Source organism: Phyllobates terribilis, unplaced genomic scaffold (genome assembly GCF_046119375.1).
Source record: "Phyllobates terribilis strain yellow unplaced genomic scaffold, ASM4611937v1 Scaffold_1036__1_contigs__length_458957, whole genome shotgun sequence".
NCBI classification, from domain to species: Eukaryota; Metazoa; Chordata; class Amphibia; order Anura; family Dendrobatidae; genus Phyllobates; species Phyllobates terribilis.
The window spans coordinates 227,536-299,624 of NW_027363796.1; positions in this window are offsets into that span (position 1 = coordinate 227,536).

The following is a 72,089-nucleotide window of genomic DNA, read 5'->3' on the forward strand; positions in this document are numbered from 1 at the left end:
AGGGAAGATTGGGAATGAATAGCGTATTGACTGTTAGAGATGTGATCTCTTCCATTAAAGGGGATGTCTAGTTGGAACAAGTTATCACTGATCTCTGGATAGGTGATGACCTGTCCCAGTGGGAGCACCCCTTTATTATGTGGTATATATGGAGGATGTGATATCATGCAGAGTTCTAGCAGTATTACACTTCGGTCCGTTCTGCGTGCATCTGGGCCATTCCCTATGGAGGAGCGGAGCTGGGGGGAAATATCAGGATCTCGTCGCTGGATCCATCCAGATGGGAGATGTAACGAGTGCGGCGCCCCCCACTGGTGTCTCAGCGTATCATGTGTTGGGGAATAATAACTTATTGTCTGGTAAATGTGCTGATTCCTGTCAGTTGTGGTCGCTGAGTGCGTGTGATGGGATGTGGCTCCGTCCGTTATATTATATCACGTCTTATACCTATAATCTCTCGCTGATCGCAGGTGTCTGTCTTCACACTCAGATGAGAAGGAACAAACTGACGATATAGGACTCTTTTTTTTTCCAAAATTCAAACCGAGCAATCCTATTGGCTGAGTATGAATGCAGTTACCATGGTGACAGAAGTAGCAGCAGATTTAAAGGGACAAAACACTAATATTGTACTAAAGTGTATTTTATTATATATTTCACATAACTGACTGGGTACACCTTGGTGCGGGTGGGATGGCTTTTTTTAAATCAAAAACCATGTTTACTAAGTACCCTATATTATATATATTCACTATTGCTTTTTACTTACTTATAGCAGGGTATATGCTCATATTGCTTCTATCCTAAGTTTATCTATTTTCTAATAGAGACATAACCAGTCCTCTTTAGAATTTTATAGTGACCCCATTGAGGTCATGGACTGATATTGGGGATTGCAGAGTTGGGGCAAGGTGACAGGTGACAGTAAGTGACATCAAATGAAGGCTATGGTGCATACACAGTAAATCAGTCGTGTTATTCCACAGAAATGCTGTTCTATAAAACACAAAATATCTTCATATGGTGAGGAGTTGTGTTGTGTTTTCATCATTTACATTCTAGCGTGGTGATCACATAAAATGTAAAATTCCTATTAAATAATTACTGAATGACAGTAGCCTGTATCCCTGGAGGACAAGTCATTTACCGCTTCACCAGGTTTGATGTTCTAATGCATTTAGATGTTTCAGTATTTGTATATATGTATATATATTTTTTTCCCCCCTTAAGGGTATTCAAGCGCAGACGGTGACCAATTTCTTCCTCGCCTTTGAAGCACAGCTTTCAATTATTCCTGTCGTAAACAAGGTAAAAAGCTTAGAGCCGAACACTATCAGACTCCTTCAGTCCCGCAGCAGGTAAATCTGTGAACATCGCCGGCACTCCTGCTGTTCCTAGTACCGATCCCTCTATGAGCGGCTGTGCAGTAATGAAGGCAGGATTCACCCCAAACTTGCTCGTCTTTTTTTTCGATTTCCAGTTCTGGTAATTAGTTATACACATGTATATATCCAGTGGTCAACTCAAAACCTGTGTATGGAAAATGAATTGTTTGCTGTATGCATCGCATTTGTAGGATGCACACTGTTCATTTCATTATGGAGCGGAGTAGGAGGAGACTTTCATTACTGTTCCCTTTACTTCCTCCCTGCTGATAGGAAATGCCATGCTGTTTGCTTGTGTCCTGTGATTACAGCAGCTTGCAACAGTTTTCAAGCGTGCACTTCCCGGCTCAGGCATCAAGCAGTAAATGATAAAATTAAAACGCTGCTATCCCTTTGTTAGTCTCTTTTTTATCTTCTTCCCCCTTCTACGAATGCTGTAGTCCGTTATTCTAGAACTGCTCTGAAAATGGTTCTCTCTGGAGTGTTGGGATTTGGGTTTAGGGTGGGTTAGGGAATTGAAGTTCAGATACTTTGTTCATGTTTTATACTATGGAATTACTATGTCATGTATGTTATTTGAAAGATGGAAAATTTGTATTTGGAGTTTTTCAATAAAAATGATTTGATTAAAAAAAATTATGAAATTAAAATTCCTCCTGTTCTTGAGAAAGAATAGGATTTTTACTAAGAGGTAAATTGCACGTTCCTTGTTTTACAGGCACTTTACATTTTTGCTAGTTTTGTGCGGTTACACAATCCCTTTTAAAGGCCAGTGCCAGTTGTACATCTCTCCCTAAACTCTTGTTCAGCACTATATTTTATGCCAGTTTTATTATATGGTTTCTAGATTTTGTCCAGCTTTGATAAATAATTAGTATTTATACTTTTGCTTTTAGATAGACTTGAAGAATGCAGATCCGGAGAGGGTGGAGAAACAAATTGAGAAGATGGTTGACATTCCCGCTAGTGACTGTATCCGGGTACAATGCGCTCCAGATCAAAATCATTCCTGTAGGCAAATTTAACTTCGCTGTCTGTACCTTGTCTTTTTTTTTTTTTCTACAAAATTTGGCTGGAAAAGGGGCAATGTAGCGAGGAATTTACATAAATTTTTGGTGTTAAAAAAACACGAAACTATTTTGTGACGCATCATTTTTGAGCAAAAATGTGCAGTTTCCTATTTTACAGCACTCTTGCAACTTTTAGAAATTGGGCTTGGAAAGCTACACAGGTCTAAGAACGACGGGTGACGTTAAAAGTGGATAAAGATACACGGTGGCTCAGTGGATAAAGATACACGGTGGCTCAGTGGTTAGCATTGGTGCTTTGCAGCACTGGGATCCTGGTTTCAAATCCCACCAAGGATAACATCTGCAAGAAGTTTGTATGTTCTCCCCGTGTTTGCGTCGGTTTCCTCCCACACTCCAAAGACATACTGATAGGGAATGTAGATTGTGAGCCCCAATGGGGACAGCAATGATAATGTCTGTAAAGCGCTGCGGAATAGGTTGATGCTATATAAGTGAGTAAAATGAATAAATAAAGATGGAAGTGCTGCATAAACATTTATCAAACATTGTGCAACTCTTTGATATATTTGGCACAAATAATGGTAACACAACCACAAGCAAAACTGACCTGAGGAAGTCCCTTTATGATACATTTTTCGGAAAGAATTTGAAAGATTTAAAGCGTTAGAAATGAACAAGATTATCCAATATCACAGAAAAAGGAAAAGTCTCCAGATGTCTTTATGCCGGATGCCGGTATGTGTCCATACCTAAAGAAGAGCTGTCAGAAGAATGGGTAAGGAATCCTTTAGTAAACATAAATATCCATAGGGGATTTGAGTGTTAAAAAAAAAAGATCATCTGAAAGATTTTGTGATCTGCGTTTACATGTGTAGCGTCGGCGTCCCTGCCTCCTGCTAGGCAGGGACGCTGTTCCCCTCACCTCTCCGCTCCGTGCCCGGCGTCTTCCTCCAGCTCTGCTTGCAGCGCGCGCTGCTTCCTGGCCACGGTGCTTAGGGCGCGCGCGGGCGCGCTCCCCCTCTCTTAAAAGGGCCGCGTGCGTCGTCCTAAGGAGTCCCCGGCCAATGGCCGGAGGACTTCACCATATATAAGGTACCTCCTCCAAAATGGAGGTGCCCGAGCAATGTTGTTGCAAAGCCTTCACTCTGCTTCAGCCCTCAGGTCCCGTTACCAGTTACCTGCCAGATTCCTGCTTGTTACCTGCCAGTCACCTGCCAGATTCCTGCTTGTTACCTGCCAGTCACCTGCCAGATTCCTGCTTGATACCTGCCTGATATCCGCTTACCTGCTTGCAAGACTGCGGTCCGACGGTCTGCCTTCCGACACCTGTCAGTCTGTCTATGGACCAGCCTGCCCGCTCACCTGGGAGCGCTCACCTGCTACCTGCCTGCTAGCCTACCTGGAGGCTCTGCCGTCACTTGCCGTGACCACCTGCCTGTCCAGAGATTCTTGCCCGCTCACTTGGGAGCGCTCACCTGCTACCTGCCTGCTAGCCTACCTGGAGGCTCTGCCGTCACTTGCCGTGACCACCTGCCAGTCCAGAGACTCTTGCCCGCTCAACTGGGAGCGTCCACCTGCTACCTGTCTGCTAGTCTAACTGGAGGCTCTGCCGTCACTTGCCGTGACCACCTGCCTGTCCAGAGACTCTTGTCCGCTCAACTGGGAGCGTCCACCTGCTACCTGTCTGCTAGTCTACCTGGAGGCTCTGCCGTCACTTGCCGTGACCACCTGCCCGTCCAGAGACTCTTGCCCGCTCACCTGGGAGCATCCAACTGCTACCTGTCTGCTAGTCTACCTGGAGGTTCTGCCGTCACTTGCCGTGACCACCTGCCTGTCCAGAGACTCTCGCCTGCTCACCTGTGAGCGCTCACCAGCCACCTGCCTGCTGTCCTTCTACCCAGAGACTGTCCCTGTCACTTGCCGTGACTACCTTCCCTTCTACCCAGAGACTGTCCCTGTCACTTGCCGTGACTACCTGCCCTTCTACCCAGAGACTGTCCCTGTCACTTGCCGTGACTACCTGCCCTTCTACCCAGAGACTGTCCCTGTCACTTGCTGTGACTACCTGCCCGTCTTCCCTGGGAGCCACCCGCTTCCTTACAAGGAATAGTAATAGTATAGTTGCTCAGAGGTTCCACCTCCCAGACCCGTTACAGTTTGCTCGGGCCATGGAACCCGGTGGCACCCAAGCTCCCTCGCTCTCGGACCTATGTCATGAACTTTCCCGTCAGAGGTCCCAACAGGAGTCCATCCTGAGTCACCTGCGTGGTGTTAACTCCCGCCTGGACACATTGACTACCTCTTCCGGAGCTGCCTCCACTCGCACACTTACTACCCCGGCACCGCCGCAGCCCATCAACACCATGGCATCTCTTCCCGGTCCCCGCCTCTCCGCCCCTCCTCGTTTTGGCGGAGATCCCAGCCAGGCACAGGGCTTCATTAACCAGTGCACTCTGCACTTCGAACTGTTGACACACCAGTTTTCCAGCGACCGAGCCAGAGTAGCCTTCATCATGTCCCATCTCACGGGAGAGGCACTGGCTTGGCTAAATCCTCTATGGGAGAGAGGAGACCCCCTGGTGTCCAACCTGCCAGCCTTTCTCACGGCCTTCCGGAAAGTCTTCGACGAACCAGGACGGAAGACCTCATCCGCATCATCTCTGCTACGCCTCCGTCAAGGAAATCTCTCCGTGGGCCAATACGCCATACGGTTCCGTACCCTTGCTTCGGAGCTGGCCTGGGATAACGACGCCCTGGTGTCTGTCTTTTGGGAGGGTCTGTCCGGCCGTATTAAAGATGAACTCGCCGGTCGGGACATTCCTACCACTCTCGACGACTTAATAACACTTGCCACCCGGATTGACATCCGGTTCCAGGAGCGCGCCAAAGAGGTCACCCGTGAGAGGAGGTTTCCACGTCTAGCCCCTACCTTCCAGAAACCTGTCACTTCTCCCGTTACTACCCAGGCGCACTCACCTGAGCCTATGCAGGTCGACCAGACCAAGATGGTCAAAACCCCTCAAGAGTTACGCCGAGCCGAGGGGAGCTGCTTCTACTGTGGCAGTAAGGAGCACCGGATCCGTTCCTGCCCGGAGAGGTCGGGAAACGCCTGTGTCTAGGATCGCTCAGAGAGGTCGTCCTAGACAAGAGTAAATCCTCTCCATCTCTGTTGCTGTCGGTCTCTATCATCTGCGGGGAGAACCGTTATTTTGAACTAGCCCAACTTGACTCTGGAGCTGCCGGAAATCTCATTTCTCAGTCTCTGGTAGAGAAATACCGCATTCCCACCAAACCTCTAGCTGTACCCTTATCTGTCGCTGCCGTGGATGGGGGCCTCTTACCACATCCCATCCAACTCATCACCGAATCCATAACCCTGCAGGTGGGAATGCTGCACTCTGAGAGCATCTTCTTTCATGTTCTGCCTGGACTCTCTCACGCCCTCTTATTAGGCCTATCTTGGCTTCAGAGACATGCACCCGTGCTTGATTGGCAGACCGGAGAAGTCCTTCGCTGGGGACAGGACTGCCATAAGACTTGCTTAGTTCCCGTCCATCCTGTCCGTCCTTCTCCTACTCCAGCCAATCTACCTGGTCTTCCGGCTCCTTATTGGTCGTATGCGGACGTCTTTAATAAAAAGGAGGCAGAGACATTACCCCCTCATAGACCATACGACTGCCCAATCGACCTGATGCCCGGCGCTACTCCTCCCCGTGGGCGCATTTACCCTTTGTCCGCTGCTGAGACCCGATCCATGTCAGAATATATTGAGGAGAATCTGGCCCGGGGATTCATCCGGAAATCTACTTCCCCGGCAGGAGCAGGCTTCTTCTTCATCAAAAAGGACGGCTCACTCCGTCCCTGTATAGACTATAGAGGCCTTAACCAGATCACGGTGAAGAATAAATACCCCCTTACGCTCATTCCGGAATTATTTGACCGTCTGAGGGGGGCTAGAATCTTCACCAAGCTGGACCTCCGTGGGGCGTATAACCTGGTCCGTATCCGTCAGGGGGATGAATGGAAGACGGCATTCAACACCCGGGACGGCCACTATGAATACCTGGTAATGCCCTTCGGTCTCTGTAACGCTCCCGCCGTCTTTCAAGAGTTGGTCAATGACATCTTCCGGGACCTTCTCTACTCCTGCGTAGTGGTGTACCTGGACGACATCTTGGTCTTCTCTCTGGATCTCCCCACACACCGGAGGGATGTTCGTCAGGTTCTGCTCAGGCTCAGGCAGAACCACCTCTACGCTAAATATGAGAAGTGCCTCTTTGAGCAGACCTCGCTTCCGTTTCTGGGCTACATAATCTCTCAGACCGGCCTACGAATGGATCCTGAGAAACTGTCTGCCATCCAGAAGTAGCCCCGACCAGAGGGGTTGAAAGCTATTCAGCGGTTCCTGGGTTTCGCCAACTACTACCGCCTCTTCATACCGCACTTCTCTTCCCGGACTGCCCCAATCTCTGCGCTCACCAGTAAGGGCACTAATTACAGAAAATGGCCGCCCGAAGCAGAGGAAGCCTTTCTTTCCTTAAAACAGGCTTTCTCTTCCGCCCCGGTGCTGCATCGTCCGGACGGCAACAAACAATTCTTCCTGGAAGTTGACGCCTCCTCCTCTGGAGCCGGAGCGGTACTTACCCAAAAGTCGCCTTCCGGAAGAATGGTAACTTGCGGCTTCTTCTCCAAACTCTTCTCCTCTTCTGAGCGCAATTATTCTATAGGAGATCGAGAGTTATTGGCCATTAAGCTGGCACTGGAGGAGTGGCGTTACCTGCTCGAGGGGGCTCTTCACCCGTTAATTATTTACACGGACCACAAGAACTTGGCTTACCTCCAGAGTGCCCAGAGACTTAACCCGCGCTAAGCCCGGTGGTCCTTGTTTTTTGCCCGCTTTGATTTCGTTCTTCATTTTCGCCCGGCAGACAAAAACATCAAAGCTGACGCCTTGTCCCGATCCTTCCTGGTGTCTGACCTAGAGGAGGAACCGAAGCACATCATTGATTCCGCCAGAGTAATGCAGGTGGCTCCCGTGAATCTAAATCGTCTCCGTCCCGGTAAGACGTTCGTAACAGTACCTGATCGGAAGAAGGTCCTACTCTGGGGTCACTCATCTAAGCTAGCTGGCCACGCCGGTCAGAAAAAGACCCTCCAGCTTATTACCCGGCATTACTGGTGGCCTACCCTGCACAAGGATGTAATAGACTTTGTTTCAGCCTGTGTGTCCTGCGCCCGCAACAAAGTTCCGAGACACCTGCCAGCCGGTCGCCTCCTTCCTCTTCCAGTACCTGCTGCCTGGTGGCAGCATATAGCTATGGCCTTTATAACGGATCTCCCTGTCTCTGCCGGTTGTACGGTCATTTGGGTGGTCGCTGACCGCTTTTCCAAGGTGGCGCACTTCATTCCCCTGCCGGGTCTCCCGTCTGCACCCGAACTGGCTAAAGACTTTATCCGCCACATCTTCCGTCTCCATGGCCTGCCCCTCCACATCGTGTCGGATCGTGGGGTTCAGTTCACCTCACGCTTCTGGAGAGCCACATGTAAGCTGCTTGACGTTACCCTGGACTTCTCCACTTACCACCCACAGTCCAATGGGCAAGTGGAGCGGATCAATCAGATCCTGACCAGTTACCTCCGGCACTTCGTTAATGCCCACCATTCGGACTGGGTGGATCTCCTACCATGGGCTGAATTCTCTTACAATAATCACGAGAGCGAATCTTCCTCCAAATCCCCGCTTTTTGTAGTCTTCGGTCAGCATCCTCGGATCCCATTTCCCGTCTCCACCTCGGTGGACAATCCGGCTGCGGAATCTCTCATTAGCAAATTCTCCTCCATTTGGGAGAGTACCCGATCCGCACTCCTTCAGTCGTCCGAGCGGATGAAAAAACACGCTGACAAAAAACGACTGGATCCTCCACAATTCCGTCCTGGAGATAAAGTCTGGCTCTCGTCCAAGTATGTCCGGCTCAAGATTCCCTCCTACAAGTTAGGGCCTCGGTTCATCGGCCCACTGGAAGTTATCAAACAAATCAATCCGGTGGCCTATAAATTGAAACTCCCGGCCAACTTACGGATCCCTAACTCCTTCCATGTATCTCTCCTCAAACCCGTGGTACTTAACTCTTTTTCCAAGTCTACAGGTACGCCCCCTGCTCCGGTTTCCGCTGAGAACGAGTTTGAGGTAGAGAACATTCTGGTCACCAAATGGGTAAGAGGAAAAACCTTTTTTCTGGTAGATTGGAAGGGGTTTAGTCCTGAGGAGAGAACGTGGGAGCCCCGGGAGAACATCCATGCCCCTCTCATCCTTGATAAATTTCTCTCTGGCTTAAAAAAGGGGGGGCCTAAAGGGGGGGGTACTGTAGCGTCGGCGTCCCTGCCTCCTGCTAGGCAGGGATGCTGTTCCCCTCACCTCTCCGCTCCGTGCCCGGCGTCTTCCTCCCGCTCTGCTGGCAGCGCGCGCTGCTTCCCGGCCACGGTGCTTAGGGCGCGCGCGGGCGCGCTCCCCCTCTCTTAAAGGGGCCGCGCGCCGTCCTAAGGAGTCCCCGGCCAATGGCCGGAGGACTTCACCATATATAAGGCACCTCCTCCAAAATGGAGGTGCCCGAGCAATGTTGTTGCAAAGCCTTCACTCTGCTTCAGCCCTCAGGTCCCGTTACCAGTTACCTGCCAGATTCCTGCTTGTTACCTGCCAGTCACCTGCCAGATTCCTGCTTGTTACCTGCCAGATTCCTGCTTGATACCTGCCTGATATCCGCTTACCTGCTTGCAAGCCTGCGGTCCGACGGTCTGCCTTCCGACACCTGTCAGTCTGTCTATGGACCAGCCTGCCCGCTCACCTGGGAGCGCTCACCTGCTACCTGCCTGCTAGCCTACCTGGAGGCTCTGCCGTCACTTGCCGTGACCACCTGCCTGTCCAGAGACTCTTGCCCGCTCACCTGGGAGCGCTCACCTGCTACCTGCCTGCTAGCCTACCTGGAGGCTCTGCCGTCACTTGCCGTGACCACCTGCCCATCCAGAGACTCTTGCCCGCTCAACTGGGAGCGTCCACCTGCTACCTGTCTGCTAGTCTACCTGGAGGCTCTGCCGTCACTTGCCGTGACCACCTGTCTGTCCAGAAACTCTTGCCCGCTCAACTGGGAGCGTCCACCTGCTACCTGTCTGCTAGTCTACCTGGAGGCTCTGCCGTCACTTGCCGTGACCACATGCCTGTCCAGAGACTCTCGCCTGCTCACCTGGGAGCATCCACCTGCTACCTGTCTGCTAGTCTACCTGGAGGTTCTGCCGTCACTTGCCGTGACCACCTGCCTGTCCAGAGACTCTCGCCTGCTCACCTGGGAGCGCTCACCAGCCACCTGCCTGCTGTCCTTCTACCCAGAGACTGTCCCTGTCACTTGCCGTGACTACCTGCCCTTCTACCCAGAGACTGTCCCTGTCACTTGCCGTGACTACCTGCCCTTCTACCCAGAGACTGTCCCTGTCACTTGCCGTGACTACCTGCCCTTCTACCCAGAGACTGTCCCTGTCACTTGCCGTGACTACCTGCCCTTCTACCCAGAGACTGTCCCTGTCACTTGCTGTGACTACCTGCCCTTCTTCCCTGGGAGCCACCCGCTTCCTTACAAGGACCGCCCCCTTGTATAGTTGCTCAGAGGTTCCACCTCCCAAACCCCATTACAACATGATTGTTATAACATTACAGCCCCATTCAGACTTACAGGTTTTACCCATGAGTAACTGAGCAGAACGATATATAGGTTTGTGGGAGAAGATTCAGTATAAATTGTAATTCATTCATTAGATTTGAGAGTCCTCAGTGGTTGATACCTTTAATGGCTAACTGAAAAGATGGTAACAAATTGCAAGCTTTCCAAACTGCTCAGGCCTCTTCATCAGGCAGACCTGAGACCTGAGTAGTCTGGAAAGCTTGCAATTTGTTACCATCTTTTCCGTTAGCCATTAAAGGTATCAACCACTGAGGACTCTCAAATCTAAATACTCTTCTATCTACTGGCTAACACAGTACAAAGATAGATATTTTTCCTGTATCAATTTATTCAGTGGAATCCTGCTGTTTGTATAGATGAGTCCAGTGGGCGGTCATGCTAGTGATTGACAGCTATCTTTGCCTGCATGGTCATACAGGGAACTGTCAATCACTTAGGACCGCCCACTGGACTAGTGTACATACGGCAGGACTTTCTCTGCATAAAATGCAAGTCTTACTGACTCTCTTCCCACAGATATGTCTATCAGTCTGATCAACTTCTCTGCTCTACAACATCCCCCTACAGATCTTATACCATTTCAACATGACAGGTTCCTTTAATCACCTGCAGATGACATAAGTAGCCATGTTCTGTGTGGCTTACGGAGGGGCTTGATTGCTTGTCAGCTTCAAACAGGTTTCATTTCTTGTGATTCATTGGAGCCGAGTTCTAAACTGTATTAAGAAATTAATTTCTCTGTTTATTTCTATTAGATCTCGGCGAAGCTTGGAACAAATGTGGAAAGTGTTCTTCAAGAAGTTGTCAGGAGGCTTCCACTGTGAGTATGGACTAATGCGGCTCTATCCATCTTCTCTTTATTAAAGGGAACCTGTCACCTTGAAAAATGCTATGTACCTGCAGGTATAGGGTTAATCTGCAGATAAATATTGTTACAATGTTGCCCGGCCGCCTTATTGATAATGCAGGTACCGGGAGAAAATTAACTTCTTTCCTCCCTGCAGCCGCCGGCCTTCACTCATCGTTGTGCACAGAGCGGCTACAGTCTTGGATCACAGCACCGCTCACTATATCGGAGGTGACGGCTGTAAACCTGGCCCGGATTTTGATTGACAGCTTGCTCTGCACAGATGCGCTGCAGAACCACTTACAATCTGAGTGAAGGAGAGTAGTATGTTCACAGATAGAGAATATGGCTCATCCACGTGCGGATCTGCTCCACGTCCGATTACATATTTGTGGGAGAAACCCTAGTGGCAGCCTCATATTTCTGACATGGATCCTCTAGCACTATTTGTGAAACTGCGACTCCCAGCATAACTTGATGAGAGACCGTCAGCCTGCTGGGATCTGTAGTTTCACAAGCTGCGGACCTCCGCTCACTCCAGCACTGGTCGGCATTTTCAGCACGTGAACGTACGCCATTCTTTCCGGAGACACAAGGGTGTAGATAACTTTATCAAACCCTTGACTGTAAGTTTGCTGAACCCTAAGTGGATTCGATTGTTCCCACAGTTTCAGTTTTGGACCATTTAAGGGGAATTTACAGGGTTCTGGCCACTGACCAGGGGGATCAGTATCCCTGTATGTCTTTGTATATACTTGATAAAGACCTATAACAGGTCGAAACGTTATGTGATGGCAGAATAAACTTTGTCTTTTGGAATTCATCACCCCGGACTGAACGCGGTTTACTTACCTTTATACCCCTTAACAGGATGTCTTATTTTTGTGTTTTAGTCCCAAGATTGAAAAGGGCAGCCCTCTTAAAGCCCTGCTGTTTGACTCAACGTTTGATCACTACAGAGGCGTCGTAGCCAGCATCGCCCTGTGTGGAGGTGACGTGTGTAAAGGCAATAAATCGTGTCTGCCCACTCTGGCAAGTGCTATGAAGTCAATGAGGTTGGCATACTGACCCCAGAGGAAGTACCAGCTGAAAAACTAAGTTTTTTTTAATAATCTTATTAGCCTTTCCCTCTGTCTTCACCAATCAGCCCTCTGTATTGATGATCAGATCAAAGATCTAGACAGGGATTGTCTCACGCTGCATCTCCTTCCTGATTGTATCACTGAGAAGACAGAAGCTGCCCCATCCCATTCTCCAAGAAATGCAGAACCCAATGCATCTGCTGTCCGTGATCCGCTTATTGTCAGAGGACATCATTAGGGACTGCATTTTCTCATTGCTTAAGAAATTGTTGGGGGATCCTGCTAATCGCTGAATAATAAAACTGCAGCACCGCTCCATTTAAGGCAGTGTTTCCCAAACTCCAGTCCTCATGGCCCCCAACAGGTCAGGTTTTCCCCCCAACAGGTCAGGTTTTCAGGATTTTCTCAGTATTACACATGTGATGAAAGTATCATCAAGGAATCAGGAATTCTCTCACCTGTGCAATACTATAGAAATCCTGAAGACATGACCTGTGGGGGGCCGTGGGGACTGGAGTTTGGGAAACACTGATTTTAAAGGGACTGTCAGCACAGAATGACTGTTGAAACCAAGTACAAGCGCTCCATGGATCACGGCGTGGGCCAATCATTTATATACACCTTCCAACCTGCTTGTTTTACCTCTGTCTCCTTCCTTCTCTGGTTCTATGAAGCCAGAGCTGTCAATCAAAGAAGAGGAGGGTGTGGATAGAGGGAAAACAAGCAGGTGGGAAGGTGTATATAAATGATTGGCCCCGAAGCACCGAGAGTTGGGACTTAGTTTGAACAGTCATTCTGTGCTGACAGTCCCTTTAGGTGGACGAGATCCAGATGCAGCTCATTTCACCGCGTAAGGTTGTTTACCCACTATGCGCTCTCCACGGCGTCTCCAGACTCTGTCTCGTCTGTCACATGAGCTCAGTGTGAACCTGCTTTCATCTATGAAGAGCACAGGGCGCCAGTGGCGACTTTGCCAATCCTGGTGTTCTGTGGAAAATGCCAAGTGTCCTTCACGGTGTTGGGCTGTGAGCACCACCCCCATCTGTGGACGTCAGGCCCTCATACCACCCTCATGGAGTCTGTTTCAAACCGTTGGTGCAGACACATGCACATTTGTGGCCTGCTGGAGGTCATTTTGAAGGACTCTGGCAGTGCTCCTCCTGTTCCTCCTTGCACAAAGGCGGAGGTAGCGGTCCTGCTGCTGGGTTGTTGCCCTCCTACGGCCCCCTCCACGTCTCCTGGTGTACTGGCCTGTCTCCTGGCAGCGCCTCCAGCCTCTGGACACTACGCTGACAGATGCAGCAAACCTTCTTGCCACAGCTTGCATTGATGTGCCATGTTGGATGAGCTGCACTACCTGAGCAACTTCTGTGGGTTGTAGAGTCCGTCTCATGCTACCACGAGTGTGAAAGCACAACCAACATTCAAAAGTGACCAAAACATCAGCCAGAAAGCATTGGTACTGAGATGTGATCTGTGGTCCCCACCTGCAGAACCACTCCTTTATTGAGGGTGTCTTAATAATTGCCAATAATTTCCATCTATTGTGTATTCCATTTGCACAACAGCATGTGAAATTGATTGTCAATCAGTGTTGCTTCCTAAGTGGACAGTTTGATTTCACAGAAGTTTGATTTACTTGGAGTTATATTCTGTTGTTTAAGTGCTCCCTTTATTTTTTTGAGCAGTTTACTTTTTTCCCCACTGTATATAGAGAAGATGCACAGCCCAAAAAGGGTGTTCTGTGTACCTATGTTCCCTGGAACTTGTAGGGTCTTATTTGTGGACCTAGGAAGGGAAAATATTAAAAAATCCCCAAATCACCTCCCAAACCAGTGCCCTCTTATACTCATTGTTGTGTATCCCGCCATTATTCTGACATCCACATCAGGCAGGGGTGTCATGTGAGCACTACTTCTTCTGGCTTAGATGAAATATGAATGCTGCAACCAATCAGAAGCTGCAACACTCATGCGTTGCCCCCACTGGTTGTTAACCTCATGTAACCAGTGGGGTATGCAGCACTGGTCTGGAGATATCAATTTCTTTTCGTTTTCTCACCTCCCTTGGCCCATTAATAGATGGTGTCTAGTAGTGGATAACCCAATTAAAGAGTTATTTCCCTCTCAGATATATCCACCGAAGAAGCCATAAATGGCTAATAGATGTTGGCTCCACCTCTGTAGCCCCCCGCAGCTATCGAGATAAGGCTGTATCTCTAGTTAATATGAACATAGAAGTGGCTGTGCATGATAGGCTTTCTCCATTCACTTCTATGGAGGTTCAGAATAATACAAAGGGTTGTACATGTGTTAATAAAGACTACAATGGAAGTCTACTAACAATACACGGGCACTGATTCCCTGTGGGCACCGGAGATCAGCCACTGAAGCTGTAGGGGGCAGTGTTAGCTTATATGTGCACATTTATATGGAGGGTGTTTGTACATATCCCTATGGACCTGTCCCACATCTATGGACTATTTTACATAAATGAACACTGTCCCATTGTGCAGCAAAGGTCTATACAATAAACTGTGTACACCGCAGTCTAATGAGGTGTAACGGGTCTGGGAGGCGGAACCTCTGAGCTACTATACAAGGGGGCGGTCCTTGTAAGGGAGCGGGTGGCGACCAGGCAGGCAGTCACAGCAGGTGACCGGGACAGTCTCTAGAAGAACGGGCAGGAGGTCACGGCAAGTGACCGGGGCAGTCTCTGGGGGAATGGGCAGATGGTCACGGCAAGTGACCGGGGCAGTCTCTGGGTAAAGGGTTGGTACGACCTGTGGCGGCTGATGGTAGACGTGAGCTCCCAGGTGAGCAGGCGAGAGTCTCTGGATAAACGGGTGGTCACAGCATGTGACGGCGGAGCCTCCAGGAAGACCAACAGACAGGCGGCAGATGAGCGCTCCCAGGTGAGCGGGCAGAAGTCTCTGGACAGGCGGGTGGTCACAGCACGTGACGGCGGAGCCTCCAGGTAGGCTAGCAGGCAGGTAGCAGATGTGCGCTCCCAGGTGAGCGGGCAAGCTGGTCCTTAGACAGACTGACAGGAGTTGCAAGGCAGACCGTCGGACCACAGGCTAGCAGGCAGGTAGCAGAATATCAGGCAGGAATAAGACAGCAAGCTGGCAGGAATCTGGCAGGTAACTGGCAACGGGACCTGAGGGCTGAAGCAGAGTAGTGAACAGTGCAACAACATTGCTCGGGCACCTCCATTTTGGAGGAGGTGCCTTATATATGGTGAAGTCCTCCGGCCATTGGCCGGGGACTCCTTAGGACGGCGCGCGCGGCCCCTTTAAGAGGGAGAGCGCGCGTGCGCGCCCTAAGCACAGTGGCCGGGAAGGAGCGCGCGCTGCCAGCAGAGCGGGAGGAGAACGCCGGGCACGGAGCAGAGAGGTGAGGGGAACAGCGTCCCTGCCTAGCAGAGGGCAGGGACGCCGGCGCTACAGTACCCCCCCCTTTAGGCCCCCCCTTTTTTAGGCCAGACAGAAATTTAGCAAGGATGAGCGGGGCATGGATGTTCTCCCGGGGCTCCCACGTTCTCTCCTCAGGACCAAACCCCTTCCAATCTACTAGAAAAAAGGTCTTTCCTCTTACCCTTTTGGTGGCAAGAATGTTCTCTACCTCAAACTCGTCCTCAGCAGAAACTGGAGCAGGAGGCGTACCTGTAGACTTGGAAAAAGAGTTAAGTACCACAGGTTTGAGGAGAGATACATGGAAGGAGTTAGGGATCCGTAAGTTGGCCGGGAGTTTCAATTTATAGGCCACCGGGTTGATCTGACTGATGACCTCCAGAGGACCGATGAACCGAGGCCCTAACTTGTAAGAAGGTATCTTGAGTCGGACATATTTAGATGAGAGCCAGACTTTATCTCCAGGACGAAATTGTGGAGGATCCAGGCGTTTTTTGTCAGCGTGTCTTTTCATCCGTTCGGACGACTGAAGGAGTGCGGATCGGGTACTCTCCCAAATGGAGGAAAATTTGCTAACGAGAGATTCCGCAGCCGGGTTGTCCACAGAGGTGGAGACAGGAAAAGGAATCCGAGGATGCTGACCGAAGACTACAAAAAACGGGGATTTGGAGGAGGATTCGCTCTCGTGATTGTTATAAGAGAACTCGGCCCATGGTAGGAGATCCACCCAGTCTGAATGATGGGCATTAACGAAGTGCCGGAGGTAACTGGTCAGGTTCTGATTGATCCGCTCCACTTGACCATTGGACTGTGGGTGGTAAGCGGAAGAGAAGTCCAGGGTGACGTCTAGCAGTTTACAAGTGGCTCTCCAGAAGCGTGAGGTGAACTGTACCCCACGATCCGACACGATGTGGAGGGGCAGGCCATGAAGACGAAAGATGTGACGAATAAAGTCTTTAGCTAGCTCGGGTGCAGACGGGAGGCCTGGCAGGGGAACGAAATGAGCCATCTTGGAGAAGCGGTCAGCGACCACCCAAATGACCGTACAACCGGCAGAGACTGGGAGGTCAGTTATAAAGTCCATTGCTATATGCTGCCAGGGGGCAGCAGGTACAGAAAGCGGAAGGAGGCGACCGGCTGGCAGATGTCTCGGAACCTTGTTGCGGGCGCAAGACTCACAGGCAGAAACAAAGTCTATTACGTCCTTGGGCAGGGTAGGCCACCAGTAGTGCCGGGTAATAAGCTGGAGGGTCTTTTTCTGACCGGCGTGGCCAGCCAGTTTAGACGAGTGACCCCAGTAAAGGATCTTCTCCCGATCAGGTACGGATACGAACGTCTTTCCGGGAGGGAGAGGATTTAGACTCACGGGAGCCACCTGCATTACTCTGGCGGGATCGATGATGTGTTTCGGATCTTCCTCGAGATCAGACACCAGAAAGGATCGAGACAAGGCGTCCGCCTTGACGTTTTTGTCAGCCGGGCGAAAATGAAGAACAAAATCAAAGCGAGCAAAAAACAAGGACCACCGGGCTTGGCGCGGGTTAAGTCTCTGGGCATGCTGGAGGTAAGCCAAGTTCTTGTGGTCAGTGTAAATTATTACCGGGTGAAGAGCCCCCTCGAGCAGGTAACGCCACTCCTCCAATGCCAGTTTGATGGCCAATAACTCTCGGTCTCCTATGGAATAATTGCGCTCTGAGGAGGAGAAGAGTTTAGAGAAGAAGCCGCAAGTTACCACCCTCCCGGAAGATGATTTTTGAGTAAGTACCGCTCCGGCTCCAGAGGAGGAGGCGTCAACTTCCAGGAAGAACTGCTTGTTGCCGTCCGGGCGATGCAGCACCGGGGCGGAAGAGAAGGCCTGTTTTAAGGAAAGAAAGGCCTCCTCTGCTTCGGGCGGCCACTCTTTGGGATTAGTACCCTTACGGGTGAGCGCGGAAATTGGGGCAGTCCGGGAAGAGAAGTGCGGTATGAAGAGGCGGTAGTAGTTGGCGAAGCCCAGGAACCGCTGAATGGCCTTCAACCCCTCCGGTCGAGGCCATTTCTCGATGGCAGACAGTTTCTCTGGATCCATTCGTAGGCCGGTCTGAGAAATAATGTAGCCCAAAAACGGAAGCGAGGTCTGCTCAAAGAGGCACTTCTCGTATTTAGCGAAGAGGTGATTCTGCCTGAGCCTGAGCAGGACCTGACGAACGTCCCTCCGGTGAGTCTGGAGATCCGGAGAGAAGACCAAGATGTCGTCCAGGTACACCACTACGCAGGAGTAGAGAAGGTCCCGGAAGATGTCATTGACCAACTCTTGAAAGACGGCAGGAGCGTTACAGAGACCAAAGGGCATTACCAGATATTCATAGTGGCCGTCCCGGGTGTTGAATGCCGTCTTCCATTCATCCCCCTGACGGATACGAACCAGGTTGTACGCCCCACGGAGGTCCAGTTTGGTGAAGATTCTAGCCCCCCTCAGACGATCAAATAACTCCGGAATGAGCGGAAGGGGGTGCTTATTCTTCACCGTGATCTGGTTAAGGCCTCTATAGTCTATACAGGGACGGAGAGATCCGTCCTTCTTTTTGACGAAAAAGAAGCCTGCTCCCGCCGGGGAGGTAGATTTCCGGATGAATCCCCTGGCCAGATTCTCCTCAATATATTCGGACAACGACCAGGTCTCAGCAGCGGATAATGGATAAATACGCCCACGGGGAGGAGTAGTACCGGGTAACAGGTCGATAGGGCAGTCGTATGGTCTATGAGGGGGTAGTGTCTCTGCCTCCTTTTTATTAAAGACATCAGCATAAGACCAATAAGGAATCGGAAGTCCAGGTAGATTAGCTGGGGTAGGAGAAGGACGGACGGGATGGACGGGAACCAGACAGGTCTTATGGCAGTCCTGTCCCCAGCGAAGGACTTCTCCGGTCTGCCAGTCAAGCACAGGTGCATGTCTCTGGAGCCAAGGTAGACCTAGCAAGAGGGCGTGAGAGAGTCCAGGCAGAACATGAAAGGAGATACTCTCAGAATGCAGCATTCCCACCTGCAGAGTAATGGATTCGGTGATGAGTTGGATGGGGCGTGGTAAGAGACCCCCATCCACGGCAGCAACAGACAAGGGTACAGCCAGAGGTTTGGTGGGGATGCGGTATTTCTCTACCAGGGACTGTGAAATAAGATTCCCGGCTGCTCCAGAGTCAAGTTGGGCTAGTTCGAAATAACGGTTCTCCCCGCAGACGATTGAGACTGACAGCAGCAGAGATGGAGAGGATTTATTCTTGTCTAGGTCGACCTCTCTGAGCGAACCTAGACACAGGCGTTTCCCGACCTCTCCGGGCAGGCACGGATCCGGTGCTCCTTACTGCCACAGTAGAAGCAGCTCCCCTCGGCACGGCGTAAGTCCTGACGGGTTTTGACCATCTTGGTCTGGTCGACCTGCATAGGCTCAGGAGAGTGTACCTGGGGAGAGACGGATTTCTGAAAAGTAGGAGCTAGACGTGGAAACCTCCTCTCACGGGTGACCTCTTTGGCACGCTCCTGGAACCGTAGGTCAATCCGGGTGGCAAGAGTTATTAGGTCATCGAGAGTGGTAGGAATGTCCCGACCGGCAAGTTCATCTTTAATACGGCCGGACAGACCCTCCCAGAAGACGGATACCAGAGCGTCGTTATCCCAGGCCAGCTCCGAGGCAAGGGTACGGAACCGTATGGCATATTGGCCCACGGTGAGACTTCCCTGACGGAGGCGTAGCAGTGATGATGCGGATGAGGTCTTCCGTCCGGGTTCGTCGAAGACTTTCCGGAAAGCCGTGAGAAAGGCAGGCAAGTCGGACACCAGGGGGTCTCCTCTCTCCCATAGAGGATTTAGCCAGGCCAGGGCCTCCCCGGTGAGATGGGACATGATGAAGGCAATTTTGGCCCGGTCGGAGTTAAACTGGTGGGACAGGAGTTCAAAGTGCAGGGTGCACTGATTTATGAAGCCCCGAGCCTGGGCGGAGTCGCCTCCGAAGCGAGGAGGTGCAGAAAGCCGGGGTCCGGGGTAGAATACCATGGTATTAGTGGGCAGCGGAGCTGCCGGATTGCGAGTCATGGCACTGGCGGAGGTTGCTGGCGGAGCAGTCAGAGTGTCCAGGCGAGAATTGACATTCCGCAGGTGACCCAGGATGGACTCCTGTTGGGACCTCTGACGGGACAATTCATGACACAGGTCCGAGAGCGAGGGAGCTTGGGTGCCACCGGGTTCCATGGCCCGAGCAAACTGTAACGGGTCTGGGAGGCGGAACCTCTGAGCTACTATACAAGGGGGCGGTCCTTGTAAGGGAGCGGGTGGCGACCAGGCAGGCAGTCACAGCAGGTGACCGGGACAGTCTCTAGAAGAACGGGCAGGAGGTCACGGCAAGTGACCGGGGCAGTCTCTGGATGTACGGGCAGATGGTCACGGCAAGTGACCGGGGCAGTCTCTGGGGGAACGGGCAGATGGTCACGGCAAGTGACCGGGGCAGTCTCTGGATGAACGGGCAGATGGTCACGGCAAGTGACCGGGGCAGTCTCTGGGGGAACGGGCAGATGGTCACGGCAAGTGACCGGGGCAGTCTCTGGGTAAAGGGTTGGTACGACCTGTGGCGGCTGATGGTAGACGTGAGCTCCCAGGTGAGCAGGCGAGAGTCTCTGGATAAACGGGTGGTCACAGCATGTGACGGCGGAGCCTCCAGGAAGACCAACAGACAGGAGGCAGATGAGCACTCCCAGGTGAGCGGGCAGAAGTCTCTGGACAGGCGGGTGGTCACAGCACGTGACGGCGGAGCCTCCAGGTAGGCTAGCAGGCAGGTAGCAGATGTGCGCTCCCAGGTGAGCGGGCAAGCTGGTCCATAGACAGACTGACAAGAGTTGGAAGGCAGACCGTCGGACCTCAGGCAAGCAGGCAGGTAGTTGATGTGCGCTCCCAGGTGAGCGGGCAAGCTGGTCCTTAGACAGACTGACAGGAGTTGCAAGGCAGACCGTCGGACCACAGGCTAGCAGGCAGGTAGCAGAATATCAGGCAGGAATAAGACAGCAAGCTGGCAGGAATCTGGCAGGTAACTGGCAACGGGACCTGAGGGCTGAAGCAGAGTAGTGAACAGTGCAACAACATTGCTCGGGCACCTCCATTTTGGAGGAGGTGCCTTATATATGGTGAAGTCCTCCGGCCATTGGCCGGGGACTCCTTAGGACGGCGCGCGCGGCCCCTTTAAGAGGGAGGGAGAGCGCGCGCGCCCTAAGCACAGTGGCCGGGAAGGAGCGCGCGCTGCCAGCAGAGCGGGAGGAGGACGCCGGGCACGGAGCAGAGAGGTGAGGGGAACAGCGTCCCTGCCTAGCAGAGGGCAGGGACGCCGGCGCTACATGAGGATAATAGAACTGTACTGGTTATTGTATCATTATGGGATCTAATTGATGGCTGTCGTAGCGCAGTGTTTTAATAATTAATTTACTACATCTTTTTACAGAAAACCACATTGGCAGCACAGCATATACAGTAAAATGTTACATGCATATCACATCAAGTGAAAAATCCCCATGGAAATGCCTCTACTAAAGCACGCTGCTATAAAAAACACTCTGTAAAGTAAGTCCACGCTGCAGCATGAATATAACGTGCCAACTAGAAAACAGGTTTGGCAAAAAAATATATTCATCAGATAGATGTCAACTGTATACTTTTATAATATAGATCTGGACAGGGGTATATATAGCATAGACAGGATTGGGTTTATTAAGGATTGCATTCATACGACAACCCTACAAGGGAACCAGTCACGTGAAAGAAAGGCTATTAACCTGCAGATATGCAGTTAATCTGCAGGTTATTGGTCAAATGTATATAGAGGTCTCAAAAAGTCAGAAATCATAAAGGGATCTAATAATAAAATGTAACCTTTATTTATACAATGCTAAAAAGTCATAAATATGATCTAGGACATAAACAAAAACTGCACCCAAAACGTGAAAATATATGAAAGAAAAATATTATTTTTAAAACCAATTCAAATAGCTGTATGTGAACCTCTCTGATGACCCTCAAATGCTCCCATGAAGGGAGGAAAAAAAGCCCCATGTTTAGGAAGTTGGTGAAATGACATTGAAGGGAAAGGATCTAGGCTGAGGTCCTGGACCCATGGATGAATGGCCTATGGAGTTTGAAGATCGGTTGATCACTGGGCTGGATAAATATGCTACAGTTGTGGAATCTGTCGTCTGGATTTGATGAACTTTCTTAAGGACTGTTGCTACTGGATACCTGTGTCTCTATTGTTTTATCTTGTCGTCTGGAGGAGCGAGGAATGTGAATACAAACTATACTGGTTGGCGATACGAAATCTGTGAGCCAACCAAAAGTTGGGAAACAGTGAGTATCGCCTGGTACAAAGGCAGTTGAACTACCGCCCCAGGAAGGGTATCTTGTGCACTGGGGGCAATGTATTTTGGCCATTTACCTAGAGTTGTAGTAAAACCTTGGATGTAAGAGATAAACTATTGTTGCATCATTAACTTGTCTAGGTGATTATTGCAACCCACAACCTCAGATCTTCACATACAGGATTAGAAAAACATTATTGTTTTCTTTCAAAAGCAATATCACATCTGTCCATAGATTGTGACTGGCATTGGACTTCAGCTCTACTGAAATAAATGGAGCTGAGCTGCAATACCACACTGAACCTGTAGACAGGTTGTGGTGCTGTTTATAGACAAAAAAACACAAGTTTCTAATCATGGACAACACCTTTGAAGACTTAGGCTGCGTGCTCACCAGGGCTGTGGAGTCGGTAAGCCACAGTTGCGACTCTGACTCCTGGATTTTATCAGGTTCCGACTCCTTCATAAATGGCCAATTCGTAACAATAAATTTACTGTTGTAAAATATTAACATCGTGCTTATTCAGTTTGTCACCATCATATAAGTAATCAGACCACTTAGAGCAAAAACTATATTTATTAGAATACAATTAGAATATAGCAAATAACTTTTATAAACTTTTCTAAACTTTTGTAAGTAAATATGCAATAAACACTGTTATGCAGTTAATAAGAAGAAATCTATAAATTTGTCCTCAGAAAAAGTATTGCCTCTGTCAGATCCTCCTTCATGGATGCCCTCAAATCTGATCTAATTATTTTGAGAGCAGAGAACAACCTCTCTACACTAACTTGGGTTGGTGGCAAAGCAGTAACCACTCGGGCAACATCTCTGACAATGTCAGGATACAGAGGAATCGCTTGTTGCACTGTTATTTTTGATGAACGGTCAAATTTCTCAATTTCTTTTAGTGCACATGAAAAATTCTGCTGAAATGCACTGGCTGTGTTCTTTGATGGGGATGACTCTTCTTCTATGCGGGAACGCTTTGCACGGTCCTTGTGATTCAAATATTTTTCGAAATTAAATTCTTCATCAGTTGATGATGAGGGTGAAGATGTGGCAGGACGACCAAGCTCTTCTTGTTCCTCCTGACTGTTCTGCAACCCTTTCATCCTTACTGCTATTTCAAACAGAGCTTCTTTTCCTTTAGTTAGCTGTTGATCATCTAGAAGAATCCGATGCATTGGGTCTACATAAACAGCTGCCAAAAGAATGGTATTTTGTAATAGTAGCTCCTCTCTCTGTTTCATTGATGTAGCAATGCCACTTGCAATTAACCCTCCTCTTTGGGACAGGCGAAACATCAGGTTCTTCCACTCCTTTAAGAAAATACCTGGAGTTAAGTCCTCGGCTTGTCATTTTTTAATCACTGTAAATGGGTGCTCTAGCAATTTTTCCAGCTCAGTCACCTGATTCCACTGACTTTCATTTAGCGTCAGTTGAGGGTTAGCCATGTCTACAAGAAAGGTTTTCAGTTCAACCAAGCGCTGAATCATTAAGTAAGTACTGCCCCATCGTGTGGCTTGATCAATAATTGCCCCTTTTCCAGCACATCTCTTCAAAATTGAGTCAACTTTAGGGGTTCTGGCAACAGTAGCCAATTTTCTCTCCTTGCCAATCAGTGCAGCAGCATGTCCTTCTTGCAGACTGTCTCTTATAGCCAGCTGTAGCGTATGCACAACACAGCGCATGTGATGAATGAAAGAACGGATTGACACAGTTTCAACAAGATCATCTAAACTATCATGTTGCTGTTCATCTGAAGCAACTTCAGTTTGCTCCTCAGTTACAATACTGTGTTCCTCTATTTCAAACATTTCTGTGTCTGTGGACCCAGAATGTTCTTCTAGCTGCTGGTCACCATCATTACTCTCATTCATTAGCTTAATAGTACTTATCATATTTGAAGCATTGAACTTGCTCTTTTTTAAGTTCATAGTCTTGCAGAACCTTTTCCACCAAGACCTGGAGAAACTCACTGGTGTGATGCGCTTTGGTGTCTTTTACTGCCAATGTCTTGGTAACTATTTCATTTTTGTCACAAACAAATCGGACATTGATGGCAAAATAGTTCACTCTGTGAAGTGTGCAGGCATCCATTTTAAGAAGCAGAAAGCGTCCCTTGAGAGTTTTTTTAAGTTCTTCCTTTTGTTTAAAAGCTTCTTCGATTACTAATTTTCTAACACTCTCTCTCTCCAGAGAAACACCAAGCTTGCGGGCCATTTCCCCATTCAGACACATAAAAGCTGGTCGTGAAAATAATGAAATAGGCACACTATCCTTTACAACAAGCTCTATGATCTGTTTTTTTAAATGTATCTACTGTCATTGTCACAGTAACTTTGTCACTGACAAAATATCTTGCAACTGATGGCTGCAAAGTTCTCTGCTCCTTTGTTTGGCTGGAAGAGCTGGGCACTGGTTCATTGGTTTGGATGCAGTCTTTCTCATCCACTGCTTTTAGTACTTCTGGATGAAAGCACTGTAAATGTCTCTTTAGATTAGAAGCTCTGGTAGGAGCATTTTTATCTTTGTCTGAATATGCACTGATCTTGGCTTCACAGCATTTGTTTTCGTCTGGATCATTTGTCATACACTGACAGACATAATGTTTTCTATCTTGAGTGATGGTGAAATGTTCAAATACAGCTGATTTAATGTGACGCTTCTTTGACATTCTCAGGTTTTTAATTCTGCGTTTCACAATCCAAATGACAATTGTTTTTCCTAAAAACAATTGTACAAAATTATTGCCAGGTCGTACAACTGATATAGTGGTCAGTAATACTGTTATTCCTCATGTACTCACAGGTAACTGATGCAAAGTTTGTTGAAAGGATATTACTTCTTACAGTCTTCCTCTTCTGAGTAGCAGCTGTGAGATGCTTGGAAGACGCACACCTAGTAAACATCTAGTCTAGAGGAGGAGCTTTACTACTAAGAATTTGCAACACATTTTTCACTTTCAGTTTCATACATTGTAAGTAGGGGGGTTGGGGCAGCATGAGGTTAACCAAGTATAAGATTAGATAAGGGCAGTGGAGAACAGTGACACACAAGAAGTAAGAAATGTCTCTATCTCCAGCAGAACTGCTTATCACTGTTGTTCATAGTTTGATAGAACATATATATTTAAGTAACATTTATAAAATTCATATGAAAGTTCAATTATGAAATATTAATACATTTTTTTAAAGCTGGAGTCGGTACATTTCTACCGACTCCGACTCCAACCAAAACTAACTCTGACTCCACGACTCCGACTCCACAGCCCTGGATGTAACAGCAGAATAGTGAGTGCAGCTCTGGAGGTGACTGGTAGATAGGACATGATGTAACAGCAGAATAGTGAGTGCAGCTCTGGAGGTGACTGGAGGATAAGACATGATGTAACAGCAGAATAGTGACTGCAGCTCTGGAGGTAACTGGAGGATAAGACACGATGTAACAACAGAATAGTGAGTGCATCTCTGTAGGTGAATGGAGGATAATACAGGATGTAACAGTAGATAAAAGACTGCAGCTCTGGAGGTGACTGGAGGATAAGACACGATGTAACGGCAGAATAGTGACAGCAGCTCTGGAGGTGACTGGAGGATAAGACACGATGAAACAGCAGAATAGTGAGTGCAGCTCTGGAGGTGACTGGAGGATAAGACACCAAGTAACAGTAGAATAGTGACTGCAGCTCTGGAGGTGACTGGAGGATAAGACACGATGTAACAGCAGAATAGTGAGTGCAGCTCTGGAGGTGACTGGAGGATAAGACACCAAGTAACAGTAGAATAGTGACTGCAGCTCTGGAGGTGACTGGAGGATAAGACACGATGTAACGGCAGAATAGTGACAGCAGCTCTGGAGGTGACGGGAGGATAAGACACGATGTAACAGCAGAATAGTGAGTGCAGCTCTGGAGGTGACTGGAGGATAAGACACCAAGTAACAGTAGAATAGTGACTGCAGCTCTGGAGGTGACTGGAGGATAAGACACGATGTAACGGCAGAATAGTGACTGCCGCTCTGGAGGTGACTGGAGGATAAGACTTGATGTAACAGCAGAATAGTGAGTGCAGCTCTGGAGGTGGCTGGAGGATAAGACATGAAGTAACAGCAGAATAGTTACTGCAGCTCTGGAGGTGACTGAAAGATAAGACATTAAGTAAAAGTAGAATAGTGAGTGCAGCTCTGGACGTGACTGGAGGATAAGACACGATGTAACAGCAGAATAGTGAGTGCAGCTCTGGAGGTGACTGGAGGATAATAGATAATGTAACAGCAGAATAGTCACTGCAGCTCTGGAGGTGACTGGAGGATAAGACATAATGTAACAGTAGAATAGTGATTGCAGCTCTGGAGGTGACAGGAGGATAAGACACGATGTAACAGCAGAATAATGATTGCAGCTCTGGAGGTGACTGGAGGATAAGACCTGATGTAACATCAGAATAGTGAGTGCAGCTCTGGAGGTGACTGGTAGATAGGACATGATGTAACAACAGAATAGTGAGTGCAGCTCTGGAGGTGACTGGAGGAAAGACATGATGTAACAGCAAAATAGTGACTGCAGCTCTGGAGGTAACTGGAGAATAAGACACGATGTAACAGCAGAATAGTGACTGCAGCTCTGGAGGTGACTGGAGGATAAGACCTGATGTAACATAAGAATAGTGACTGCAGCTCTGGAGGTGACTGGTAGATAGGACATGATGTAACAGCAGAATAGTGAGTGCAGCTCTGGAGGTGACTGGAGGATAAGACATGATGTAACAGCAGAATAGTGACTGCAGCTTTGGAGGTAACTGGAGGATAAGACACGATGAAACAGCAGAATAGTGAGTGCAGCTCTGGAGGTGACTGGAGGATAAGACACGATGTAACAGCAGAATAGTCAGTGCAGCTCTGGAGGTGACTGGTAGATAGGACATGAGGTAACAGCAGAATAGTGAGTGCAGCTCTGGAGGTGACTGGAGGATAAGACATGATGTAACAGCAGAATAGTGAGTGCAGCTCTTGATGTGACTGGAGGATAAGACACGATGTAACAGCAGAATAGTGACTGCAGCTCTGGAGGTGACTGGAGGATAAGACACCATGTAACAGCAGAACAGTGATTGCATCTCTGGAGGTGAATGGAGGATAAGACACGATGTAACAACAGAATAGTGACAGCAGCTCTGAAGGTGACTGGAGGATAAGACATGATGTAACAGCACAATAGTGACTGCAGCTCTGGAGGTGACTGGAGGATAAGACATAATGTAACAGTAGAATAGTGATTGCAGCTCTGGAGGTGACAGGAGGATAAGACACAATGTAACAGCAGAATAATGATTGCAGCTCTGGAGGTGACTGGAGGATAAGACTTGATGTAACAGCAGAATAGTGACAGCAGCTCTGGAGGTAACTGGAGTATAAGACACGATGTAACAGCCGAATAGTGAGTGCAGCTCTGGAGGTGAACGGAGGATAAGACCTGATGTAACAACAGAATAGTGACAGCAGCTCTGGAGGTGACTGGAGGATAAGACCTGATGTAACATCAGAATAGTGAGTGCAGCTCTGGAGGTGACTGGTAGATAGGACATGATGTAACAACAGAATAGTGAGTGCAGCTCTGGAGGTGACTGGAGGAAAGACATGATGTAACAGCAAAATAGTGACTGCAGCTCTGGAGGTAACTGGAGAATAAGACACGATGTAACAGCAGAATAGTGACTGCAGCTCTGGAGGTGACTGGAGGATAAGACCTGATGTAACATAAGAATAGTGACTGCAGCTCTGGAGGTGACTGGTAGATAGGACATGATGTAACAGCAGAATAGTGAGTGCAGCTCTGGAGGTGACTGGAGGATAAGACATGATGTAACAGCAGAATAGTGACTGCAGCTTTGGAGGTAACTGGAGGATAAGACACGATGAAACAGCAGAATAGTGAGTGCAGCTCTGGAGGTGACTGGAGGATAAGACACGATGTAACAGCAGAATAGTCAGTGCAGCTCTGGAGGTGACTGGTAGATAGGACATGAGGTAACAGCAGAATAGTGAGTGCAGCTCTGGAGGTGACTGGAGGATAAGACATGATGTAACAGCAGAATAGTGAGTGCAGCTCTTGAGGTGACTGGAGGATAAGACACGATGTAACAGCAGAAAAGTGAGTGCAGCTCTTGATGTGACTGGAGGATAAGACATGAAGTAACAGCATAATAGTGAGTGCAGCTCTGGAGGTGACTGGAGGACAAAACACGATGTAACAGCAGAATAGTGACTGCAGCTCTGGAGGTGACTGGAGGATAAGACACCATTTAACAGCAGAACAGTGATTGCATCTCTGGAGGTGAATGGAGGATAAGACACGATGTAACAGCAGAATAGTGACTGCAGCTCTGGAGGTGACTGGAGGATAAGACATAATGTAACAGTAGAATAGTGATTGCAGCTCTGGAGGTGACAGGAGGATAAGACACAATGTAACAGCAGAATAGTGACAGCAGCTCTGGAGGTGACTGGAGGATAAGACATGATGTAGCAGGAGAATAGTGACTGCAGCTCTGGAGGTGACTGGAGGATAAGACATAATGTAACAGTAGAATAGTGATTGCAGCTCTGGAGGTGACAGGAGGATAAGACACAATGTAACAGCAGAATAATGATTGCAGCTCTGGAGGTGACTGGAGGATAAGACTTGATGTAACAGCAGAATAGTGACAGCAGCTCTGGAGGTAACTGGAGTATAAGACACGATGTAACAGCCGAATAGTGAGTGCAGCTCTGGAGGTGAACGGAGGATAAGACGTGATGTAACAACAGAATAGTGACAGCAGCTCTGGAGGTGACTGGAGGATAAGACCTGATGTAACATCAGAATAGTGACTGCAGCTCTGGAGGTGAGTGGAGGATAAGACATGATGTAACAGCAGAATAGTGACTGCAGCTCTGGAGGTGAGTGGAGGATAAGACCTGATGTAACAGCAGAATAGTGACTGCAGCTCTGGAGGTGGCTGGAGGATAAGACACCATGTAACAGCAGAATAGTGACTGCAGCTCTGGAGGTGACTGGAGGATAGGACACGATGTAACAGCAGAATAGTGAGTGCAGCTCTGGAGGTGACTGGAGGATAAGACATGATGTAACAGCAGAATAGTGACTGCAGCTCTAGAGATGAGTGGAGGATAAGACATGATGTAACAGCAGAATAGTGACTGCAGCTCTGGAGGTGACTGGAAGATAAGACATGATTTAACAGCAGAATGGTGAGTGCAGCTCTGTAGGTGACTGGAGGATAAGACATGATGTAACAGCAGAATAGTGAATTCAGCTCTGGAGGTAACTGGAGGATAAGACACGATGTAACAGTAGAATAGTGAGTGCATCTCTGGAGGTGAATGGAGGATAAGACCTGATGTAACAGCAGAATAGTGACAGCAGCTCTGGAGGTGACTGGAGGATAAGACATGATGTAACAGCAGAATAGTGACTGCAGCTCTGGAGGTGAGTGGAGGATAAGACCTGATGTAACAGCAGAATAGTGACTGCAGCTCTGGAGGTGGCTGGAGGATAAGACACCATGTAACAGCAGAATAGTGACTGCAGCTCTGGAGGTGACTGGAGGATAGGACACGATGTAACAGCAGAATAGTGAGTGCAGCTCTGGAGGTGACTGGAGGATAAGACATGATGTAACAGCAGAATAGTGACTGCAGCTCTGGAGATGAGTGGAGGATAAGACATGATGTAACAGCAGAATAGTGACTGCAGCTCTGGAGGTGACTGGAAGATAAGACATGATTTAACAGCAGAATGGTGAGTGCAGCTCTGTAGGTGACTGGAGGATAAGACATGATGTAACAACAGAATGGTGAATTCAGCTCTGGAGGTAACTGGAGGTTAAGACACGATGTAACAGTAGAATAGTGAGTGCATCTCTGGAGGTGAATGGAGGATAAGACCTGATGTAACAGCAGAATAGTGACAGCAGCTCTGGAGGTGACTGGAGGAAAAGACATGATGTAACAGCAGAATAGTGAGTGCAGCTCTGGAGGTGAGTGGAGGATAAGACCTGATGTAACAGCAGAATAGTGACTGCAGCTCTGGAGGTGGCTGGAGGATAAGACACGATGTAACAGCAGAATAGTGACTGCAGCTCTGGAGGTGACTGGAGGATAAGACACGATGTAACGGCAGAATAGTGACTGCAGCTCTGGACGTGACTGGAGGATAAGACATGATGTAACAGCAGAATAGTGAGTGCAGCTCTGGAGGTGGTTGGAGGATAAGACATGATGTAACAGCAGAACAGTGACTGCAGCTCTGGAGGTGACTGAAGGATAAGACATGAAATAACAGCAGAATAGTGAGTGCAGCTCTGGAGTTGACTGGACGATAAGATACGATGTAACAGCAGAATAGAGAGTGCAGCTCTTGAGGTGACTGGAGGAATATAGATGATGTAACAGCAGAATAGTGACTGCAGCTCTGGAGGTGACTGGAGGATAAGACAGGATGTAACAGCAGAATAGTGACTGCAGCTCTGGAGGTGACAGGGAGATAAGACATGATGTAACAGCAGAATGGTGAATTCAGCTCTGGAGGTAACTGGAGGATAAGACACGATGTAACAGTAGAATAGTGAGTGCATCTCTGGAGGTGAATGGAGGATAAGACCTGATGTAACAGCAGAATAGTGACAGCAGCTCTGGAGGTGACTGGAGGATAAGACATGATGTAACAGCAGAATAGTGACTGCAGCTCTGGAGGTGAGTGGAGGATAAGACCTGATTTAACAGCAGAATAGAGACTGCAGCTCTGGAGGTGGCTGGAGGATAAGACACCATGTAACAGCAGAATAGTGACTGCAGCTCTGGAGGTGACTGGAGGATAGGACACGATGTAACAGCAGAATAGTGAGTGCAGCTCTGGAGGTGACTGGAGGATAAGACATGATGTAACAGCAGAATAGTTGACTGCAGCTCTGGAGATGAGTGGAGGATAAGACATGATGTAACAGCAGAATAGTGACTGCAGCTCTGGAGGTGACTGGAAGATAAGACATGATTTAACAGCAGAATGATGAGTGCAGCTCTGTAGGAGACTGGAGGATAAGACATGATGTAACAACAGAATAGTGACTGCAGCTCAGGAGGTGAGTGGAGGATAAGACCTGATGTAACAGCAGAATAGTGACTGCAGCTCTGGAGGTGACTGGAGGATAAGACGTGATGTAACAGCAGAATAGTGACTGCAGCTCTGGAGGTGACTGGAGGATAAGACACGATGTAACGGCAGAATAGTGACTGCAGCTCTGGAGGAGACTGGAGGATAAGACATGATGTAACAGCAGAATAGTGAGTGCAGCTCTGGAGGTGGCTGGAGGATAAGACATGATGTAACAGCAGAATAATGATTGCAGCTCTGGAGGTGACTGGAGGATAAGACCTGATGTAACAGCAGAATAGTGACTGCAGCTCTGGAGGTGACTGGAAGATAAGACATGATGTAACAGCAGAATGGTGAATTCAGCTCTGGAGGTAACTGGAGGATAAGACACGATGTAACAGTAGAATAGTGAGTGCATCTCTGGAGGTGAATGGAGGATAAGACCTGATGTAACAGCAGAATAGTGACAGCAGCTCTGGAGGTGACTGGAGGATAAGACATGATGTAACAGCAGAATAGTGACTGCAGCTCTGGAGGTGAGTGGAGGATAAGACCTGATGTAACAGCAGAATAGTGACTGCAGCTCTGGAGGTGGCTGGAGGATAAGACACCATGTAACAGCAGAATAGTGACTGCAGCTCTGGAGGTGACTGGAGGATAGGACACGATGTAACAGCAGAATAGTGAGTGCAGCTCTGGAGGTGACTGGAGGATAAGACATGATGTAACAGCAGAATAGTGACTGCAGCTCTAGAGATGAGTGGAGGATAAGACATGATGTAACAGCAGAATAGTGACTGCAGCTCTGGAGGTGACTGGAAGATAAGACATGATTTAACAGCAGAATGGTGAGTGCAGCTCTGTAGGTGACTGGAGGATAAGACATGATGTAACAGCAGAATAGTGAATTCAGCTCTGGAGGTAACTGGAGGATAAGACACGATGTAACAGTAGAATAGTGAGTGCATCTCTGGAGGTGAATGGAGGATAAGACCTGATGTAACAGCAGAATAGTGACAGCAGCTCTGGAGGTGACTGGAGGATAAGACATGATGTAACAGCAGAATAGTGACTGCAGCTCTGGAGGTGAGTGGAGGATAAGACCTGATGTGACAGCAGAATAGTGACTGCAGCTCCGGAGGTGGCTGGAGGATAAGACACCATGTAACAGCAGAATAGTGACTGCAGCTCTGGAGGTGACTGGAGGATAGGACACGATGTAACAGCAGAATAGTGAGTGCAGCTCTGGAGGTGACTGGAGGATAAGACATGATGTAACAGCAGAATAGTGACTGCAGCTCTGGAGATGAGTGGAGGATAAGACATGATGTAACAGCAGAATAGTGACTGCAGCTCTGGAGGTGACTGGACGATAAGACATGATTTAACAGCAGAATGGTGAGTGCAGCTCTGTAGGTGACTGGAGGATAAGACATGATGTAACAACAGAATGGTGAATTCAGCTCTGGAGGTAACTGGATGTTAAGACACGATGTAACAGTAGAATAGTGAGTGCATCTCTGGAGGTGAATGGAGGATAAGACCTGATGTAACAGCAGAATAGTGACAGCAGCTCTGGAGGTGACTGGAGGAAAAGACATGATGTAACAGCAGAATAGTGAGTGCAGCTCTGGAGGTGAGTGGAGGATAAGACCTGATGTAACAGCAGAATAGTGACTGCAGCTCTGGAGGTGGCTGGAGGATAAGACACGATGTAACAGCAGAATAGTGACTGCAGCTCTGGAGGTGACTGGAGGATAAGACACGATGTAACGGCAGAATAGTGACTGCAGCTCTGGACGTGACTGGAGGATAAGACATGATGTAACAGCAGAATAGTGAGTGCAGCTCTGGAGGTGGTTGGAGGATAAGACATGATGTAACAGCAGAACAGTGACTGCAGCTCTGGAGGTGACTGAAGGATAAGACATGAAATAACAGCAGAATAGTGAGTGCAGCTCTGGAGTTGACTGGACGATAAGATACGATGTAACAGCAGAATAGAGAGTGCAGCTCTTGAGGTGACTGGAGGAATATAGATGATGTAACAGCAGAATAGTGACTGCAGCTCTGGAGGTGACTGGAGGATAAGACAGGATGTAACAGCAGAATAGTGACTGCAGCTCTGGAGGTGACAGGGAGATAAGACATGATGTAACAGCAGAATGGTGAATTCAGCTCTGGAGGTAACTGGAGGATAAGACACGATGTAACAGTAGAATAGTGAGTGCATCTCTGGAGGTGAATGGAGGATAAGACCTGATGTAACAGCAGAATAGTGACAGCAGCTCTGGAGGTGACAGGAGGATAAGACATGATGTAACAGCAGAATAGTGACTGCAGCTCTGGAGGTGAGTGGAGGATAAGACCTGATGTAACAGCAGAATAGTGACTGCAGCTCTGGAGGTGGCTGGAGGATAAGACACCATGTAACAGCAGAATAGTGACTGCAGCTCTGGAGGTGACTGGAGGATAGGACACGATGTAACAGCAGAATAGTGAGTGCAGCTCTGGAGGTGACTGGAGGATAAGACATGATGTAACAGCAGAATAGTGACTGCAGCTCTGGAGATGAGTGGAGGATAAGACATGATGTAACAGCAGAATAGTGACTGCAGCTCTGGAGGTGACTGGAAGATAAGACATGATTTAACAGCAGAATGGTGAGTGCAGCTCTGTAGGTGACTGGAGGATAAGACATGATGTAACAACAGAATGGTGAATTCAGCTCTGGAGGTAACTGGAGGTTAAGACACAATGTAACAGTAGAATAGTGAGTGCATCTCTGGAGGTGAATGGAGGATAAGACCTGATGTAACAGCAGAATAGTGACAGCAGCTCTGGAGGTGACTGGAGGAAAAGACATGATGTAACAGCAGAATAGTGAGTGCAGCTCTGGAGGTGAGTGGAGGATAAGACCTGATGTAACAGCAGAATAGTGACTGCAGCTCTGGAGGTGGCTGGAGGATAAGACACGATGTAACAGCAGAATAGTGACTGCAGCTCTGGAAGTGACTGGAGGATAAGACACGATGTAACGGCAGAATAGTGACTGCAGCTCTGGACGTGACTGGAGGATAAGACATGATGTAACAGCAGAATAGTGAGTGCAGCTCTGGAGGTGGTTGGAGGATAAGACATGATGTAACAGCAGAACAGTGACTGCAGCTCTGGAGGTGACTGAAGGATAAGACATGAAATAACAGCAGAATAGTGAGTGCAGCTCTGGAGTTGACTGGACGATAAGATACGATGTAACAGCAGAATTGAGAGTGCAGCTCTTGAGGTGACTGGAGGAATATAGATGATGTAACAGCAGAATAGTGACTGCAGCTCTGGAGGTGACTGGAGGATAAGACAGGATGTAACAGCAGAATAGTGACTGCAGCTCTGGAGGTGACAGGGAGATAAGACATGATGTAACAGCAGAATGGTGAATTCAGCTCTGGAGGTAACTGGAGGATAAGACACGATGTAACAGTAGAATAGTGAGTGCATCTCTGGAGGTGAATGGAGGATAAGACCTGATGTAACAGCAGAATAGTGACAGCAGCTCTGGAGGTGACTGGAGGATAAGACATGATGTAACAGCAGAATAGTGACTGCAGCTCTGGAGGTGAGTGGAGGATAAGACCTGATTTAACAGCAGAATAGAGACTGCAGCTCTGGAGGTGGCTGGAGGATAAGACACCATGTAACAGCAGAATAGTGACTGCAGCTCTGGAGGTGACTGGAGGATAGGACACGATGTAACAGCAGAATAGTGAGTGCAGCTCTGGAGGATAAGACATGATGTAACAGCAGAATAGTTGACTGCAGCTCTGGAGATGAGTGGAGGATAAGACATGATGTAACAGCAGAATAGTGACTGCAGCTCTGGAGGTGACTGGAAGATAAGACATGATTTAACAGCAGAATGATGAGTGCAGCTCTGTAGGAGACTGGAGGATAAGACATGATGTAACAACAGAATAGTGACTGCAGCTCAGGAGGTGAGTGGAGGATAAGACCTGATGTAACAGCAGAATAGTGACTGCAGCTCTGGAGGTGACTGGAGGATAAGACGTGATGTAACAGCAGAATAGTGACTGCAGCTCTGGAGGTGACTGGAGGATAAGACACGATGTAACGGCAGAATAGTGACTGCAGCTCTGGAGGAGACTGGAGGATAAGACATGATGTAACAGCAGAATAGTGAGTGCAGCTCTGGAGGTGGCTGGAGGATAAGACATGATGTAACAGCAGAATAATGATTGCAGCTCTGGAGGTGACTGGAGGATAAGACCTGATGTAACAGCAGAATAGTGACTGCAGCTCTGGAGGTGACTGGAAGATAAGACATGATGTAACAGCAGAATGGTGAATTCAGCTCTGGAGGTAACTGGAGGATAAGACACGATGTAACAGTAGAATAGTGAGTGCATCTCTGGAGGTGAATGGAGGATAAGACCTGATGTAACAGCAGAATAGTGACAGCAGCTCTGGAGGTGACTGGAGGATAAGACATGATGTAACAGCAGAATAGTGACTGCAGCTCTGGAGGTGAGTGGAGGATAAGACCTGATGTAACAGCAGAATAGTGACTGCAGCTCTGGAGGTGGCTGGAGGATAAGACACCATGTAACAGCAGAATAGTGACTGCAGCTCTGGAGGTGACTGGAGGATAGGACACGATGTAACAGCAGAATAGTGAGTGCAGCTCTGGAGGTGACTGGAGGATAAGACATGATGTAACAGCAGAATAGTGACTGCAGCTCTAGAGATGAATGGAGGATAAGACATGATGTAACAGCAGAATAGTGACTGCAGCTCTGGAGGTGACTGGAAGATAAGACATGATTTAACAGCAGAATGGTGAGTGCAGCTCTGTAGGTGACTGGAGGATAAGACATGATGTAACAGCAGAATAGTGAATTCAGCTCTGGAGGTAACTGGAGGATAAGACACGATGTAACAGTAGAATAGTGAGTGCATCTCTGGAGGTGAATGGAGGATAAGACCTGATGTAACAGCAGAATAGTGACAGCAGCTCTGGAGGTGACTGGAGGATAAGACATGATGTAACAGCAGAATAGTGACTGCAGCTCTGGAGGTGAGTGGAGGATAAGACCTGATGTAACAGCAGAATAGTGACTGCAGCTCTGGAGGTGGCTGGAGGATAAGACACCATGTAACAGCAGAATAGTGACTGCAGCTCTGGAGGTGACTGGAGGATAGGACACGATGTAACAGCAGAATAGTGAGTGCAGCTCTGGAGGTGACTGGAGGATAAGACATGATGTAACAGCAGAATAGTGACTGCAGCTCTGGAGATGAGTGGAGGATAAGACATGATGTAACAGCAGAATAGTGACTGCAGCTCTGGAGGTGACTGGAAGATAAGACATGATTTAACAGCAGAATGGTGAGTGCAGCTCTGTAGGTGACTGGAGGATAAGACATGATGTAACAACAGAATGGTGAATTCAGCTCTGGAGGTAACTGGAGGTTAAGACACGATGTAACAGTAGAATAGTGAGTGCATCTCTGGAGGTGAATGGAGGATAAGACCTGATGTAACAGCAGAATAGTGACAGCAGCTCTGGAGGTGACTGGAGGAAAAGACATGATGTAACAGCAGAATAGTGAGTGCAGCTCTGGAGGTGAGTGGAGGATAAGACCTGATGTAACAGCAGAATAGTGACTGCAGCTCTGGAGGTGGCTGGAGGATAAGACACGATGTAACAGCAGAATAGTGACTGCAGCTCTGGAGGTGACTGGAGGATAAGACACGATGTAACGGCAGAATAGTGACTGCAACTCTGGACGTGACTGGAGGATAAGACATGATGTAACAGCAGAATAGTGAGTGCAGCTCTGGAGGTGGTTGGAGGATAAGACATGATGTAACAGCAGAACAGTGACTGCAGCTCTGGAGGTGACTGAAGGATAAGACATGAAATAACAGCAGAACAGTGAGTGCAGCTCTGGAGTTGACTGGACGATAAGATACGATGTAACAGCAGAATAGAGAGTGCAGCTCTTGAGGTGACTGGAGGAATATAGATGATGTAACAGCAGAATAGTGACTGCAGCTCTGGAGGTGACTGGAGGATAAGACAGGATGTAACAGCAGAATAGTGACTGCAGCTCTGGAGGTGACAGGGAGATAAGACATGATGTAACAGCAGAATGGTGAATTCAGCTCTGGAGGTAACTGGAGGATAAGACACGATGTAACAGTAGAATAGTGAGTGCATCTCTGGAGGTGAATGGAGGATAAGACCTGATGTAACAGCAGAATAGTGACTGCAGCTCTGGAGGTGGCTGGAGGATAAGACACGATGTAACAGCAGAATAGTGAGTGCAGATCTGGAGGTGACTGGAGGATAGGACACGATGTAACAGCAGAATAGTGAGTGCAGATCTGGAGGTGACTGGAGGATAAGACATGATGTAACAGCAGAATAGTGACTGCAGCTCTGGAGATGACTGGAGGACAAGACACGATGTAACAGCAGAATAGTGAGTGCAGCTCTGGAGGTGACTGGAGGATAAGACACGATGTAACAGCAGAATAGTGACGGCAGCTCTTGAGGTGACTGGAGGATAGGACACGATGTAACAGCAGAATAGTGAGTGCAGCTCTGGAGGTGACTGGAGGATAAGACATGATGTAACAGCAGAATAGTGACTGCAGCTCTGGAGGTGAGTGGAGGATAAGACCTGATGTAACAGCAGAATAGTGACTGCAGCTCTGGAGGTGGCTGGAGGATAAGACACGATGTAACAGCAGAATAGTGACTGCAGCTCTGGATGTGACTGGAGGATAAGACACGATGTAACGGCAGAATAGTGACTGCAGCTCTTGAGGTGACTGGAGGATAAGACACGATGTAACAGCAGAATAGTGACTGCAGCTCTGGAGGTGACTGGAGGATAAGACAAGATGTAACAGCAGAATAGTGAGTGCATCTCTGGAGGTGAACGGAGGATAAGACCTGATGTAACAACAGAATAGTGACAGCAGCTCTGGAGGTGACTGGAGGATAAGACCTGATGTAACATCAGAATAGTGACTGCAGCTCTGGAGGTGAGTGGAGGATAAGACCTGATGTAACAGCAGAATAGTGACTGCAGCTCTGGAGGTGGCTGGAGGATAAGACACGATGTAACAGCAGAATAGTGAGTGCAGCTCTGGAGGTGACTGGAGGATAAGACATGATGTAACAGCAGAATAGTGACTGCAGCTCTGGAGATGAGTGGAGGATAAGACATGAAGTAACAGCATAATAGTGAGTGCAGCTCTGGAGGTGACTGGAGGACAAGACAAGATGTAACAGCAGAAGAGTGACTGCAGCTCATGAGGTGACTGGAGGATAAGACATGATGTAACAGCAGAATAGTGACTGCAGCTCTTGAGGTGACTGGAGGATAAGACACGATGTAACAGCAGAATAGTGACTGCAGCTCTGGAGGTGACTGGAGGATAAGACAAGATGTAACAGCAGAATAGTGAGTGCATCTCTGGAGGTGAACGGAGGATAAGACCTGATGTAACAACAGAATAGTGACAGCAGCTCTGGAGGTGACTGGAGGATAAGACCTGATGTAACATCAGAATAGTGACTGCAGCTCTGGAGGTGAGTGGAGGATAAGACCTGATGTAACAGCAGAATAGTGACTGCAGCTCTGGAGGTGGCTGGAGGATAAGACACGATGTAACAGCAGAATAGTGACTGCAGCTCTGGATGTGACTGGAGGATAAGACACGATGTAACGGCAGAATAGTGACTGCAGCTCTGGAGGAGACTGGAGGATAAGACATGATGTAACAGCAGAATAGTGAGTGCAGCTCTGGAGGTGGCTGGAGGATAAGACATGATTTAACAGCAGAATAGTGAGTGCAGCTCTGGGGTTGACTGGAGGATAAGATACGATGTAACAGCAGAATAATGATTGCAGCTCTGGATGTGACTGGAGGATAAGATCTGATGTAACAGCAGAATAGTGACTGCAGCTCTGGAGGTAACTGGAAGATAAGACATGATGTAACAGCAGAATGGTGAGTGCAGCTCTGTAGGTGACTGGAGGATAAGACATGATGTAACAGCAGAATGGTGAATTCAGCTCTGGAGGTAACTGGAGGATAAGACACGATTTAACAGTAGAATAGTGAGTGCATCTCTGGAGGTGAATGAAGGATAAGACCTGATGTAACAGCAGAATAGTGACAGCAGCTCTGGAGGTGACTGGAGGATAAGACATGATGTAGCAGCAGAATAGTGACTGCAGCTCTGGAGGTGAGTGGAGGATAAGACCTGATGTAACAGCAGAATAGTGACTGCAGCTCTGGAGGTGGCTGGAGGATAAGACACCATGTAACAGCAGAATAGTGACTGCAGCTCTGGAGGTGACTGGAGGATAGGACACGATGTAACAGCAGAATAGTGAGTGCAGCTCTGGAGGTGACTGGAGGATAAGACATGATGTAACAGCAGAATACTGACTGCAGCTCTTGAGGTGACTGGATGATAAGACACGATGTAACAGCAGAATAGTGACTGCAGCTCTGGAGGTGACTAGAGGATAAGACCTGATGTAACAACAGAATAGTGACTGCAGCTCTGGAGGTGACTGGAAGATAAGACATGATGTAACAGCAGAATGGTGAATTCAGCTCTGGAGGTAACTGGAGGATAATACACGATGTAACAGTAGAATAGTGACTGTAGTTCTGGAGGTGGCTGGAGGATAATAGATGATGTAACAGCAGAATAGTGACTGCAGCTCTGGAGGTGACTGGAAGATAAGACATGATGTAACAGCAGAATAGTGCCTGCAGCTCTGGAGGTAACTGGAGGATAAGACATGATGTAACAGAAGAATAGTGAGTGCAGCTCTGGAGGTGACTGGAGGATAATACACTATTTAACAGCAGAATAGTTAGTGTAGCTCTGGAGGTGACTGGAGGATAAGACATGATGTAACAGCAGAATGGTGACTACAGCTCAGGAGGTGACTGGAGGATAAGACACGATGTAACAGCAGAATAGTGACTACAGCTCTGGAGGTGTCTGGAGGATAGACACAATGAAACAGCAGAATAGTGACTGCAGCTCTGGAGGTGGCTGGAGGATAAGAAATGATGTAACAGCAGAAAAGAGACTACAGCTCTGGAGGTGGCTGGAGGATAAGACATGATGTAACAGCAGAATAGTGACTGCAGCTCTGGAGGTGACTGGAGGATAAGACACAATGTAACAGCAGAATGATGAGTGCAGCTCTGGAGGTGACCGGAGGATAAGAGGCGATGTAACAGCAGAATAGTGAGTGCTCATCTGGAGGTGACTGGAGGATAAGACCTGATGTAACAGCAGAATAGTGAGTGCAGATCTGGAGGTGACTGGAGGATAAGACCTGATGTAACAGCAGAATAGTGACGCAGCTCTGGAGGTGACTGGAGTATAAGACACGATGTAACAGCAGAATAGTGACTCCACTTCAGGAAGTGACTGGAGGAAAAGACATGATGTAACAGCAGAATAGTGAGTGCAGCTCTGGAGGTGACTGGCGGATAAAACATTATGTAACAGCAGAATAGTGAGTGCAGCTCTGGAGGTGACTGGAGGATAAGACACGATGTAACAACAGAATAGTGAGTGCAGCTCTGGAGGTGACAGGAGGATAAGACACGATGTAACAGCAGAATAATGATTGCAGCTCTGGAGGTGGCTGGAGGATAAGAAATGATGTAACAGCAGAAAAGAGACTACAGCTGTGGAGGTGGCTGGAGGATAAGACGTGATGTAACAGCAGAATAGTGACTACAGCTCTGGAGGAGACTGGAGGATAAGACACAATGTAACAGCAGAATGATGAGTGCAGCTCTGGAGGTGACTGGACGGATAAAACATGATGTAACAGCAGAATAGTGAGAGCAGCTCTGGAGGTGACTGGAGGATAAGACGTGATGTAACAGCAGAATAGTGAGTGCAGCTCTGGAGGTGACTGGAGGAAAAAACATGATGTTACAGCAGAATAGTGAGTGCAGCTCTGGAGGTGACTGGAGGATATGACGTAATATAACAGCAGAATAGTGACTGCAGCTCTGGAGGTGACTGGAAGATAAGATACGATGTAACAGCAGAATATAGACTGCAGCTCTGGAGATGACTGGAGTATAAGACACGATGTAACAGCAGAATAGTGACAGCAGCTCTGGAGGTGACTGGAGGATAAGACATGATGTAACAGCAGAATAGTGACTGCAGCTCTTGAGGTGACTGGAGGATAAGACACGATGTAACAGCAGAATAGTGACTGCAGCTCTGGAGGTGACTGGAGGATAAGACAAGATGTAACAGCAGAATAGTGAGTGCATCTCTGGAGGTGAACGGAGGATAAGACCTGATGCAACAACAGAATAGTGACAGCAGCTCTGGAGGTGACTGGAGGATAAGACCTGATGTAACATCAGAATAGTGACGGCAGCTCTGGAGGTGACTGGAGGATAAGACACGATGTAACGACAGAATAGTGACTGCAGCTCTGGAGGAGACTGGAGGATAAGACATGATTTAACAGCAGAATAGTGAGTGCAGCTCTGGAGGTGGCTGGAGGATAAGACATGATTTAACAGCAGAATAGTGAGTGCAGCTCTGGAGTTGACTGGAGGATAAGATACGATGTAACAGCAGAATAGTGAGTGCAGCTCTGGAGGTGACAGGAGGATAAGACACGATGTAACAGCAGAATAATGATTGCAGCTCTTGAGGGGACTGGAGGATAAGACATGATGTAACAGTAGAATAGTGACTGCAGCTCTGGAGGTGAGTGGAAGATAAGAAATGATTTAACAGCAGAATGATGAATTCAGCTCTGGAGGTAACTGGAGGATAAGACACAATGTAACAGTAGTGAGTCCATCTCTGGAGGTGAATGGAGGATAAGACCTGATGTAACAGCAGAATAGTGAGTGCATCTCTGGAGGTGAATGGAGGATAAGACCTGATGTAACAGCAGAATAGTGACAGCAGCTCTGGAGGTGACTGGAGGATAGGACATGATGTAACAGCAGAATAGTGACTGCAGCTCTGGAGGTGAGTGGAGGATAAGACCTGATGTAACAGCAGAATAGTGACTGCAGCTCTGGAGGTGACTGGAGGATAAGACATGATGTAACAGCAGAACAGTGACTGCAGCTCTGGAGGTGACTGAAGGATAAGACATGAAGTAACAGCAGAATGATGAGTGCAGCTCTGGAGGTGACTGGAGGATAAGAGGCGATGTAACAGCAGAATAGTGAGTGCAGATCTGGAGGTGACTGGAGGATAAGACCTGATGTAACAGCAGAATAGTGAGTGCAGATCTGGAGGTGACTGGAGGATAAGACCTGATGTAACAGCAGAATAGTGAGTGCAGTTCAGGAAGTGACTGGAGGATAAGACATGATGTAACAGCAGAATAGTGAGTGCAGCTCTGGAGGTGACTGGCGGATAAAACATGATGTAACAGCAGAATAGTGAGTGCAGTTCTGGAGGTGACTGGAGGATAAGACACGGTGTAACAACAGAATAGTGAGTGCAGCTCTGGAGGTGACTGGAGGATATGACACGATGTAACAACAGAATAGTGAGTGCAGCTCTGGAGGTGACAGGAGGATAAGACACGATGTAACAGCAGAATAATGATTGCAGCTCTGGAGGTGGCTGGAGGATAAGAAATGATGTAACAGCAGAAAAGAGACTACAGCTGTGGAGGTGGCTGGAGGATAAGACGTGATGTAACAGCAGAATAGTGACTACCGCTCTGGAGGAGACTGGAGGATAAGACACAATGTAACAGCAGAATGATGAGTGCAGCTCTGGAGGTGACTGGACGGATAAAACATGATGTAACAGCAGAATAGTGAGAGCAGCTCTGGAGGTGACTGGAGGATAAGACGTGATGTAACAGCAGAATAGTGAGTGCAGCTCTGGAGGTGACTGGAGGAAAAAACATGATGTTACAGCAGAATAGTGAGTGCAGCTCTGGAGGTGACTGGAGGATATGACGTAATATAACAGCAGAATAGTGACTGCAGCTCTGGAGGTGACTGGAAGATAAGATACGATGTAACAGCAGAATATAGACTGCAGCTCTGGAGATGACTGGAGTATAAGACACGATGTAACAGCAGAATAGTGACAGCAGCTCTGGAGGTGACTGGAGGATAAGACATGATGTAACAGCAGAATAGTGACTGCAGCTCTTGAGGTGACTGGAGGATAAGACACGATGTAACAGCAGAATAGTGACAGCAGCTCTGGAGGTGACTGGAGGATAAGACAAGATGTAACAGCAGAATAGTGAGTGCATCTCTGGAGGTGAACGGAGGATAAGACCTGATGTAACAACAGAATAGTGACAGCAGCTCTGGAGGTGACTGGAGGATAAGACCTGATGTAACATCAGAATAGTGACGGCAGCTCTGGAGGTGAGTGGAGGATAAGACCTGATGTAATATCAGAATAGTGACGGCAGCTCTGGAGGTGAGTGGAGGATAAGACACGATGTAACAGCAGAATAGTGACTGCAGCTCTGGAGGTGACTGGAGGATAAGACACGATGTAACGACAGAATAGTGACTGCAGCTCTGGAGGACACTGGAAAATAAGACATGATTTAACAGCAGAATAGTGAGTGCAGCTCTGGAGGTGGCTGGAGGATAAGACATGATTTAACAGCAGAATAGTGAGTGCAGCTCTGGAGTTGACTGGAGGATAAGATACGATGTAACAGCAGAATAGTGAGTGCAGCTCTGGAGGTGACAGGAGGATAAGACACGATGTAACAGCAGAATAATGATTGCAGCTCTTGAGGTGACTGGAGGATAAGACCTGATGTAACAGTAGAATAGTGACTGCAGCTCTGGAGGTGAGTGGAAGATAAGAAATGATTTAACAGCAGAATGATGAATTCAGCTCTGGAGGTAACTGGAGGATAAGACACAATGTAACAGTAGTGAGTCCATCTCTGGAGGTGAATGGAGGATAAGACCTGATGTAACAGCAGAATAGTGAGTGCATCTCTGGAGGTGAATGGGGGATAAGACCTGATGTAACAGCAGAATAGTGACAGCAGCTCTGGAGGTGACTGGAGGATAGGACATGATGTAACAGCAGAATAGTGACTGCAGCTCTGGAGGTGAGTGGAGGATAAGACCTGATGTAACAGCAGAATAGTGACTGCAGCTCTGGAGGTGACTGGAGGATAAGACATGATGTAACAGCAGAACAGTGACTGCAGCTCTGGAGGTGACTGAAGGATAAGACATGAAGTAACAGCAGAATGATGAGTGCAGCTCTGGAGGTGACTGGAGGATAAGAGGCGATGTAACAGCAGAATAGTGAGTGCAGATCTGGAGGTGACTGGAGGATAAGACCTGATGTAACAGCAGAATAGTGAGTGCAGATCTGGAGGTGACTGGAGGATAAGACCTGATGTAACAGCAGAATAGTGACTGCAGTTCAGGAAGTGACTGGAGGATAAGACATGATGTAACAGCAGAATAGTGAGTGCAGCTCTGGAGGTGACTGGCGGATAAAACATGATGTAACAGCAGAATAGTGAGTGCAGCTCTGGAGGTGACTGGAGGATAAGACACGGTGTAACAACAGAATAGTGAGTGCAGCTCTGGAGGTGACTGGAGGATATGACATGATGTAACAGCAGAATAGTGACTGCAGCTCTGGAGGTGACTGGAGGATAAGATACGATGTAACAGCAGAATAGTGAGTGCAGCTATGGAGGTGACTGGAGGATAAGACACGATGTAACAGCAGAATAATGATTGCAGCTCTGGAGGTGACTGGAGGATAAGACCTGATGTAACAGTAGAATAGTGACTGCAGCTCTGGAGGTGAGTGGAAGATAAGACATGATTTAACAGCAGAATGGTGAGTGCAGCTCTGTAGGTGACTGGAGGATAAGACATGATGTAACAGCAGAATGATGAATTCAGCTCTGGAGGTAACTGGAGGATAAGACACGATGTAACAGTAGTGAGTCCATCTCTGGAGGGGAATGGAGGATAAGACCTGATGTAACAGCAGAATAGTGACAGCAGCTCTGGAGGTGACTGGAGGATAGGACATGATGTAACAGCAGAATAGTGACTGCAGCTCTGGAGGTGAGTGGAGGATAAGACCTGATGTAACAGCAGAATAGTGACTGCAGCTCTGGAGGTGACTGGAGGATAAGACATGATGTAACAGCAGAATAGTTTGTGCAGTTCTGGAGGTGGCTGGAGGATAAGACATGATGTAACAGCAGAACAGTGACTGCAGCTCTGGAGGTGACTGAAGGATAAGACATGAAGTAACAGCAGAATGATGAGTGCAGGTCTGGAGGTGACTGGAGGATAAGAGGCGATGTAACAGCAGAATAGTTAGTGCAGATCTGGAGGTGACTGGAGGATAAGACCTGATGTAACAGCAGAATAGTGAGTGCAGATCTGGAGGTGACTGGAGGATAAGACCTGATGTAACAGCAGAATAGTGACGCAGCTCTGGAGGTGACTGGAGGATAAGACACGATGTAACAGCAGAATAGTGACTGCAGTTCAGGAAGTGACTGGAGGATAAGACACGATGTAACAGCAGAATAGTGAGTGCAGCTCTGGAGGTGACTGGCGGATAAAACATGATGTAACAGCAGAATAGTGAGTGCAGCTCTGGAGGTGACTGGAGGATAAGACACGGTGTAACAACAGAATATTGAGTGCAGCTCTGGAGGTGACTGGAGGATATGACATGATGTAACAGCAGAATAGTGACTGCAGCTCTGGAGGTGACTGGAGGATAAGATACGATGTAACAGCAGAATAGTGAGTGCAGCTCTGGAGGTGAGTGAAGGATAAGACCTGATGTAACAGCAGAATAGTGACTGCAGCTCTGGAGGTGACTGGAGGATAAGACATGATGTAACAGCAGAATAGTTTGTGCAGTTCTGGAGGTGGCTGGAGGATAAGACATGATGTAACAGCAGAACAGTGACTGCAGCTCTGGAGGTGACTGAAGGATAAGACATGAAGTAACAGCAGAATAGTGAGTGCAGCTTTGCAGGTGACTGGAGGATATGACATGATGTAACAGCAGAATAGTGACTGCAGCTCTGGAGGTGACTGGAGGATAAGATACGATGTAACAGCAGAATAGTGAGTGCAGCTATGGAGGTGACTGGAGGATAAGACATGATTTAACAGCAGAATAGTGAGTGCAGCTCTGGAGGTGGCTGGAGGATAAGACATGATTTAACAGCAGAATAGTGACTGCAGCTCTGGAGTTGACTGGAGGATAAGATACGATGTAACAGCAGAATAGTGAGTGCAGCTCTGGAGGTGACAGGAGGATAAGACACGATGTAACAGCAGAATAATGATTGCAGCTCTGGAGGTGACTGGAGGATAAGACCTGATGTAACAGTAGAATAGTGACTGCAGCTCTGGAGGTGAGTGGAAGATAAGACATGATTTAACAGCAGAATGGTGAGTGCAGCTCTGTAGTTGACTGGAGGATAAGACATGATGTAACAGCAGAATGATGAATTCAGCTCTGGAGGTAACTGGAGGATAAGACACGATGTAACAGTAGTGAGTCCATCTCTGGAGGTGAATGGAGGATAAGACCTGATGTAACAGCAGAATAGTGACTGCAGCTCTGGAGGTGACTGGAGGATAGGACATGATGTAACAGCAGAATAGTGACTGCAGCTCTGGAGGTGAGTGGAGGATAAGACCTGATGTAACAGCAGAATAGTGACTGCAGCTCTGGAGGTGACTGGAGGATAAGACATGATGTAACAGCAGAATAGTTTGTGCAGTTCTGGAGGTGGCTGGAGGATAAGACATGATGTAACAGCAGAACAGTGACTGCAGCTCTGGAGGTGACTGAAGGATAAGACATGAAGTAACAGCAGAATGATGAGTGCAGCTCTGGAGCTGACTGGAGGATAAGAGGCGATGTAACAGCAGAATAGTGAGTGCAGATCTGGAGGTGACTGGAGGATAAGACCTGATGTAACAGCAGAATAGTGAGTGCAGATCTGGAGGTGACTGGAGGATAAGACCTGATGTAACAGCAGAATAGTGCCGCAGCTCTGGAGGTGACTGGAGGATAAGACACGATGTAACAGCAGAATAGTGACTGCAGTTCAGGAAGTGACTGGAGGATAAGACATGATGTAACAGGAGAATAGTGAGTGCAGCTCTGGAGGTGACTGGCGGATAAAACATGATGTAACAGCAGAATAGTGAGTGCAGCTCTGGAGGTGACTGGAGGATAAGACACGGTGTAACAATAGAATAGTGAGTGCAGCTCTGGAGGTGACTGGAGGATATGACATGATGTAACAGCAGAATAGTGACTGCAGCTCTGGAGGTGACTGGAGGATAAGATACGATGTAACAGCAGAATAGTGAGTACAGCTATGGAGGTGACTGGAGGATAAGACGTGATGTAACAGCAGAATAGTGACTGCAGCTCTGGAGGTGACTGGAGGATAAGACAGGATGTAACAGTAGAATAGTGATTGCAGCTCTGGAGGTGACAGGAGGATAAGACACGATGTAACAGAAGAATAATGATTGCAGCTCTGGAGGTGACTAGAGGATAAGACCTGATGTAAGAGCAGAATAGTGACTGCAGCTCTGGAGGTGAATGGAAGATAAGACATGATGTAACAGCAGAATGGTGAATTCAGCTCTGGAGGTAACTGGAGGATCATACACGATGTAACAGTAGAATAGTGACTGTAGCTCTGGAGGTGGCTGGAGGATAATAGATGATGTAACAGCAGAATAGTGACTGCAGCTCTGGAGGTGACAGGAGGATAAGACATGATGTACCAGCAGAATAGTGAGTGCCGCTCTGGAGGTGACTGGAGGATAATACACTATGTAACAGCAGAATAGTTAGTGTAGCTCTGGAGGTGACTGGAGGATAAGACATGATGTAAAAGCAGAATGGTGACTTCAGCTCTGGAGGTGACAGGAGGATAAGACACGATGAAACAGCAGAATAGTGACTACAGCTTAGGAGGTGACTGGAGGATAAGACAAGATGAAACAGCAGAATAGTGACTGCAGCTCTGGAGGTGGCTGGAGGATAAGAAATGATGTAACAGCAGAAAAGAGACTACAGCTCTGGAGGTGGCTGGAGGATAAGACACAATGTAACAGCAGAATGATGAGTGCAGCTCTGGAGGTGACTGGAGGATAAGAGGCGATGTAACAGCAGAATAGTGAGTGCAGATCTGGAGGTGACTGGAGGATAAGACCTGATGTAACAGCAGAATAGTGAGTGCAGATCTGGAGGTGACTGGAGGATAAGACCTGATGTAACAGCAGAATAGTGACGCAGCTCTGGAGGTGACTGGAGGATAAGACACGATGTAACAGCAGAATAGTGACTGCAGTTCAGGAAGTGACAGGAGGATAAGACATGATGTAACAGCAGAATAGTGAGTGCAGCTCTGGAGGTGACTGGCGGATAAAACATGATGTAACAGCAGAATAGTGAGTGCAGCTCTGGAGGTGACTGGAGGATAAGACACGGTGTAACAACAGAATAGTGAGTGCAGCTCTGGAGGTGACTGGACGGATAAAACATGATGTAACAGCAGAATAGTGAGAGCAGCTCTGGAGGTGACTGGAGGATAAGACGTGATGTAACAGCAGAATAGTGAGTGCAGCTCTGGAGGTGACTGGAGGATAAAACATGATGTAACATCAGAATAGTGAGTGCAGCTCTGGAGGTGACTGGAGGATATGACATGATGTAACAGCAGAATAGTGACTGCAGCTCTGGAGGTGACTGGAGGATAAGATACGATGTAACAGCAGAATAGTGAGTGCAGCTATGGAGGTGACTGGAGGATAAGACGTGATGTAACAGCAGAATATAGACTGCAGCTCTGGAGGTGACAGGAGGATAAGACACGATGAAACAGCAGAATAGTGACTACAGCTTAGGAGATGACTGGAGGATAAGACAAGATGAAACAGCAGAATAATGACTGCAGCTCTGGAGGTGGCTGGAGGATAAGAAATGATGTAACAGCAGAAAAGAGACTACAGCTCTGGAGGTGGCTGGAGGATAAGACATGATGTAACAGCAGAATAGTGACTACAGCTCTGGAGTTGACTGGAGGATAAGACACAATGTAACAGCAGAATGATGAGTGCAGCTGTGGAGGTGACTGGAGGATAAGAGGCGATGTAACAGCAGAATAGTGAGTGCAGATCTGGAGGTGACTGGAGGATAAGACCTGATGTAACACCAGAATAGTGAGTGCAGATCTGGAGGTGACTGGAGGATAAGACCTGATGTAACAGCAGAATAGTGACGCAGCTCTGGAGGTGACTGGAGGATAAGACACGATGTAACAGCAGAATAGTGACTGCAGTTCAGGAAGTGACAGGAGGATAAGACATGATGTAACAGCAGAATAGTGAGTGCAGCTCTGGAGGTGACTGGAGGATAAGACACGGTGTAACAACAGAATAGTGAGTGCAGCTCTGGAGGTGACTGGAGGATAAGACACGGTGTAACAACAGAATAGTGAGTGCAGCTCTGGAGGTGACTGGACGGATAAAACAGGATGTAACAGCAGAATAGTGAGAGCAGCTCTGGAGGTGACTGGAGGATAAGACGTGATGTAACAGCAGAATAGTGAGTGCAGCTCTGGAGGTGACTGGAGGATAAAACATGATGTAACATCAGAATAGTGAGTGCAGCTCTGGAGGATATGACATGATGTAACAGCAGAATAGTGACTGCAGCTCTGGAGGTGACTGGAGGATAAGATACGATGTAACAGCAGAATAGTGAGTGCAGCTATGGAGGTGACTGGAGGATAAAACGTGATGTAACAGCAGAATATAGACTGCAGCTCTGGAGATGACTGGAGTATAAGACACGATGTAACAGCAGAATAGTGAGTGAAGCTCTGGAGGTGAACAGAGGATAAGACACGATGTAACAGCAGAATAGTGACTGCAGCTCTGGAGGTGACTGGAGGATAAGACACGATGTAACAGCAGAATAGAGACTGGAGCTCTGGAGATGACTGGAGTATACGACACGATGTAACAGCAGAATAGTGACTGCAGCTCTGGAGGTGAATGGAGGATAAGATACGATGTAACAAAATAATATTGAGTGCAGCTCTTGAGGTGACTGGAGGATAAGACACGATGTAACAGCAGAATAGTGTCTGCAGCTCTGGAGGTGTCTGGAGGATAAGACACGATGTAACAGCAGAATAGTGACTGCAGCTCTGGAGGTGGCTGGAGGATAAGACACGATGTAACAGCAGAATAGTGTCTGCAGCTCTGGAGGTGTCTGGAGGATAAGACACGATGTAACAGCAGAATAGTGAGTGCAGCTCTGGAGGTGGCTGGAGGATAAGACACGATGTAACAGCAGAATAGGGAGTGCAGATCTGGAGGTGACTGGAGGATAAGACCTGATGTAACAGCAGAATAGAGACGCAGCTCTGGAGGTGACTGGAGGATAAGACACGATGTAAAGAGCAGAATAGTGTCTGCAGCTCTGGAGGTGTCTGGAGGATAAGACACGATGTAACAGCAGAATAGTGACTGCAGCTCTGGAGGTGGCTGGAGGATAAGACACGATGTAACAGCAGAATAGTGTCTGCAGCTCTGGAGGTGTCTGGAGGATAAGACAAGATGTAACAGCAGAATAGTGAGTGCAGCTCTGGAAGTGGCTGGAGGATAAGACACGATGTAACAGCAGAATAGTGACTGCAGCTCTGGAGGTGACTGGAGGATAAGACACGATATAACAGCAGAATAGTGAGTGCAGCTCTGGAGGTGACTGGAGGATAAGACCTTATGAAACAGCAGAATAGAGACTACAGCTCTTGAGGTGACTGGAGGATAAGACACGATGTAACAGCAGAATAGTGAGTGCAGCTCTTGAGGTGACTGGAGGATAAGACACGATGTAACAGCAGAATAGTGTCTGCAGCTCTGGAGGTGTCTGGAGTATAAGACACGATGTAACAGCAGAATAGTGAGTGCAGCTCTGGAGGTGGCTGGAGGATAAGACACGATGTAACAGCAGAATAGTGACTGCAGCTCTGGAGGTGTCTGGAGAATAAGACACGATGTAACATCAGAATAGTGAGTGCAGATCTGGAGGTGAACGGAGGATAAGACACGATGTAACAGCAGAATAGTGATTGCAGCTCTGAAGGTGACTGGAGGATAAGACACGATGTAACAGCAGAATAGTGTCTGCAGCTCTGGAGGTGTCTGGAGGATAAGACACGATGTAACAGCAGAATAGTGACTGCAGCTCTGGAGGTGAACGGAGGATAAGACACAATGTAACAGCAGAATAGTGACTGCAGCTCTGGAGGTGACTGGAGGATAAGACACGATGTAACAGCAGAATAGAGACTGGAGCTCTGGAGATGACTGGAGTATAAGACACGATGTAACAGCAGAATAGTGACTGCAGCTCTGGAGGTGAATGGAGGATAAGATACGATGTAACAAAATAATAGTGAGTGCAGCTCTTGAGGTGACTGGAGGATAAGACACGATGTAACAGCAAAATAGTGAGTGCAGCTCTGGAGGTGTCTGGAGGATAAGACACGATGTAACAGCAGAATAGTGACTGCAGCTCTGGAGGTGGCTGGAGGATAAGACACGATGTAACAGCAGAATAGTGACTGCAGCTCGGGAGGTGACTGGAGGATAAGACACGATGTAACAGCAGAATAGGGAGTGCAGATCTGGAGGTGACTGGAGGATAATACACTATGTAACAGCAGAATAGTTAGTGTAGCTCTGGAGGTGACTGGAGGATAAGACATGATGTAAAAGCAGAATGGTGACTTCAGCTCTGGAGGTGACAGGAGGATAAGACACGATGAAACAGCAGAATAGTGACTACAGCTTAGGAGGTGACTGGAGGATAAGACAAGATGAAACAGCAGAATAGTGACTGCAGCTCTGGAGGTGGCTGGAGGATAAGAAATGATGTAACAGCAGAAAAGAGACTACAGCTCTGGAGGTGGCTGGAGGATAAGACACAATGTAACAGCAGAATGATGAGTGCAGCTCTGGAGGTGACTGGAGGATAAGAGGCGATGTAACAGCAGAATAGTGAGTGCAGATCTGGAGGTGACTGGAGGATAAGACCTGATGTAACAGCAGAATAGTGAGTGCAGATCTGGAGGTGACTGGAGGATAAGACCTGATGTAACAGCAGAATAGTGACGCAGCTCTGGAGGTGACTGGAGGATAAGACACGATGTAACAGCAGAATAGTGACTGCAGTTCAGGAAGTGACAGGAGGATAAGACATGATGTAACAGCAGAATAGTGAGTGCAGCTCTGGAGGTGACTGGCGGATAAAACATGATGTAACAGCAGAATAGTGAGTGCAGCTCTGGAGGTGACTGGAGGATAAGACACGGTGTAACAACAGAATAGTGAGTGCAGCTCTGGAGGTGACTGGACGGATAAAACATGATGTAACAGCAGAATAGTGAGAGCAGCTCTGGAGGTGACTGGAGGATAAGACGTGATGTAACAGCAGAATAGTGAGTGCAGCTCTGGAGGTGACTGGAGGATAAAACATGATGTAACATCAGAATAGTGAGTGCAGCTCTGGAGGTGACTGGAGGATATGACATGATGTAACAGCAGAATAGTGACTGCAGCTCTGGAGGTGACTGGAGGATAAGATACGATGTAACAGCAGAATAGTGAGTGCAGCTATGGAGGTGACTGGAGGATAAGACGTGATGTAACAGCAGAATATAGACTGCAGCTCTGGAGGTGACAGGAGGATAAGACACGATGAAACAGCAGAATAGTGACTACAGCTTAGGAGATGACTGGAGGATAAGACAAGATGAAACAGCAGAATAATGACTGCAGCTCTGGAGGTGGCTGGAGGATAAGAAATGATGTAACAGCAGAAAAGAGACTACAGCTCTGGAGGTGGCTGGAGGATAAGACATGATGTAACAGCAGAATAGTGACTACAGCTCTGGAGTTGACTGGAGGATAAGACACAATGTAACAGCAGAATGATGAGTGCAGCTGTGGAGGTGACTGGAGGATAAGAGGCGATGTAACAGCAGAATAGTGAGTGCAGATCTGGAGGTGACTGGAGGATAAGGCCTGATGTAACACCAGAATAGTGAGTGCAGATCTGGAGGTGACTGGAGGATAAGACCTGATGTAACAGCAGAATAGTGACGCAGCTCTGGAGGTGACTGGAGGATAAGACACGATGTAACAGCAGAATAGTGACTGCAGTTCAGGAAGTGACAGGAGGATAAGACATGATGTAACAGCAGAATAGTGAGTGCAGCTCTGGAGGTGACTGGAGGATAAGACACGGTGTAACAACAGAATAGTGAGTGCAGCTCTGGAGGTGACTGGAGGATAAGACACGGTGTAACAACAGAATAGTGAGTGCAGCTCTGGAGGTGACTGGACGGATAAAACAGGATGTAACAGCAGAATAGTGAGAGCAGCTCTGGAGGTGACTGGAGGATAAGACGTGATGTAACAGCAGAATAGTGAGTGCAGCTCTGGAGGTGACTGGAGGATAAAACATGATGTAACATCAGAATAGTGAGTGCAGCTCTGGAGGATATGACATGATGTAACAGCAGAATAGTGACTGCAGCTCTGGAGGTGACTGGAGGATAAGATACGATGTAACAGCAGAATAGTGAGTGCAGCTATGGAGGTGACTGGAGGATAAAACGTGATGTAACAGCAGAATATAGACTGCAGCTCTGGAGATGACTGGAGTATAAGACACGATGTAACAGCAGAATAGTGAGTGAAGCTCTGGAGGTGAACAGAGGATAAGACACGATGTAACAGCAGAATAGTGACTGCAGCTCTGGAGGTGACTGGAGGATAAGACACGATGTAACAGCAGAATAGAGACTGGAGCTCTGGAGATGACTGGAGTATACGACACGATGTAACAGCAGAATAGTGACTGCAGCTCTGGAGGTGAATGGAGGATAAGATACGATGTAACAAAATAATATTGAGTGCAGCTCTTGAGGTGACTGGAGGATAAGACACGATGTAACAGCAGAATAGTGTCTGCAGCTCTGGAGGTGTCTGGAGGATAAGACACGATGTAACAGCAGAATAGTGACTGCAGCTCTGGAGGTGGCTGGAGGATAAGACACGATGTAACAGCAGAATAGTGTCTGCAGCTCTGGAGGTGTCTGGAGGATAAGACACGATGTAACAGCAGAATAGTGAGTGCAGCTCTGGAGGTGGCTGGAGGATAAGACACGATGTAACAGCAGAATAGGGAGTGCAGATCTGGAGGTGACTGGAGGATAAGACCTGATGTAACAGCAGAATAGAGACGCAGCTCTGGAGGTGACTGGAGGATAAGACACGATGTAAAGAGCAGAATAGTGTCTGCAGCTCTGGAGGTGTCTGGAGGATAAGACACGATGTAACAGCAGAATAGTGACTGCAGCTCTGGAGGTGGCTGGAGGATAAGACACGATGTAACAGCAGAATAGTGTCTGCAGCTCTGGAGGTGTCTGGAGGATAAGACAAGATGTAACAGCAGAATAGTGAGTGCAGCTCTGGAAGTGGCTGGAGGATAAGACACGATGTAACAGCAGAATAGTGACTGCAGCTCTGGAGGTGACTGGAGGATAAGACACGATATAACAGCAGAATAGTGAGTGCAGCTCTGGAGGTGACTGGAGGATAAGACCTTATGAAACAGCAGAATAGAGACTACAGCTCTTGAGGTGACTGGAGGATAAGACACGATGTAACAGCAGAATAGTGAGTGCAGCTCTTGAGGTGACTGGAGGATAAGACACGATGTAACAGCAGAATAGTGTCTGCAGCTCTGGAGGTGTCTGGAGTATAAGACACGATGTAACAGCAGAATAGTGAGTGCAGCTCTGGAGGTGGCTGGAGGATAAGACACGATGTAACAGCAGAATAGTGACTGCAGCTCTGGAGGTGTCTGGAGAATAAGACACGATGTAACATCAGAATAGTGAGTGCAGATCTGGAGGTGAACGGAGGATAAGACACGATGTAACAGCAGAATAGTGATTGCAGCTCTGAAGGTGACTGGAGGATAAGACACGATGTAACAGCAGAATAGTGTCTGCAGCTCTGGAGGTGTCTGGAGGATAAGACACGATGTAACAGCAGAATAGTGACTGCAGCTCTGGAGGTGAACGGAGGATAAGACACAATGTAACAGCAGAATAGTGACTGCAGCTCTGGAGGTGACTGGAGGATAAGACACGATGTAACAGCAGAATAGAGACTGGAGCTCTGGAGATGACTGGAGTATAAGACACGATGTAACAGCAGAATAGTGACTGCAGCTCTGGAGGTGAATGGAGGATAAGATACGATGTAACAAAATAATAGTGAGTGCAGCTCTTGAGGTGACTGGAGGATAAGACACGATGTAACAGCAAAATAGTGAGTGCAGCTCTGGAGGTGTCTGGAGGATAAGACACGATGTAACAGCAGAATAGTGACTGCAGCTCTGGAGGTGGCTGGAGGATAAGACACGATGTAACAGCAGAATAGTGACTGCAGCTCGGGAGGTGACTGGAGGATAAGACACGATGTAACAGCAGAATAGGGAGTGCAGATCTGGAGGTGACTGGAGGATAAGACCTGATGTAACAGCAGAATAGAGACGCAGCTCTGGAGGTGACTGGAGGATAAGACACAATGTAACAGCAGAATAGTGTCTGCAGCTCTGGAGGTGTCTGGAGGATAAGACACGATGTAACAGCAGAATAGTGACTGCAGCTCTGGAGGTGGCTGGAGGATAAGACACGATGTAACAGCAGAATAGTGTCTGCAGCTCTGGAGGTGTCTGGAGGATAAGACACGATGTAACAGCAGAATAGTGAGTGCAGCTCTGGAAGTGACTGGAGGATAAGACACGATGTAACAGCAGAATAGTGACTGCAGCTCTGGAGGTGACTGGAGGATAAGACACGATGTAACAACAGAATAGTGAGTGCAGCTCTGGAGGTGACTGGAGGATAAGACCTTATGAAACAGCAGAATAGAGACTACAGCTCTTGAGGTGACTGGAGGATAAGACACGATGTAACAGCAGAATAGTGAGTGCAGCTCTTGAGGTGACTGGAGGATAAGACACGATGTAACAGCAGAAGAGTGTCTGCAGCTCTGGAGGTGTCTGGAGTATAAGACACGATGTAACAGCAGAATAGTGAGTGCAGCTCTGGAGGTGGCTGGAGGATAAGACACAATGTAACAGCAGAATAGTGACTGCAGCTCTGGAGGTGTCTGGAGAATAAGACACGATGTAACATCAGAATAGTGAGTGCAGATCTGGAGGTGAACGGAGGATAAGACACGATGTAACAGCAGAATAGTGATTGCAGCTCTGGAGGTGACTGGAGGATAAGACACGATGTAACAGCAGAATAGTGTCTGCAGCTCTGGAGGTGTCTGGAGGATAAGACACGATGTAACAGCAGAATAGTGACTGCAGCTCTGGAGGTGAACGGAGGATAAGACACAATGTAACAGCAGAATAGTGACTGCAGCTCTGGAGGTGACTGGAGGATAAGACACGATGTAACAGCAGAATAGAGACTGGAGCTCTGGAGATGACTGGAGTATAAGACACGATGTAACAGCAGAATAGTGACTGCAGCTCTGGAGGTGAATGGAGGATAAGATACGATGTAACAAAATAATAGTGAGTGCAGCTCTTGAGGTGACTGGAGGATAAGACACGATGTAACAGCAAAATAGTGAGTGCAGCTCTGGAGGTGTCTGGAGGATAAGACACGATGTAACAGCAGAATAGTGAGTGCAGATCTGGAGGTGACTGGAGGATAAGACCTGATGTAACAGCAGAATAGAGACGCAGCTCTGGAGGTGACTGGAGGATAAGACACGATGTAACAGCAGAATAGTGTCTGCAGCTCTGGAGGTGTCTGGAGGATAAGACATGATGTAACAGCAGAATAGTGAGTGCAGCTCTGGAGGTGGCTGGAGGATAAGACACGATGTAACAGCAGAATAGTGACTGCAGCTATGGAGGTGACTTGAGGATAAGACACGATGTAACAGCAGAATAGTGAGTGCAGCTCTGGAGGTGACTGGAGGATAAGACCTTATGAAACAGCAGAATAGAGACTACAGCTCTTGAGGTGACTGGAGGATAAGACACGATGTAACAGCAGAATAGAGACTGGAGCTCTGGAGATGACTGGAGTATAAGACACGATGTAACAGCAGAATAGTGACTGCAGCTCTGGAGGTGAATGGAGGATAAGATACGATGTAACAAAATAATATTGAGTGCAGCTCTTGAGGTGACTGGAGGATAAGACACGATGTAACAGCAGAATAGTGTCTGCAGCTCTGGAGGTGTCTGGAGGATAAGACACGATGTAACAGCAGAATAGTGACTGCAGCTCTGGAGGTGGCTGGAGGATAAGACACGATGTAACAGCAGAATAGTGTCTGCAGCTCTGGAGGTGTCTGGAGGATAAGACACGATGTAACAGCAGAATAGTGAGTGCAGCTCTGGAGGTGGCTGGAGGATAAGACACGATGTAACAGCAGAATAGGGAGTGCAGATCTGGAGGTGACTGGAGGATAAGACCTGATGTAACAGCAGAATAGAGACGCAGCTCTGGAGGTGACTGGAGGATAAGACACGATGTAAAGAGCAGAATAGTGTCTGCAGCTCTGGAGGTGTCTGGAGGATAAGACACGATGTAACAGCAGAATAGTGACTGCAGCTCTGGAGGTGGCTGGAGGATAAGACACGATGTAACAGCAGAATAGTGTCTGCAGCTCTGGAGGTGTCTGGAGGATAAGACAAGATGTAACAGCAGAATAGTGAGTGCAGCTCTGGAAGTGCCTGGAGGATAAGACACGATGTAACAGCAGAATAGTGACTGCAGCTCTGGAGGTGACTGGAGGATAAGACACGATATAACAGCAGAATAGTGAGTGCAGCTCTGGAGGTGACTGGAGGATAAGACCTTATGAAACAGCAGAATAGAGACTACAGCTCTTGAGGTGACTGGAGGATAAGACACGATGTAACAGCAGAATAGTGAGTGCAGCTCTTGAGGTGACTGGAGGATAAGACACAATGTAACAGCAGAATAGTGTCTGCAGCTCTGGAGGTGTCTGGAGTATAAGACACGATGTAACAGCAGAATAGTGAGTGCAGCTCTGGAGGTGGCTGGAGGATAAGACACGATGTAACAGCAGAATAGTGACTGCAGCTCTGGAGGTGTCTGGAGAATAAGACACGATGTAACATCAGAATAGTGAGTGCAGATCTGGAGGTGAACGGAGGATAAGACACGATGTAACAGCAGAATAGTGATTGCAGCTCTGGAGGTGACTGGAGGATAAGACACGATGTAACAGCAGAATAGTGTCTGCAGCTCTGGAGGTGTCTGGAGGATAAGACACGATGTAACAGCAGAATAGTGACTGCAGCTCTGGAGGTGAACGGAGGATAAGACACAATGTAACAGCAGAATAGTGACTGCAGCTCTGGAGGTGACTGGAGGATAAGACACGATGTAACAGCAGAATAGAGACTGGAGCTCTGGAGATGACTGGAGTATAAGACACGATGTAACAGCAGAATAGTGACTGCAGCTCTGGAGGTGAATGGAGGATAAGATACGATGTAACAAAATAATAGTGAGTGCAGCTCTTGAGGTGACTGGAGGATAAGACACGATGTAACAGCAAAATAGTGAGTGCAGCTCTGGAGGTGTCTGGAGGATAAGACACGATGTAACAGCAGAATAGTGAGTGCAGCTCTGGAGGTGGCTGGAGGATAAGACACGATGTAACAGCAGAATAGTGACTGCAGCTCGGGAGGTGACTGGAGGATAAGACACGATGTAACAGCAGAATAGGGAGTGCAGATCTGGAGGTGACTGGAGGATAAGACCTGATGTAACAGCAGAATAGAGACGCAGCTCTGGAGGTGACTGGAGGATAAGACACAATGTAACAGCAGAATAGTGTCTGCAGCTCTGGAGGTGTCTGGAGGATAAGACACGATGTAACAGCAGAATAGTGACTGCAGCTCTGGAGGTGGCTGGAGGATAAGACACGATGTAACAGCAGAATAGTGTCTGCAGCTCTGGAGGTGTCTGGAGGATAAGACACGATGTAACAGCAGAATAGTGAGTGCAGCTCTGGAAGTGACTGGAGGATAAGACACGATGTAACAGCAGAATAGTGACTGCAGCTCTGGAGGTGACTGGAGGATAAGACACGATGTAACAACAGAATAGTGAGTGCAGCTCTGGAGGTGACTGGAGGATAAGACCTTATGAAACAGCAGAATAGAGACTACAGCTCTTGAGGTGACTGGAGGATAAGACACGATGTAACAGCAGAATAGTGAGTGCAGCTCTTGAGGTGACTGGAGGATAAGACACGATGTAACAGCAGAAGAGTGTCTGCAGCTCTGGAGGTGTCTGGAGTATAAGACACGATGTAACAGCAGAATAGTGAGTGCAGCTCTGGAGGTGGCTGGAGGATAAGACACAATGTAACAGCAGAATAGTGACTGCAGCTCTGGAGGTGTCTGGAGAATAAGACACGATGTAACATCAGAATAGTGAGTGCAGATCTGGAGGTGAACGGAGGATAAGACACGATGTAACAGCAGAATAGTGATTGCAGCTCTGGAGGTGACTGGAGGATAAGACACGATGTAACAGCAGAATAGTGTCTGCAGCTCTGGAGGTGTCTGGAGGATAAGACACGATGTAACAGCAGAATAGTGACTGCAGCTCTGGAGGTGAACGGAGGATAAGACACAATGTAACAGCAGAATAGTGACTGCAGCTCTGGAGGTGACTGGAGGATAAGACACGATGTAACAGCAGAATAGAGACTGGAGCTCTGGAGATGACTGGAGTATAAGACACGATGTAACAGCAGAATAGTGACTGCAGCTCTGGAGGTGAATGGAGGATAAGATACGATGTAACAAAATAATAGTGAGTGCAGCTCTTGAGGTGACTGGAGGATAAGACACGATGTAACAGCAAAATAGTGAGTGCAGCTCTGGAGGTGTCTGGAGGATAAGACACGATGTAACAGCAGAATAGTGAGTGCAGATCTGGAGGTGACTGGAGGATAAGACCTGATGTAACAGCAGAATAGAGACGCAGCTCTGGAGGTGACTGGAGGATAAGACACGATGTAAAGAGCAGAATAGTGTCTGCAGCTCTGGAGGTGTCTGGAGGATAAGACACGATGTAACAGCAGAATAGTGACTGCAGCTCTGGAGGTGGCTGGAGGATAAGACACGATGTAACAGCAGAATAGTGTCTGCAGCTCTGGAGGTGTCTGGAGGATAAGACAAGATGTAACAGCAGAATAGTGAGTGCAGCTCTGGAAGTGGCTGGAGGATAAGACACGATGTAACAGCAGAATAGTGACTGCAGCTCTGGAGGTGACTGGAGGATAAGACACGATATAACAGCAGAATAGTGAGTGCAGCTCTGGAGTTGACTGGAGGATAAGACCTTATGAAACAGCAGAATAGAGACTACAGCTCTTGAGGTGACTGGAGGATAAGACACGATGTAACAGCAGAATAGTGAGTGCAGCTCTTGAGGTGACTGGAGGATAAGACACAATGTAACAGCAGAATAGTGTCTGCAGCTCTGGAGGTGTCTGGAGTATAAGACACGATGTAACAGCAGAATAGTGAGTGCAGCTCTGGAGGTGGCTGGAGGATAAGACACGATGTAACAGCAGAATAGTGACTGCAGCTCTGGAGGTGTCTGGAGAATAAGACACGATGTAACATCAGAATAGTGAGTGCAGATCTGGAGGTGAACGGAGGATAAGACACGATGTAACAGCAGAATAGTGATTGCAGCTCTGGAGGTGACTGGAGGATAAGACACGATGTAACAGCAGAATAGTGTCTGCAGCTCTGGAGGTGTCTGGAGGATAAGACACGATGTAACAGCAGAATAGTGACTGCAGCTCTGGAGGTGAACGGAGGATAAGACACAATGTAACAGCAGAATAGTGACTGCAGCTCTGGAGGTGACTGGAGGATAAGACACGATGTAACAGCAGATTAGAGACTGGAGCTCTGGAGATGACTGGAGTATAAGACACGATGTAACAGCAGAATAGTGACTGCAGCTCTGGAGGTGAATGGAGGATAAGATACGATGTAACAAAATAATAGTGAGTGCAGCTCTTGAGGTGACTGGAGGATAAGACACGATGTAACAGCAAAATAGTGAGTGCAGCTCTGGAGGTGTCTGGAGGATAAGACACGATGTAACAGCAGAATAGTGAGTGCAGCTCTGGAGGTGGCTGGAGGATAAGACACGATGTAACAGCAGAATAGTGACTGCAGCTCGGGAGGTGACTGGAGGATAAGACACGATGTAACAGCAGAATAGGGAGTGCAGATCTGGAGGTGACTGGAGGATAAGACCTGATGTAACAGCAGAATAGAGACGCAGCTCTGGAGGTGACTGGAGGATAAGACACAATGTAACAGCAGAATAGTGTCTGCAGCTCTGGAGGTGTCTGGAGGATAAGACACGATGTAACAGCAGAATAGTGACTGCAGCTCTGGAGGTGGCTGGAGGATAAGACACGATGTAACAGCAGAATAGTGTCTGCAGCTCTGGAGGTGTCTGGAGGATAAGACACGATGTAACAGCAGAATAGTGAGTGCAGCTCTGGAAGTGACTGGAGGATAAGACACGATGTAACAGCAGAATAGTGACTGCAGCTCTGGAGGTGACTGGAGGATAAGACACGATGTAACAACAGAATAGTGAGTGCAGCTCTGGAGGTGACTGGAGGATAAGACCTTATGAAACAGCAGAATAGAGACTACAGCTCTTGAGGTGACTGGAGGATAAGACACGATGTAACAGCAGAATAGTGAGTGCAGCTCTTGAGGTGACTGGAGGATAAGACACGATGTAACAGCAGAAGAGTGTCTGCAGCTCTGGAGGTGTCTGGAGTATAAGACACGATGTAACAGCAGAATAGTGAGTGCAGCTCTGGAGGTGGCTGGAGGATAAGACACAATGTAACAGCAGAATAGTGACTGCAGCTCTGGAGGTGTCTGGAGAATAAGACACGATGTAACATCAGAATAGTGAGTGCAGATCTGGAGGTGAACGGAGGATAAGACACGATGTAACAGCAGAATAGTGATTGCAGCTCTGGAGGTGACTGGAGGATAAGACACGATGTAACAGCAGAATAGTGTCTGCAGCTCTGGAGGTGTCTGGAGGATAAGACACGATGTAACAGCAGAATAGTGACTGCAGCTCTGGAGGTGAACGGAGGATAAGACACAATGTAACAGCAGAATAGTGACTGCAGCTCTGGAGGTGACTGGAGGATAAGACACGATGTAACAGCAGAATAGAGACTGGAGCTCTGGAGATGACTGGAGTATAAGACACGATGTAACAGCAGAATAGTGACTGCAGCTCTGGAGGTGAATGGAGGATAAGATACGATGTAACAAAATAATAGTGAGTGCAGCTCTTGAGGTGACTGGAGGATAAGACACGATGTAACAGCAAAATAGTGAGTGCAGCTCTGGAGGTGTCTGGAGGATAAGACACGATGTAACAGCAGAATAGTGAGTGCAGATCTGGAGGTGACTGGAGGATAAGACCTGATGTAACAGCAGAATAGAGACGCAGCTCTGGAGGTGACTGGAGGATAAGACACGATGTAACAGCAGAATAGTGTCTGCAGCTCTGGAGGTGTCTGGAGGATAAGACATGATGTAACAGCAGAATAGTGAGTGCAGCTCTGGAGGTGGCTGGAGGATAAGACACGATGTAACAGCAGAATAGTGACTGCAGCTCTGGAGGTGACTTGAGGATAAGACACGATGTAACAGCAGAATAGTGAGTGCAGCTCTGGAGGTGACTGGAGGATAAGACCTTATGAAACAGCAGAATAGAGACTACAGCTCTTGAGGTGACTGGAGGATAAGACACGATGTAACAGCAGAATAGTGAGTGCAGCTCTTGAGGTGAACGGAGGATAAGACACGATGTAACAGCAGAATAGTGATTGCAGCTCTGGAGGTGACTGGAGGATAAGACACGATGTAACAGCAGAATAGTGTCTGCAGCTCTGGAGGTGTCTGGAGGATAAGACACGATGTAACAGCAGAATAGTGACTGCAGCTCTGGAGGTGAACGGAGGATAAGACACAATGTAACAGCAGAATAGTGACTGCAGCTCTGGAGGTGACTGGAGGATAAGACACGATGTAACAGCAGAATAGAGACTGGAGCTCTGGAGATGACTGGAGTATAAGACACGATGTAACAGCAGAATAGTGACTGCAGCTCTGGAGGTGAATGGAGGATAAGATACGATGTAACAAAATAATAGTGAGTGCAGCTCTTGAGGTGACTGGAGGATAAGACACGATGTAACAGCAAAATAGTGAGTGCAGCTCTGGAGGTGTCTGGAGGATAAGACACGATGTAACAGCAGAATAGTGAGTGCAGCTCTGGAGGTGGCTGGAGGATAAGACACGATGTAACAGCAGAATAGTGACTGCAGCTCGGGAGGTGACTGGAGGATAAGACACGATGTAACAGCAGAATAGGGAGTGCAGATCTGGAGGTGACTGGAGGATAAGACCTGATGTAACAGCAGAATAGAGACGCAGCTCTGGAGGTGACTGGAGGATAAGACACAATGTAACAGCAGAATAGTGTCTGCAGCTCTGGAGGTGTCTGGAGGATAAGACACGATGTAACAGCAGAATAGTGACTGCAGCTCTGGAGGTGGCTGGAGGATAAGACACGATGTAACAGCAGAATAGTGTCTGCAGCTCTGGAGGTGTCTGGAGGATAAGACACGATGTAACAGCAGAATAGTGAGTGCAGCTCTGGAAGTGACTGGAGGATAAGACACGATGTAACAGCAGAATAGTGACTGCAGCTCTGGAGGTGACTGGAGGATAAGACACGATGTAACAACAGAATAGTGAGTGCAGCTCTGGAGGTGACTGGAGGATAAGACCTTATGAAACAGCAGAATAGAGACTACAGCTCTTGAGGTGACTGGAGGATAAGACACGATGTAACAGCAGAATAGTGAGTGCAGCTCTTGAGGTGACTGGAGGATAAGACATGATGTAACAGCAGAAGAGTGTCTGCAGCTCTGGAGGTGTCTGGAGTATAAGACACGATGTAACAGCAGAATAGTGAGTGCAGCTCTGGAGGTGGCTGGAGGATAAGACACAATGTAACAGCAGAATAGTGACTGCAGCTCTGGAGGTGTCTGGAGAATAAGACACGATGTAACATCAGAATAGTGAGTGCAGATCTGGAGGTGAACGGAGGATAAGACACGATGTAACAGCAGAATAGTGATTGCAGCTCTGGAGGTGACTGGAGGATAAGACACGATGTAACAGCAGAATAGTGTCTGCAGCTCTGGAGGTGTCTGGAGGATAAGACACGATGTAACAGCAGAATAGTGACTGCAGCTCTGGAGGTGAACGGAGGATAAGACACAATGTAACAGCAGAATAGTGACTGCAGCTCTGGAGGTGACTGGAGGATAAGACACGATGTAACAGCAGAATAGAGACTGGAGCTCTGGAGATGACTGGAGTATAAGACACGATGTAACAGCAGAATAGTGACTGCAGCTCTGGAGGTGAATGGAGGATAAGATACGATGTAACAAAATAATAGTGAGTGCAGCTCTTGAGGTGACTGGAGGATAAGACACGATTTAACATCAGAATAGTGAGTGCAGATCTGGAAGTGACTGGAGGATAAGACCTGATGTAACAGCAGAATAGTGACTGCAGCTCTGGAGGTGTCTGGAGGATAAGACACGATGTAACAGCAGAATAGTGAGTGCAGCTCTGGAAGTGAACGGAGGATAAGACACTATGTAACAGCAGAATAGTGATTGCAGCTCTGGAGGTGACTGGAGGATAAGACACGATGTAACAACAGAATAGTGTCTGCAGCTCTGGAGGTGTCTGGAGGATAAGACACGATGTAACAGCAGAATAGTGAGTGCAGTTCTGGAGGTGAACGGAGGATAAGACACGATGTAACAGCAGAATAGTGACTGCAGCTCTGGAGGTGACTGGAGGATAAGACACGATGTAACAACAGAATAGAGACTGGAGCTCTGGAGATGACTGGAGTATAAGACACGATGTAACAGCAGAATAGTGACTGCAGCTCTGGAGGTGAATGGAGGATAAGACACGATGTAACAAAATAATATTGAGTGCAGCTCTTGAGGTGACTGGAGGATAAGACACGATGTAACAGCAGAATAGTGAGTGCAGCTCTGGAGGTGAACGGAGGATAAGACAAGATGTAACAGCAGAATAGTGACTGCAGCTCTGGAGGTGACTGGAGGATAAGACACGATGTAACAGCAGAATAGAGACTGGAGCTCTGGAGATGACTGGAGTATACGACACGATGTAACAGCAGAATAGTGACTGCAGCTCTGGAGGTGAATGGAGGATAAGATACGATGTAACAAAATAATATTGAGTGCAGCTCTTGAGGTGACTGGAGGATAAGACACATTGTAACAGCAGAATAGTGAGTGCAGCTCTGGAGGTGTCTGGAGGATAAGACACGATGTAACAGCAGAATAGTGAGTGCAGATCTGGAGGTGACTGGAGGATAAGACACGATGTAACAGCAGAATAGTGTCTGCAGCTCTGGAGGTGTCTGGAGGATAAGACACGATGTAACAGCAGAATAGTGACTGCAGCTCTGGAGGTGGTTGGAGGATAAGACACGATGTAACAGCAGAATAGTGTCTGCAGCTCTGGAGGTGTCTGGAGGATAAGACACGATGTAACAGCAGAATAGTGAGTGCAGCTCTGGAGGTGGCTGGAGGATAAGACACGATGTAACAGCAGAATAGTGACTGCAGCTCTGGAGGTGACTGGAGGATAAGACACGATTTAACAGCAGAATAGGGAGTGCAGATCTGGAGGTGACTGGAGGATAAGACCTGATGTAACAGCAGAATAGAGACGCAGCTCTGGATGTGACTGGAGGATAAGACACGATGTAACAGCAGAATAGTGTCTGCAGCTCTGGAGGTGTCTGGAGGATAAGACACGATGTAACAGCAGAATAGTGAGTGCAGCTCTGGACGTGGCTGGAGGATAAGACACGATGTAACAGCAGAATAGTGACTGCAGCTCTGGAGGTGACTGGAGGATAAGACACGATGTAACAGCAGAATAGTGAGTGCAGCTCTGGAGGTGACTGGAGGATAAGACCTTATGAAACAGCAGAATAGAGACTACAGCTCTTGAGGTGACTGGAGGATAAGACACGATGTAACAGCAGAATAGTGAGTGCAGCTCTTGAGGTGACTGGAGGATAAGACACGATGTAACAGCAGAATAGTGTCTGCAGCTCTGGAGGTGTCTGGAGTATAAGACACGATGTAACAGCAGAATAGTGAGTGCAGCTCTGGAGGTGGCTGGAGGATAAGACACGATGTAACAGCAGAATAGTGAGTGCAGATCTGGAGGTGAACGGAGGATAAGACACGATGTAACAGCAGAATAGTGATTGCAGCTCTGGAGGTGACTGGAGGATAAGACACGATGTAACAGCAGAATAGTGTCTGCAATTCTGGAGGTGTCTGGAGGATAAGACACGATGTAACAGCAGAATAGTGACTGCAGCTCTGGAGGTGAACGGAGGATAAGACACAATGTAACAGCAGAATAGTGACTGCAGCTCTGGAGGTGACTGGAGGATAAGACACGATGTAACAGCAGAATAGAGACTGGAGCTCTGGAGATGACTGGAGTATAAGACACGATGTAACAGCAGAATAGTGACTGCAGCTCTGGAGGTGAATGGAGGATAAGATACGATGTAACAAAATAATAGTGAGTGCAGCTCTTGAGGTGACTGGAGGATAAGACACGATGTAACAGCAAAATAGTGAGTGCAGCTCTGGAGGTGTCTGGAGGATAAGACACGATGTAACAGCAGAATAGTGAGTGCAGCTCTGGAGGTGGCTGGAGGATAAGACACGATGTAACAGCAGAATAGTGACTGCAGCTCGGGAGGTGACTGGAGGATAAGACACGATGTAACAGCAGAATAGGGAGTGCAGATCTGGAGGTGACTGGAGGATAAGACCTGATGTAACAGCAGAATAGAGACGCAGCTCTGGAGGTGACTGGAGGATAAGACACAATGTAACAGCAGAATAGTGTCTGCAGCTCTGGAGGTGTCTGGAGGATAAGACACGATGTAACAGCAGAATAGTGACTGCAGCTCTGGAGGTGGCTGGAGGATAAGACACGATGTAACAGCAGAATAGTGTCTGCAGCTCTGGAGGTGTCTGGAGGATAAGACACGATGTAACAGCAGAATAGTGAGTGCAGCTCTGGAAGTGACTGGAGGATAAGACACGATGTAACAGCAGAATAGTGACTGCAGCTCTGGAGGTGACTGGAGGATAAGACACGATGTAACAACAGAATAGTGAGTGCAGCTCTGGAGGTGACTGGAGGATAAGACCTTATGAAACAGCAGAATAGAGACTACAGCTCTTGAGGTGACTGGAGGATAAGACACGATGTAACAGCAGAATAGTGAGTGCAGCTCTTGAGGTGACTGGAGGATAAGACACGATGTAACAGCAGAAGAGTGTCTGCAGCTCTGGAGGTGTCTGGAGTATAAGACACGATGTAACAGCAGAATAGTGAGTGCAGCTCTGGAGGTGGCTGGAGGATAAGACACGATGTAACAGCAGAATAGTGACTGCAGCTCTGGAGGTGTCTGGAGAATAAGACACGATGTAACATCAGAATAGTGAGTGCAGATCTGGAGGTGAACGGAGGATAAGACACGATGTAACAGCAGAATAGTGATTGCAGCTCTGGAGGTGACTGGAGGATAAGACACGATGTAACAGCAGAATAGTGTCTGCAGCTCTGGAGGTGTCTGGAGGATAAGACACGATGTAACAGCAGAATAGTGACTGCAGCTCTGGAGGTGAACGGAGGATAAGACACAATGTAACAGCAGAATAGTGACTGCAGCTCTGGAGGTGACTGGAGGATAAGACACGATGTAACAGCAGAATAGAGACTGGAGCTCTGGAGATGACTGGAGTATAAGACACGATGTAACAGCAGAATAGTGACTGCAGCTCTGGAGGTGAATGGAGGATAAGATACGATGTAACAAAATAATAGTGAGTGCAGCTCTTGAGGTGACTGGAGGATAAGACACGATGTAACAGCAAAATAGTGAGTGCAGCTCTGGAGGTGTCTGGAGGATAAGACACGATGTAACAGCAGAATAGTGAGTGCAGATCTGGAGGTGACTGGAGGATAAGACCTGATGTAACAGCAGAATAGAGACGCAGCTCTGGAGGTGACTGGAGGATAAGACACGATGTAACAGCAGAATAGTGTCTGCAGCTCTGGAGGTGTCTGGAGGATAAGACATGATGTAACAGCAGAATAGTGAGTGCAGCTCTGGAGGTGGCTGGAGGATAAAACACGATGTAACAGCAGAATAGTGACTGCAGCTCTGGAGGTGACTTGAGGATAAGACACGATGTAACAGCAGAATAGTGAGTGCAGCTCTGGAGGTGACTGGAGGATAAGACCTTATGAAACAGCAGAATAGAGACTACAGCTCTTGAGGTGACTGGAGGATAAGACACGATGTAACAGCAGAATAGTGAGTGCAGCTCTTGAGGTGACTGGAGGATAAGACACGATGTAACAGCAGAATAGTGTCTGCAGCTCTGGAGGTGTCTGGAGTATAAGACACGATGTAACAGCAGAATAGTGAGTGCAGCTCTGGAGGTGGCTGGAGGATAAGACACGATGTAACAGCAGAATAGTGACTGCAGCGCTGGAGGTGTCTGGAGAATAAGACACGATTTAACATCAGAATAGTGAGTGCAGATCTGGAAGTGACTGGAGGATAAGACCTGATGTAACAGCAGAATAGTGACTGCAGCTCTGGAGGTGTCTGGAGGATAAGACACGATGTAACAGCAGAATAGTGAGTGCAGCTCTGGAAGTGAACGGAGGATAAGACACTATGTAACAGCAGAATAGTGATTGCAGCTCTGGAGGTGACTGGAGGATAAGACACGATGTAACAACAGAATAGTGTCTGCAGCTCTGGAGGTGTCTGGAGGATAAGACACGATGTAACAGCAGAATAGTGAGTGCAGCTCTGGAGGTGAACGGAGGATAAGACACGATGTAACAGCAGAATAGTGACTGCAGCTCTGGAGGTGACTGGAGGATAAGACACGATGTAACAACAGAATAGAGACTGGAGCTCTGGAGATGACTGGAGTATAAGACACGATGTAACAGCAGAATAGTGACTGCAGCTCTGGAGGTGAATGGAGGATAAGATACGATGTAACAAAATAATATTGAGTGCAGCTCTTGAGGTGACTGGAGGATAAGACACGATGTAACAGCAGAATAGTGAGTGCAGCTCTGGAGGTGAACGGAGGATAAGACAAGATGTAACAGCAGAATAGTGACTGCAGCTCTGGAGGTGACTGGAGGATAAGACACGATGTAACAGCAGAATAGAGACTGGAGCTCTGGAGATGACTGGAGTATACGACACGATGTAACAGCAGAATAGTGACTGCAGCTCTGGAGGTGAATGGAGGATAAGATACGATGTAACAAAATAATATTGAGTGCAGCTCTTGAGGTGACTGGAGGATAAGACACATTGTAACAGCAGAATAGTGAGTGCAGCTCTGGAGGTGTCTGGAGGATAAGACACGATGTAACAGCAGAATAGTGAGTGCAGATCTGGAGGTGACTGGAGGATAAGACACGATGTAACAGCAGAATAGTGTCTGCAGCTCTGGAGGTGTCTGGAGGATAAGACACGATGTAACAGCAGAATAGTGACTGCAGCTCTGGAGGTGGTTGGAGGATAAGACACGATGTAACAGCAGAATAGTGTCTGCAGCTCTGGAGGTGTCTGGAGGATAAGACACGATGTAACAGCAGAATAGTGAGTGCAGCTCTGGAGGTGGCTGGAGGATAAGACACGATGTAACAGCAGAATAGTGACTGCAGCTCTGGAGGTGACTGGAGGATAAGACACGATGTAACAGCAGAATAGGGAGTGCAGATCTGGAGGTGACTGGAGGATAAGACCTGATGTAACAGCAGAATAGAGACGCAGCTCTGGATGTGACTGGAGGATAAGACACGATGTAACAGCAGAATAGTGTCTGCAGCTCTGGAGGTGTCTGGAGGATAAGACACGATGTAACAGCAGAATAGTGAGTGCAGCTCTGGAGGTGGCTGGAGGATAAGACACGATGTAACAGCAGAATAGTGACTGCAGCTCTGGAGGTGACTGGAGGATAAGACACGATGTAACAGCAGAATAGTGAGTGCAGCTCTGGAGGTGACTGGAGGATAAGACCTTATGAAACAGCAGAATAGAGACTACAGCTCTTGAGGTGACTGGAGGATAAGACACGATGTAACAGCAGAATAGTGAGTGCAGCTCTTGAGGTGACTGGAGGATAAGACACGATGTAACAGCAGAATAGTGTCTGCAGCTCTGGAGGTGTCTGGAGTATAAGACACGATGTAACAGCAGAATAGTGAGTGCAGCTCTGGAGGTGGCTGGAGGATAAGACACGATGTAACAGCAGAATAGTGAGTGCAGATCTGGAGGTGAACGGAGGATAAGACACGATGTAACAGCAGAATAGCGATTGCAACTCTGGAGGTGACTGGAGGATAAGACACGATGTAACAGCAGAATAGAGACTGGAGCTCTGGAGATGACTGGAGTAGAAGACACAATGTAACAGCAGAATAGTGACTGCAGCTCTGGAGGTGAATGGAGGATAAGATACGATGTAACAAAATAATAGTGAGTGCAGCTCTTGAGGTGACTGGAGGATAAGACACGATGTAACAGCAAAATAGTGAGTGCAGCTCTGGAGGTGACTGGAGGATAAGACACTATGTAACAGCAGAATAGTGATTGCAGCTCTTGAGGTGACTGGAGGATAAGACACGATGTAACAGCAGAATAGTGTCTGCAGCTCTGGAGGTGTCTGGAGTATAAGACACGATGTAACAGCAGAATAGTGAGTGCAGCTCTGGAGGTGGCTGGAGGATAAGACACGATGTAACAGCAGAATAGTGACTGCAGCTCTGGAGGTGTCTGGAGAAAAAGACACGATGTAACATCAGAATAGTGAGTGCAGATCCGGAGGTGACTGGAGGATAAGACCTGATGTAACAGCAGAATAGTGACGCAGCTCTGGAGGTGACTGGAGGATAAGACATGATGTAACAGCAAAATCGAGATTACAGCTCGGGAGGTGACTGGAGGATAAGACACGATGTAACAGCAGAATAGTAATTGCAGCTCTGGAGGTGACTGGAGGATAAGACATGATGTAACAGCAGAATAGTGAGTGCAGCTCTTGAGGTCACTGGAGGATAAGACACGATATTACAGCAGAATAGTGACTGCAGCTCTGGAGGTGTCTGGAGTATAAGACACAATGTAACAGCAGAATAGTGAGTGCAGCTCTGGAGGTGGCTGGAGGATAAGACACGATGTAACAGCAGAATAGTGAGTGCAGATCTGGAGGTGAACGGAGGATAAGACACGATGTAACAGCAGAATAGTGAGTGCAGCTCTGGAGGTGGCTGGAGGATAAGACACGATGTAACAGCAGAATAGTGACTGCAGCTCTGGAGGTGACTGGAGGATAAGACAAGAAGCAATAGCATAATAGTGAGTGCAGCTCTGGAGGTGACTGGAGGACAAGACACGATGTAACAGCAGAATAGTGACTGCAGCTCTTGAGGTGACTGGAGGATAAGACACGATGTAATAGCAGAATAGTGACTGCAGCTCTTGAGGTGACTGGAGGATAAGACACGATGTAACAGCAGAAGAGTGAGTGCAGCTCTGGAGGTGACTGGA